This window comes from Pinus tabuliformis, chromosome 7, assembly GCF_031772625.1.
Source record: "Pinus tabuliformis cultivar Carrire ecotype Pingquan chromosome 7, CPIR1, whole genome shotgun sequence".
In the NCBI taxonomy this organism is placed as follows: Eukaryota; Viridiplantae; Streptophyta; class Pinopsida; order Pinales; family Pinaceae; genus Pinus; species Pinus tabuliformis.
In genome coordinates, this window is record NC_142293.1 from 1,630,338,466 (window position 1) to 1,630,410,554 (window position 72,089).

Below are 72,089 nucleotides of genomic sequence, written 5' to 3' on the forward strand. Positions count from 1 at the left end.
ACAGAAAGATAATACATCTCCGACTACAACAAAGGTGACTCAAAATGGTAAACTCCCAACTAAGAATGGAAAAATCGGTATGTTTACTCTGCCCTACCCTGTTTATAACATTGATTACAACATTGTGGATGATCTTAAGAAATCTAGAGCTAACATCACATACTTCGATTTGTTAAAGTTAACTCAATAAATAGATCTCATTTTGAAAGCTATGAATGAACAAAATTGCAAATCTCCCACCAATCTGAGTAGCCAAACCAATAAGTCAGCACCCAGACCCGTTAGTACCCCCAATACAACCCAAACACCATCAGCCATGGAAGCCACTCTGTCAAAAATGAATCAAACCCCCCAAGGTGTCAGTGCAGCCATGATAGGAAGGAAATCAAAATCCATGACTCCACCTTTCCTTATCACATTTGAAATCTTTAACATGAACGTATACAATTGCTTGGTAGATTTCGATGCCTTGTCCCTTTTATGCCTTACACTGTTGCTGAAAGACTTCATGCAGTACCTGGGAAAACTGGAACTCCAATTATGCAACTAGGTAGAACAAATGTGAAAGTAATTGGAGAATTGAAAGATGTGTTGATTTGGATGGCTGCCAAACCACATTACACACAAGTCATTGACATAGTGGTATTCGACATACCCGAGGCATATGGAATGCTACTTAGTAGGTACTGGTCAAAAAAACTGAATGGGTATTTCTCAACTGATTATACCCATCTCTTGTTTCCTTAGGAGGGAAAAGGTGACTTGCTGAGAGTTGATCGAGAAAGATACATGAAGTATGTAGTGACAGAACTAAACGACCCCAATGAACATGTAATGTTTACCAACTCTATCCTTGGGAATTATAGTTTCGATGTTTGTGCCATCAAAACCTGTTTCGGAGAACTCCATGCAGAGATAGTTGAAGAAACTGCAATAAAAACATGGTTGGAAGCTCTCCCCCGTAGTTCGAATGATGAGCTGCCCTGTAATATGGTAGATGATAGGGCCAATTTCGTAGAAGGTAGTTCATTTGATATAACATCAGATTCTATGTTTTGGACACTCTATTTTGATAGCTCTAACTGCCTAGAAGGTGCAGGTGCTGGGAGCATTCTCATTAACCCGCAAGGGGACCAACATTCGATGGCCAGCCGGTTGGAGTTCGCATGCACCAACAACACGACAGAATACAAAGGCTTGCTACAGGGCTTGAAAAGGCCATTGATATGAAGGTGAGAAATCTTAAAGATTTTGGTGACTCACAGATAATTGTGGGCCAGGTAAGGAAAATGATACATTGCAATTCACCACACCTGGTAAGATACCAACATGAGGTATGGAGCTTAATTGACAGTTTTGATTCTTTTAATATCATACACATACCTCGATGGAAAAACCAAGATGCCAATCTGATGACTGGTATGGCTGCAAAACTTTTTCCCGATCTTAGATTAAACAAGAATAAATATTATGTTGAATTGATTTTCAGACCATCCGTACCTGATAACATCTCAAATTGGCAGGCATTCAAAGGTGACGAGCAGATCCTTGAGCTCCTGCATTGCGAGAAGACATTAAAAAATGCACTCATTGATGAAAAAGAGCATGACAGGCTTATGAATGAGAGTAAAGACGAGGTAATATCTTTCATTGAGAAATTTATTGTCAATAGGTTTGGCATCCCTGATGCTCTCATGTTTGATAACGCTTCTTATTTTTCATCACTAAAGTTGACCAAATTTGCTATCGATAAATCAATTCGCATAAGATATGCATCAAGCTATTACCCCCAGGGAAATGGAGTTGCAGAGTCCTCAAATAAAAACCTCATCCACGTAATTCGTACATCTGTCGCTGACAACCAGAGGAATTGGCACAATGCTCTAACAAATGCCCTCTGGGCTGATAGGGTCACCCCAAAGGTAAGCACGCGAAATTCCAACACTTATGGCTGGGCCCGTTCCAAGTTGAGGAAAAAAATGGTCAGGGAACTTACAGATTGAAAACTTTACAGGGAGAAACTGAAAGACTCCCTGTTAATGGCTAACATCTTAAGAGATACCTCTTGTAACCACCACATGGTGGTTACCTCTTGAGTAGGTTAAGATTCATTTTATTTTTTCTGTTAACTTAGTTATATTTTCGTCCCTTCTGTTCTTCTTATTTCCACAGAGTTTATTTTCCCTCTGTTTTGAATTTCAGTCCTTTCAGCCAGCGAATTTTGGTCCTCCACTCTCATTTTCACTTTTATAAACTCTCTTCAGATTGCCCTCATTCGCCACCTTCAGCTTTTGCCTCCCTCATTAACCTGCTGATGAGTCCACCGATCCTAGATTCATCGTTACCTTGCAAATCAAACAAAATTTCAATGAGCCTACGAGAACTTGAAAATTAGCCGTGGAATTCAAATCGAAGCCACTCATTAGCATCTGTTGGGAACTAGGTAAGATTTGTTGATAACCTGGATACCTGGAGCATGTGGGGGCATCTTTATAAAACAAAAAATGTATAACCACAGCTAGAGTGGCATGGCGGAATACTGCATTTTTAAAATATCCCACTCAGACCTAGCCTGTAAGGTTTGGAATTATTCTCCATTGGTCCCGTCCACCACACTAAGTTTCCAATACCTGTCATCTACAAGTAAACCTCATTTCATGGGCTAAGCTCATGTTGAGGGCCCTGAAATCAGGTCAACAACAAGGGGGATACCCACCCGGTCGGGAACCTGGTTGGCGGCTCCGTGTCCGTTTGGTATAGCGGGTCCGACTGGGGATAACGGGACCAGCTTCCCGTTCTATGGGGGGTGTGTGTGTATAGAGTTCGGTGATGTGTGTGTGTGTAAGATTAGATAATGAAAATATGGAATTATTTCTAAGCTAATCTAGTTCTAAACTCTGAGACTAAACTTTATACTACTTTAATCTATCAAGAACAACACATCTAATCTACGCTAACCCGGGATAGAACTTTTTCCATTATGCGATCTAGAAAGATTTCACACAATAACTGGTAATGAAGATTATTCAGCTATTATGAGAATATAAATCAATTAAGATGAACAATTCTGCATAAAAAGTTAAGCAAAACGGTTGTGAACAGCATATCGCATAATCAGTTATTCATGTATTAAGCATAAATCAATGACTCCACCGTACAAAAGTGCCAAATGGTAGTCCACTTATTCATACGTTAACATATAAACAACATCAGCTGTATATTACTCTAAGAATGCAAGCAGAAACTCGTCAAGAGATAAAAGTACCATTTATGACTGACTTTATACTCACAGACCTGAAGCAATAATGATCTATTTCTACTTACTTCTAATGCCTACTAAGAGTACAGAAGTGCAACATCAGTAGCAGGTATTAAAATGCAAACATAAATAAATCTTGATCTGTCCATTCATCAAAAACCCCCTCCGAGGGTGCAGAAGTGCATGTTCTGAGGACAAGTTTTTTGACAAATTTCCGGACCCTTCTCCAATGCAACGAGAAGGGTTAAATACTACTAACCGGCTAATTTTAATTACACAAATTTAGGGAACGACTTCAAATGACCGCCCTTTTACTAAAACAAATTTATTTCTAAAAACTGAATCTAATTTCTAACCATTTCTGTATCTGCTCCTTAGTGATGTAAGCGATGCGCTGTTTCTCCGTGAAAGAGTCGGCCGCTTGTCCTTTCCTTTTGTTCAAGCTTGAAAATTAGAAATAACAAGAGCTGGCACCTCTTTCTGACAAACTAGAAGATATTTTTGAAAGTGTTCTTCTGGAGGAGTGTCTTCACGGCGTGTACTCTTAGTACAACTCAGATTTCTTTCAAACTGATTGTGCTGTTGCTATTTCGGTTTCCGGCCGTGCGAATGACTCAATGAGCTGGGGATTTGTTGCCAGAACGATTTTCTCAATTGAAACTTGTTTCCATTCTTTGTTCCAGGCTTTTCTGAGACGTCTTTCCCCTTAAGCGTTTTTCTTTTGCTTTACCCAATTTGGGACTCAGGATCTTTCATAAACGCTTTGCTTTTGTGCGCCTTTGAATCTGAGTCCTATATAGCCTATTTCCATCAGAATTTGTTGAGTGATACTCTGGGATCCGCGGTCCTGCTGTATGCGGTATCCATCTGCGACGTCATCTCCTCTCTTTTCTTCTAGTTCTGGCGCTTTTCCTTGGATGTTTCCTGCATATAGATTTATATCAGTTGCTGACTTACAGTTCACGTAAATGAAAAGAGACAGAAGAAAAGATTGACATGAAAGCAATAAGTTCTAATGAATGCATAATCATGTCACCCATTATGACTTGACTCTTCGAAAAACGAAACATAATCATCCTTGGATACATAGGCGTACAATCATTAATTTCCCGTAAGGTGCGCGCCTAACTTTAGGCTCCTAGATCATGCCGAGGAATGCCTGCGACGGTTGGCTTCTGCGATTTGCATTGCAGCATCGAAGATTGCGAGGTAAATAGGTGGCATCGTAGCGATTGATAGTCTCATTTGTCGCACACCATAGATCGCAGGTCGCAGCTTTGCATGGTCGCAGATCGCATATCGCAATATCGCAAGGTCGCAAGGTTTTTCGCTTTGTCACTTTGTGCTGCTCATGCAACATTGCGACGTGCGACGTCGCATATCGGCCGTCGGCTGCTCTTTAGGTTCTCCTCTTTTGAGCGCCTTTAATGCACGCGATGCGATGAGTTCTCGCGTCGCTCTTCCTTGGTGTGTTTGTGTGCTTTGGGAAAGCGCTCCTTTTTCCTTTGCGACGCGATATAGCTATTAGGGAGTTGATACAAAAGATTTTTTTCAAACAAAAATATTTTTTTGGATTTTTTGGTTAAGGGTCCCCCTTTGCTTGATGTTATTACTAATATCAAACAAAGAAGGGGGGTTTTTGGTGACCACAACAATGGCGATTCAATGTGAAGAACCAGTTATCTCTGCATTTCTATTGACCGTTCACTTCCGAAACAGCAAATTTTTTTATATGTCTAAATTTTGTTATGGACAGATAGAGTAGATTGCCCCTCACCTTGTCGATGATATTTTGTTTCAACCCATTTTATATCTCAATTTCTTGCTTCCTCAGGTTTCTTCTTGCATTTGCATCAGACATTACTTGGTCTTGATAAAAGATAAAATAAGGTCTTCTCTGCGTACTGGTTTAAAAGTATGCTCATTTGCCGTAGGTAGAGCCTCTGCTGCCCGCAAGCGTCCATAGCCTCGACAGGGTTACCATATTATCCAACAATGATCCTTTTTCCTGCTTGAGGTTACTCGCAACATTCCAGAGAAAAATCCTTTTTAACACACTTTTCCTTTTTTAATTCTCTAAAGAACAATGTCTTGGTTTGGTGGCCAAATTATGACACAGTCATTCACCTCATTTACACTTGTGCTGAACAAGCCGGCTCGTGATGAGACCTCTTGTCTTTGGATTGCAACAATCTTAAGTCGTTGCCCTGTTTTGATAGACAGTATTGGCAAAGTCAGCAAGTTATAATATCTGTGATCATGATAAGCCGGCTCGTGATGAGACCTCTTATTCTTTGAGATATAGTGTTTTGCTTGGATTGTTTCTCTGGATGCTGTAGTTTCCTTTTTGCAGGGAGGAAGTCATTGTTTTTCCTTAAGAAAGCTCTGGACGACAATAATAGAGTTTTTGAAAACAACAGCTTTGCAGAGAATGCTTATTTTATTATTGATGATACCCTTCATGGTGCTGATACAAAACAATTCTTTTACCAGAGGTTGCTTTTGTCAAAGTTTTTTAGAGGTTGAAACGAGTATCGTAATCAAAGTGAAGTTAACTCTATTTGTCAATAATAAAATTCAGATTTTCAAAATTTTTGCTATTTGTACAAGCGAAATCAAACTCTGATAGAGAATTGGCGTGCTCTTTCATGAATCCTTTTTAAATGATCATATACAATGGGTTTTATTCAAAAGAGAAAAGCAAAACAAAATAAAAACTAAAAACTAAATCTATCCTACAAAAATTAGAAGATTTCTCTTCTATGGAAAATATAATTTAAGAATCAGTCCATTGACAGGTAAAGAATCTCTCCTTCCTGCCAGATCCTGCAACACGAATGTAGATGGGCCTACGACTTCCACAATCTGAAAAGGGCCAAGCCACAGCTTTTGAAATTTCGTATGTTTGCCCTTTTCTTCATGAGCCTTATCCCATTTCAAAACTAAATCACCCATCTGAAAGTTTTTTCTGGTTATGATGGCTGAGTCAAAAGAATATTTTATTAGTGCTTGGTGATGAGCATGGGTTTTCCTAGCTTGTTCTCTTTGTTCTTCTAGTTTGATTATTTCCATTTGTCTTAATTGTAAAGAGGAAGTAGATACTTCATCAATATATTGCACTAAAGACAAAGAGGGAATGACTAGGTGAGTCAGAAGAACTACTTCTCTCCCATAAACTAAATTAAAGGGAGAAGTGCCGATTGAAGCTTTCTTTGTGATTCTATCAGCCCATAAAGCATTTACCAGCGCTTTGTGCCAATTCCTTTGGTTTTGGTTGACTGTTCTTTTGATAATTCTGATTAGGTTCTTGTTTGTTGATTCAGCCAATCCATTACCTTGCGGATAGTAGTTGGCAGAATATTTCAGTTTGAAACCTCTTTTAAGCGCAAACTCAGTCATAGTATTTCCAGAAAAATATGAAGCGTTATCAAATATTAATGCTGTTGGCAATCCAAACCTGGTGATGATAAATTGATCTATGAATTCAATAATATTTTTAGAATGAACTATTTTGAGAGGAACTGCTTCTACCCATTTGGTAAAATAATCAGTTGCCGTAAGGATATACTTATGCTGCTTAGAAGAGTGAGGAACGATCTCACCTATTATGTCCAAGCCCCATTGACTGAATGGTTGGTCGATGATGACTGGTTGTAGCGGCATGGCAGGTTTCCTTTGTTTTCCTGCAGCAGTCTGGCAGACTTGGCATCTCCTCACGTGATTGTATGAGTCTTTGAACAGCGTGGGCCAATAACATCCTGCACGCAAGATTTTATGTGCAGTCACATCTTCGGCATAGTGTCCGCCTGCTGGTCCATCATGGAGTTCCTGCAAAACCTTTTCGGCTTCAGTTTTCTCAAGACACCTAAGAAGCACAGAATCGTAATTCCTTTTAAACAAGACATCATTTATGAGCTGGTATTGTTTAGCCTTTAATCTCAGAGCTCTTTTCTTGGTATGATCCAGACGTGATGGAGCATACCCGTTCTTAAGAAAATAAATGGTGTCAACATATGATGATTCTGCATCGTTTAGGCTTACCTCGTACGTTTGTACCTCTTCAGATGAGTTCTCTGGGATTTGCGATGCTCCGGCTAACGTCTTGCAGAAGCCTTGACCTCTTACGATGTTTGCTGGTTTTATCTCAAGATCATATTCTTGTAAAGCGGTAATCCAATTAGCTCTCTTTTCGCCCACGTCTTTCTGCACTAAAAGGTTTCTTACCGCCGGAAACGGTACTACGACTTTAGTGTGGGCTTTAAGCAAGAAAGGTATGAAATATTTGATCGCTTTGAAAACAGCGTATGCTTGTTTCTCTACGTCTGAGTAATTAAGTTCAGCACCTTGTAAGTTCGAGCTAAAGAATGCGATTGGAGCTTCCGCTTTCTCTTGATTTGTTTGGGTCAAAATCGCGGCATAGGATTTCTCTGAGGCAAAAGTGTATAAGGTAAAAGATTCTGAAAAATTTGGGGTGACCAAAGATGGAGCATTGATGATAGCTTGTTTGATTAAGTTGAACGCTTCGTGCTCATCTAGGCCCCATTTGAAATTTGAATTCTTTTTTATCATATTTTGTAAGGGAGAAATAATACGTGAAAAATCCGGGACAAATATTTTGACAAAATTGATCTGTCCAAGGAAGGATTGCATGGCTTTCTTGTTATGAGGTATGGATATTTTGGAAATTTCCTTGATTCTGTCAGGTTCTATATGTGGTGGGCCCCAGTATTGTAGCAATAATGCTACAACTCCTGGAACTCCCTTCTTTAATTTTATCAACCCGGTAGTTCGTAACAAACTTGGAAGCGACGGTGCTGTATGCACAAGTACTAGCTCTTGTCGCAGCTGTCACTTGGTCAGTTGGCACAAGTCCGCTAGGGCTCAAGCCAACTTCTATATGCTCTCAGAAGAAGCTTTTTAACTGATGGACGAAAGCTGACTCAAAGGAAGTTAATCTACTTGCGAAAAGAAACTGAAAGCCAAAAGGAAACACAAACCCTAGCAAACCCTAGCAAACCCTAATTCTACCAGCTAGTCCTACTGATGCAAAGGAAAGAATGCAAACAACGAAAAGAGATGCCATTACTTCTAGGAAGGTAAAATTCATGTGTCTAAGTTATCACTATCTGAAGAAAACATCTTTTTGTATTTTTGATTAAGTTGTTGAAATTATCATGCATGTGCTTCTAACTAGTTTTCCACTGTGCAGGGATGGATCAAGGGATGAAATGCTGTGGGAAAGGTTGGGATGGTACAGAGAGGGTCTAAGGGATCCCCAGTATTCTTTCTGAGAGTTTCACAAAGTCTGGATGACATGCAACCGTGTTCATGAACTTCTACAGGAAGTCTGCAGGGGCTTCTACAGGAAGTTTCTACAGGATGTTCTGTAATTCTTCTACAAGATGTTTACGAATTGGATTTTTGAGGATGGATGGTTGATGGAAGATGCATGGATGGTTATGGAGGTAGGATGGGGGTATGAAGTGACCTAGGAACTGATGGATGGAGTGGTGAGATGATGTGGAAGGCTGACTTGCATCAACGAAGGTTGAGGCAATGGAAAAGCAAGAAGGTAGGGTTACGTGGCAAAAGAGCAGATGGGAGATGAAGAAACAGACTTGGTGATGGAGGAGCTGACCTGAACGAGGCTCAGATGAATGAGGAGGTGATGAAGGTGATAGAGATACCCTGCACAATGCTTATTCAAACAAATCAATGAATTCTTGCAAACAAACCAAGTCCTAGCTAACTCAATCCAACTGTTAATGAATGAATAAACAGCAGCCTTGTTTGAAAAGAGAACCATATACATCACGTGAGCAAGAACATGCCAAAAGATCTAAATGCATAACAAACTCCTACCAATCTATTATAAACATGAAAAGCTACTTGAACCATCAAAAGAAACCTAAGTAACAAAGCACGAATTAAGTCTAAAGAGCAGATTTTATTTCAAGAACGCAGCAAACACATAAAGATAAACAAGGGAGGTACTGGGCGCTTGAGATGGGCCCAACCCCAAGAGCTACAGCCTCCCAAGAGAGATTTAGAGCTGGTGCAAAGCTGGATCCATCTTTATTAATCAAGAAATGAAAAGTTACATCAAAACTGTCCACAAGAAGAACTTGAAAATGAGCTGACAGCAAAACTAATCTATGGCCTAAAAATCGAACTACAAAATGACTACAACAAGACTATGAAATGACTAACTATTGGCTACAAAAATTACTAACCACTAGCTAACCAAAATGAGGCCCCAAGCCTTCTCATTTATACAATTTGAGGACCCAACAGTCCTCCTAAAAGTTAGGGACTTGGCTGCCCAAGACTTGGAGTTAACAGCAGTCCTACTTGACTTGCTTGGCTGCCCTTGTGCTGATTGATTCGGTGGTCCTTGAACTCCGAGCTGATGGTGGAGAATTCGAGGTAAGGGCCCATAAATGAGGGGACACCTTCCTACAAATCCTCTAGCTTGTTCTCCCACGAATTTGGCTGCCAAGTGCTCATTAAGACCTTCCATTTTGTCTCCAAGTTGACCAAAAAGGCTACACAAAGCACCCATTAGACTTGTTGGCATAATGACTAACCAAATTCACTCTATTAACATAAAAATAATCAAAAACATGCAATAAACAAATGAGAATGGTGGACTAAGCCAAATTAGGAGGTTGAATGAGCCCAAATAATTGTACATTTTTGGGGCTCATCATCACCCCCCTACTGAAAGTGTTGCTCATCCTCTGAGCAACCAAATCTCTCCCCTTGTCCTTGATGGCCCTGGTGACTTCCTTGGCTAGCATCTCAGCTGATTTCTCCTTTGGCTTCCCGCTTTTCAAACTTTCCTGTAGAAACTGTTCGCTGGATTCCTGTAGAAACAGTCTCTGTCTTCCTGTAGAAACAGTACTCTGTCTTCCTGTAGAAACAGTCCACTAACTTCCTGTAGAACTGTCTTCACTGTTTTGGTCTGCGCGGCTGAGGGTGCCTTCTTCTTGAACTGTGCTGTTGCTCCACTTGTTGTGAAGGATTTTTCTGTTGCATATGAAGATGGTGTTGATCCAGCTGTTGTGATGGCACCTGCTGCTGCTGTTGCTGATTGAAAAGGTGGTGTTGCTGTTGTGGCCACTTAATTTGAGGTTGATACAATTCTGACTGTTGGGACTGTGGAATACTAAATTGTAACTGATGTGACTGCAATGCCTGTTGGGCTGAATTCAAAGGCTTGGTTATGTCACTGCTCCCTAGTTTTTGTAAGGTAGTAGCAGCCATAGGACGATAGTAATCTGGCTGGATGGCTGAGTTTATTATATCAGGTCTCTGATGCATGTTCATCCATTGGAGTAAACCAACACCAGGCATTGTAGGATTTTGAGAATTAACAATACCAGTCTCCTCCCCAAACCACAGTGAAGATCTCTTGATGGCACTCTCTATTTCTGATTCTTCACCCAGCATTCCTGGCTGCCGTGGGCGCTTGGTCCTGAAGAAAGGCGGAGGACAAATGAAAAATGGAGTGGCAACAGGCTCAATCTCCCAGATAGAAACTCGATTCTGCCTTTCACCAGCAGTTGATTCATCCCACCCAACCTGGATATTACGCCACTGTGAGTTTGGCCATTTCATAGAATCAAGATCACTTATCCCTGTAATGGTACCCATATATCTGCGCACGCCTGATTCCTCAGTTTCAAACATCATCCTGAACCGCATGCCAAGTGAAACCTGGGTGCCATAGATTGCTTTGTTGTACTTAGACAGAGGAATGACAAACTTTGAAGGGCTTGCCCTTGGATTGTAGAAAATGACAAATGGGCTATGGTTTGAAGCAACATGCGCTGCTACAGCAAGAACGCCAATATGCATGCTGTCACTAGACAGGACAGATGACGACATAGTTGCTTGTTGCCGATTTGCACGCCTTATACCCAGAAGTAGTTGTGATTTTTCATCCCTTATAAAAAGGACAGAGTCACCAGCAAAAAGTCTCTTCACACTCACAAATACACCCCATCCTGTTGTTAGAAGATGCCTCTTTGGCTGACCACGATAGAGATGTCTGAATGTCCATGCATGGTTATGCAAATCTCTGGCCACAAGTTCTTGAGCTGGTAGTTGCATCGTATAATCTAGTGGTTTCTTTCTGCAGGGTTGTTTTCTGCCTTTCCTGTAGACGACATCCTGTAGAAACGCCTGTAGAGTGCGACAGACGGGAATTTTTTAAGGACTTGAAGAGATCTCGAGAATAAAAGGCAGAAATCTTGTAGAGCACCATCGGTTAACTGATCTGGAAATGGTGGACATGCGCTTCAGTTGACTGCAGTTAAACAGAGGGTGGTGAGAGTCAGCCAAGCATCATTTAATTTCAACGTGATTTTTGGTGAGGGAGTGAAGTGGCCAAGTGCACGTTGGCCCCATGCAACTGTTGTCTCCACTGCAGTGTTTAACTAGTTGTTCTCTGCTGTTAATCTCATCCATCAAGCACGCTGAAGTCTAACTGTCCATCACTACCCGTTTTCAATTTCCTTCCTGCGATGGCTGAGCGCACGTGTCTCATTCACCCACCAAGCGCTGTTGAACTAGATGTGGGTGGCCAGTTAGCTGGCCACCGATTTGTCTAAATCCAACCATCTCATTGTTCACGCAGTTCTCGAATTACATTCATGAAACAGAGGAATTAAGTTAGTCACGTACCTGCAAGTCGACTGGCTGCGGTGAAGCTTTTTGCTGCATGCATGTGTTGATCTTCATTTGCTGCATGTATGGTGGCTTGACTGATGATTTATGGCTGGTTTCCTTGTGCAGGTGTCCTCTGGCCAGATGCATGCAACAAGAGTTCATTTCCACGTTCAGATCTGCACCCTCAAACTGCTGCCATTGAATTTTCACAGGACCAGAACTTGTTTTCGCCATTTCTCCCAAACGGTGAAGCAGATTGATCTGAAACTTGGTGAGCATGTTCCTACCATCATTATGCATCTCCCGTAGCAAATTCGTGATCAATGGATGCACGGATTTCGAGAAAAATGGAAAATGGCTGAATATTTCAGAGCTCGATTTCTCGGAAACCGTGCATCGGAATCAGCTGAAACTGCTTGGGTAGGCTACTATCACCCATGTGCATCTCCCCATGAAACAGGTTTTGAAACGGATGCACGGTTATGGAGAAAATGCAAACATGGCTGATGGTGATGGAGGCTGATTTCTTGGAAACCGTGCACCGGAATTGCATGAAACTGCTCAGGCATGTTGTCATCAACCTTGTACAATTCCCCATAAAACGGTTTGTCAAATGGATTCATGGTTTTCAAGTTATGGCATAAACAAATTCTGCTCTATGTGTTTTTGCTTCAAGGCACATTGCATTTTGGTTGCATGGGATGACAAAATGAATTTTGGCTGTGATGCAGGTATGGAGATGATGGAGGAGGAGTTGGAAGATTGCATGAGGGCTTCTAAACCCTTGAGGAAGCTACCACGCTTGCCAAACCACTTTTTGAAATGCATGCCTAGTTTCCCACAATTTCTACAGGAAGTTCTTGTAGAAGCACAATGAGAAGCACAAGGAGGTGAAAAAATGATGGATGAAGGCAAGGGATGGACACACAAGTGCTTGTAGGCCTAATCAACAGATTCCCACCATTAGATTCACTTTTGAAATTGGATTTGGCTCGTCCAAAGGTTCTACAGGATGTTTCCTGTAGAAATACAGAGCTTCCTGTAGAAGGCACAAGAAATTCCTTTGACCTTGATTTGAGTGCTCCTCCTGTCATGAAACGTCCTTCTTTAACCTGCAATGTCATTGCTGCAACATGAACTTATTCAATGGAGATTAGCTTTATTTTTCTTTTTTCTTTTTTCTCTTTCTTTTTTTTTGAAAAACAACTAGGGCGCCTCATGGAGGTTTTCACCCTAATTGCCTGCCCTGGGCGCCTCCAAGGGAGGTTTTCACCCAGAGATCTTATTCTTTTTATTTTCTCTTTTTTTCCAACCCATTGACCGCCTCATGGAGGTTTTCAATCAATGAGCCAATCTGAGGCGCCTCCGAGGAGGTTTTCACCTTAGATTTCTATTTTCCTCTTTTTTCATTTTTTTTTTCTTTTTTCTCTTTTTTTCTTTTTTTTTTTTCTTTTTTCTACCCTACCCTACTTGAAAAACAAAATCATTTTCAAGTATAAGAACACTGCCAATGGAGCCATGTGCACATCGAGATTAAAGAAAAAATGATGTGAAGGCTCGAAATGCATGCTTGGATAGGTATCCAGATCTCAGGGACCAAATGATCTGACTTTGAATGGATCAAACAAAGCTGAGGAAGAAAGTACCGTTGCAACTTAGTGACCTTCTGAAACCATATCTCAATATAGCTTTGATATCCTTGGTCCTTTTTCTGATCTGAATCATGTTTCATGTCACCTTCTAACATGACTTTCTCTTCTTCCTCTTTTTGCTGATCTTTCTCTTGACTACATGGAGGGTTTGATGGTAACCATGAGGAAGCTTTCTTGATCTCTAATTCTAATCTCTTCACTTGATCAAGTGCAGCCCATGGTTCTTTGATTTCCTCTTCTGAATCTTCTTTTTCCTTTGGTCCTTCAATGTTGTCAATATAATCTTTGTTTTGCAACACTCTTCCTGAGATTTGGTGAACTTCATTGAGCTCAAAAGGAGTCATTTGCACACGTTGTGCCTCAGCTTTGCAATTTGGTTGAGCTGCTCCATTGCATGGTTTTGGAAATGGTGCTACGGGTAACTGAGTGGAGGGGTGTAATTGAGATGGAGGTGGATGGCATTGTGGTTGGGTAGGCATTTGGGGTTGCCTTGGTGGAGGAGGAGGCGATGGTTGTGGATGAGCAGGTGGTGGAGGAAAATGATCGGGATGAGAGTTGTACTGGGGCCTCCACTCCTGATAAGGTGCATTCCACTGAGGCTGTGGCTGAGCATAAGAGTGAACGAATGAGCAGCTGGTTGGGCATAATATGGATCTGTGAAGGAATAAGGAGGAGGTGTGAACCAGGAAGGATGAGCAGGGGGACCCCAAGAAGGCATGAAGGTGGCTTGGTAAGGGTCATAATAGGTCTCGGGTGTCCCTTGTAGTTCCTGCTGGTAGGGTACGGGTCCATGTGGCCTCCTTTGTTTCATATAACGGAGTGATTCAGTGGCTCCCTTGGCTCTTTGATATGTAGCTTTGATTCTGGGCAAGGAAGGACACTGATCTGTAGGATGGTATTCTTCACAGATGAAACACACTTCTAGAGGGTGCATTGGACATTCGTTCCTAGGATGCTTTCTAGTGCACCTAGGACAAAAAATGGCCAAAGCCCTCTTGGTTTCTTCTTGCTTCTTTTGGATCCGCAAGGTATCCAGTTGCATGGCAAGAAACTGCCTCATATCACTCTTGAAATCTTCGATCTGATTTTCAAATTCATCTTTGGACAAGATGTTGCTCCCAACATCTTTGCTTGTAGCCATTTGCTCCAGAGGAATGTTTTCTTCTTCTTCTCCCCTAGAGGTTCTTCAAATATGTCTTGATGTCCACCCAGGGGTTCTTCAATCACAGCCATCGAAGAAGAGAGAAGGCTGTGTGAAGCAGTGGGGGTGTTTTGCAATCATTTTTCTAACTTATCTCTACTCCTACACGACGTGAAATGAAATCTTTTTGGTTGATTTTTTTTCTTTTTTCTACTTTTACATGCAAAACTGAAATAGATTGAACTGCAACTAACTATCTTGCTAAAATGAAAATGCGGAATTAAACTGAAAGCAGGAAAGAACTAATCTACTTTGCTCAAATGAAATTACAGGAATGGGAAATGCTAGTCTACGCTTGCAGAATTGAAACCTAGTCTATGCTTGCAGAAATGAAATGCTAGTCTATGAAAGCAGGAAATGCTAATCTATGAAAGCAGGAAATGCTAATCTATGAAAGCAAGAAATGCTAATCTATGAAAGCAGGAAATGCTAATCTACTTTTGCATAAATGAAATTGCATAATGGAAATGAAATAAACTACTTAGCAGAAGGTTGTAGTAGAAAATAGAAGAATAGCAACAATCACCAATACTCTGTCGCTTCCCCGGCAACGGCGCCAAAAAGATGGTGGGCCCCAGTATTGTAGCAATAATGCTACAACTCCTGGAACTCCCTTCTTTAATTTTATCAACCCGGTAGTTCGTAACAAACTTGGAAGCGAGGGTGCTGTATGCACAAGTACTAGCTCTTGTCGCAGCTGTCACTTGGTCAGCTGGCACAAGTCCGCTAGGGCTCAAGCCAACTTCTATATGCTCTCAGAAGAAGCTTTTTAACTAATGGATGAAAGCTAACTCAAAGGAAGTTAATCTACTGGCGAAAAGAAACTGAAAGCCAAAAGGAAACACAAACCCTAGCAAACCCTAGCAAACCATAATTCTACCAGCTAGTCCTATTGATGCAAAGGAAAGAATGAAAACAACGAAAAGAGATGCCATTACTTCTAGGAAGGTAAAATTCATGTGTCTAAGTTATCACTATCTGAAGAAAACATCTTTTTGTATTTTTGATTAAGTTGTTGAAATTATCATGCATGTGCTTCTAACTAGTTTTCCACTGTGCAGGGATGGATCAAGGGATGAAATGCTTTGGGAAAGGTTGGGATGGTACAGAGAGGGTCTAAGGGATCCCCAGTATTCTTTCTGAGAGTTTCACAAAGTCTGGATGACATGCAACCGTGTTCATGAACTTCTACAGGAAGTCTGCAGGGGCTTCTATAGGAAGTTTCTACAGGATGTTCTGTAATTCTTCTACAGGATGTTTACGAATTGGATTTTTGAGGATGGATGGTTGATGGAAGATGCATGGATGGTTATGGAGGTAGGATGGGGGTCTGAAGTGACCTAGGAACTGATGGATGGAGTGGTGAGATGATGTGGAAGGCTGACTTGCATCAACGAAGGTTGAGGCAATGGAAAAGCAAGAAGGTAGGGTTACGTGGCAAAAGAGCAGATGGGAGATGAAGAAACAGACTTGGTGATGGAGGAGCTGACTTGAACGAGGCTCAGATGAACGAGGAGGTGATGAAGGTGATAGAGATGCCCTGCACAATGCTTATTCAAACAAATCAATGAATTCTTGCAAACAAACCAAGTCCTAGCTAACTCAATCCAACTGTTAATGAATGAATAAACAACAGCCTTGTTCGAAAAGAGAACCATATACATCACGTGAGAAAGAACATGCCAAAAGATCTAAATGCATAACAAACTCCTACCAATCTATTATAAACATGAAAAGCTACTTGAACCATCAAAAGAAACCTAAGTAACAAAGCACGAATTAAGTCTAAAGAGCAGATTTTATTTCAACAACCCAGCAAACACATAAAGATAAACAAGGGAGGTACTGGGCGCTTGAGATGGGCCCAACCCCAAGAGCTACAGCCTCCCAAGAGAGATTTAGAGCTGGTGCAAAGCTGGATCCATCTTTATTAATCAAGAAATGAAAAGTTACATCAAAACTGTCCACAAGAAGAACTTGAAAATGAGCTGACAGCAAAACTAATCTATGGCCTAAAAATCGAACTACAAAATGACTACAACAAGACTATGAAATGACTAACTATTGGCTACAAAAATTACTAACCACTAGCTAACCAAAATGAGGCCCCAAGCCTTCTCATTTATACAATTTGAGGACCCAACAGTCCTCCTAAAAGTTAGGGACTTGGCTGCCCAAGACTTGGAGTTAACAACAGTCCTACTTGACTTGCTTGGCTGCCCTTGTGCTGATTGATTCGGTGGTCCTTGAACTCCGAGCTGATGGTGGAGAATTCGAGGTAAGGGCCCATAAATGAGGGGGACACCTTCCTACAAATCCTCTAGCTTGTTCTCCCACGAATTTGGCTGCCAAGTGCTCATTAAGACCTTCCATTTTGTCTCCAAGTTGACCAAAAAGGCTACACAAAGCACCCATTAGACTTGTTGGCATAATGACTAACCAAATTCACTCTATTAACATAAAAATAATCAAAAACATGCAACAAACAAATGAGAATGGTGGACTAAGCCAAATTAGGAGGTTGAATGAGCCCAAATAATTGTACATTTTTGGGGCTCATCAATATGAATACCAGATTTCGACACTACGAATCCGAGCAATTTCCCTTCGCTTAATGCAAAGAAAGATTTCTTTGGGTTGAGCGAAATCCCATACCTCAAGCATCTTTGAAATATTTGCTTCAAATCTTTGAGGTGGTTGTTTCGTTTTTTGGAGTACACTGTTATATCATCCAAGTAAATCACTACTGATTTATTGACTAACCCTTTAAACACGATGTCCATGGCTCTCTGAAAGGTAGCTCCGGCATTGATCAGACCAAATGGCATTTTCCGATATGCATAGGTGCCCCATTTGGTTCGGAACGTAGTCTTTAACTGATCATCAGGATGCACCAGTCCTTGATTGTATCCTAAAAATCCATCCAGGAATGACATTAATTCTGAGCTTGCTACTGCCTGTAATATTTGCTCCATAGGTGGGAAGGGAAAGTTATCTTTCTGACAAGCTTTGTTGAGATTTCGGAAATCGATACAGATTCTAATGTCTCCGTTTTTCTTCCTAACGGGCACCATATTGGATACCCATTTAGAATGCCTTACGGGGAAAATTATTCTGGCTCTCAACAACTTATTAAGCTCAGTTTTTATCTGATTTTCTAGGTTAGGGTGTATTTTTCTGAGCTTCTGCTGGACAGGTTTTTCATTGTCAATCATAGGGATAACATGTTGAATGATAGAAGTGTTGTATGTTTTTAGCTCATCGTAATTCCAGGACAAAACGTTTTTGTATTGTCTCAGAAGACGGATATATGCTGATTTCTCCTCAGGGGCTAGGCCATGACCTAGGTTAACGTTTTGTGGCTTCTGTTCGGTCCCTAGGTTTACCAATTCATATTTCAGGGTAGAACTGCAAAGTTTAGCATTGGCGGACCTTTTAAACCGACTTTTCAAATCATATAAATCTTCTAACTTGACCACCGATTTCGGTATAGCATTGTCAGAGCCATTTTGTTGTATTTGATGATCATGATGGTCTTCGTCGATTATCTGATTTGAGTAGGATCCTTCAGAAGTAAGGAAATTTACGATGTCAGGATCGTCGTTGAACACTCTCCAATTGGTGATATTGTCAGGGATGGATGGTCTAAAGATTAATTCTATTGAAAACCTATCAAGACTAAAATCTTCAGAAGGGATGAGTCTAGAGGCTACGTTAGCTAACAGGTCTGCGCTCGCGTTTTGAATTCTTGGAATTGACGAGATGTTGAATGCTACGAAATGTGCAGTGAGATCTTGAACTAATGATTGATAATGCTTTAAATGACTTGACAGGCTATGTATGGTGTTACGTACCTGTTTTACGACGATCTCCGAATCTCCAAAGACTTGAAGATACTTAACGTTCAATCCGATTGCTTTGTATAGGCCTTGAACCAAGGCTTCGTAATCCGCTGTGTTGTTCGTGCAATCGAACTCAAGTCTGCATGTGAGCATAGTCTTATTCCCGTCTGGGTTAATCAGAACGCATCTTGCTCCCGCCCCCTCATTGGATTTTGATCCGACAAAATATAATTTCCAAAATAAAGATGTATTTACAGAATTATCTAAAAAACTAAAACATTTTGAGTCATCAGTTTGGGAGAAATTTTCAACTCGGGATAAAACTGAATTCTCTAAGTATGGTGAAATATGAGCATTGAAATTACCTAGGAAAGAATCTGTTTCGTAATTGCCTACAATGCTGCTATTGTACGTTATGGCCTCATTTTCTCCTTCAAGTTCTGTCACTATGTATTTTTGGTGCAATTCTCGTTCAACCTTTATCTGATTTGGTTTACCATTGTATGGTAACCACATGTGCGACCAATCGGTTGAAAAATATCCGTGGAGTTTTTCCGACCAATCCCTGTTAAGAATCAAACCATAGAACTCAGGGATATCAGCTACTAGAATGTCGATAACCTGACACACTTTTGGGTTAGACGACAATCTTATGGTCACCTGATTGAGTTCACCAATCACTTCGACTTGGGATCGATCAAGTTGAACTATACGTACTGCGGATTTTTGAGGTTGCACATATTGACCTGGGTAAAATGTTCGTTGAAGCACCAGAATCGACCAAGCAATTGTGCACGTTTTTGTTGAAGATTTCATATGTGAGAAGAAAAGGAGTATGAGATCTTGATCTTCCTCCAATCAAGGCGATGTCATTTGGATCAATTTTATTGATCGCGTTGGTTGGAGGCCTTCCCAGATTGTGGGAAGCTACAGCTGTAGGTAAAGATGTAGTAGGCACAGCATGTAATTCTTTCATCATTATTTTCTGCTGGTGTTTCAATTTACTCAATTCATACAGAGTGATATTAGCCCTAGTCTTCTTCATGTCATCAATGATGTTATACTCCATTTCATCCGACACTATTAGTGTTCTTGATGGAGGCGTTTGATCAGATTGGACCGGACTAATCTGGGTCGCTTTAGCAGTTGTCTTTTTTGTCGCGACCTTTTCTTTTGTTGCAGGGCTTGCGCCTTTTTGTTTTGGGGTAGTTAGGGGAGGATCAAGTTGATTTCTGCTTCTCGTGCTAACAGGAAATGCTTCTTGATCCTCTTCTTGTGGGAGGATGAATTACCACATTCCTTGTAGTTCTACGACCTCTTCCTCGTCGGTCTGCCCTTGAGTGGTATTCTCTTCTTCTTCGTCTTCCTCAGATTCAACGTTCGAGACAACACTAGGTGCTCTTACCTCCATGGGAGGATTTCTTTTAAAAGTCCTAAAAGGATTTTTCGAAGAAGTCTCTGCTACTTGTTTCTTAATATCAATCATCTCATTTGACATGGCTTTCAACACTTTTTGTAATCCTTCCAAATCGAAAGGATCTTTCGTTTGCTTCTTCTTGGTGTCTTCTTTGAAAGAGATCTTCTTAGATTTGCGCTCTTCTATAGCGGATCTCTTTTCTAGGGCTACCACGCGTTTTTCCACTGCTAACGCTTCTGTCAAGTTGTCGACTAAGGTGGTCTTGTTTGCCCTATCTACGAAGATAGCCAAGTTTGGAGGTAAAGTCGTGATGTACCATTCACATCTTACTTCCTCGCTGGGTTGTGAGGCAGCGGGGATTTTGTTGAGGATCTTATTGAACCTTAAGTTAAAATCTTTAATGGGTTCTCTAGCCTCAACCTTAAGATTAGATAGGTCATTGATCAATGTCGCCGTGGATATGTCATCACCAAACTTGGTGAGGAACTGGCTTTGAAAAATGTCCCAGCTTGTGATGGATCCGGAAGGTAACGAAAAGTACCATGACCCGGCTGTTCCTTGCATTGTATAAGGGAAAAGCCGGACAACAGCGTCTTCGTTAGTGACTCCGTTAAGATTAACAGAAAGCATGAAATTATTGATATGTTCCTTGGCTAGCATTCCTGCTTCCGGATTGAATTTAGGCAGCCATTTCTCAGGATGGGCCGGTATAGGGCTCAGGGGTGGAGGCATTAAAACCGCCCCAGGATTGTTCCATGGAGACTGAGCCATCGTTGAGCTGCTAGTTAATGGAAGCGCAGAAGATGATCTCTAATGTTGAGAAGATGAAGATATTAAGATCTTTGATGTTTGAAGAGGAAGGTTTGTAGAAGATGGGTGAGTGAGTTGGAACGGGAGAGTGGATGGTTGACTTCGCGGTGAGGGAGTTGATATGGATGAAGTGGATGAAGGAGTCTGACTGTCAGAATCTGGTGGTGTTTTCCTTGCTCTTTTCCTGGTGGGGAGAGGGAGTTCACTTGGTTGTATGCCAAATTTTTCACTCTTCGATCTGGTAAGGGGATGAGCAGGGTTGTACTGCGAAGTCACGCTGCTTTTAGATTTATCAGACTTCTGGTTAAAAATAGAGAATCCCTGGAGTTTACGTATCAAAGTTCGAATTTCAGGGGGATCAATGATAGATTGGTCTGATATGTTCGGATATGTAGCAGTGGTAGGTACTCGAGCGACTTCAAATTCCGGGTTTAACCGTGTTGGAGAAGTCGAGGGAGTTGATGAGGGTGTATTACTCTCAGAATGGTATTTTGATATTTCTTTATGTGCCATTCATAGTTCATGCCCTCCTTCTAGCGCCAAATATGTTGAGGGCCCTGAAATCAGGTCAACAACAAGGGGGATACCCACCTAGTCGGGAACCTGGTTGGCGGCTCCGCTAGGGATAACGGGACCAGCTTCCCGTTCTATGGGGGGTGTGTGTGTATAGAGTTCGGTGATGTGTGTGTGTGTAAGATTAGATAATGAAAATATGGAATTATTTCTAAGCTAATCTAGTTCTAAACTCTGAGACTAAACTTTATACTACTTTAATCTATCAAGAACAACACATCTAATCTACGCTAACCTGGGATAGAACTTTTTCCATTATGCGATCTAGAAAGATTTCACACAATAACTGGTAATGAAGATTATTCAGCTATTATGAGAATATAAATCAATTAAGATGAACAATTTTGTATAAAAAGTTAAGCAAAACGGTTGTGAACAGCATATCGCATAATCAGTTATTCATGTATTAAGCATAAATCAATGACTCCACCGTACAAAAGTGCCAAATGGTAGTCCACTTATTCATACGTTAACATATAAACAACATCAGCTGTATATTACTCTAAGAATGCAAGCAGAAACTCGTCGAGAGATAAAAGTACCATTTATGACTGACTTTATACTCACAGACCCGAAGCAATAATGATCTATTTCTACTTACTTCTAATGCCTACTAAGAGTACAGAAGTGCAACATCAGTAGCAGGTATTAAAATGCAAACATAAATAAATCTTGATCCGTCCATTCATCAAAAACCCCCTCCGAGGGTGCAGAAGTGCATGTTCTGAGGACAAGTTTTTTGACAAATTTCCGGACCCTTCTCCAATGCAACGAGAAGGGTTAAATACTACTAACCGGCTAATTTTAATTACACAAATTTAGGGAACGGCTTCAAATGACCGCCCTTTTACTAAAACAAATTTATTTCTAAAAACTGAATCTAATTTCTAACCATTTCTGTATCTGCTCCTTAGTGTTGTAAGCGATGCGCTGTTCGCCGTGAAAGAGTCGGCCACTTGTCCTTTCCTTTTGTTCAAGCTTGAAAATTAGAAATAACAAGAGCTGGCACCTCTTTCTGACAAACTAGAAGATATTTTTGAAAGTGTTCTTCTGGAGGAGTGTCTTCACGCCGTGTACTCTGGGTACAACTCAGATTTCTTTCAAACTGATTGTGTTGTTGCTATTTCGGTTTCCGGCCGTGCGAATGACTCAATGAGCTGGGGATTTTGTTGCCTGAACGATTTCTCAATTGAAACTTGTTTCCATTCTTTGTTCCAGGCTTTTCTGAGACGTCTTTCCCCTTAAGCGTTTTTCTTTTTGCTTTACCCAATTTGGGACTCAGGATCTTTCATAAACGCTTTGCTTTTGTGCACCTTTGACTCTGAGTCCTATATAGCCTATTTCCATCAGCATTTGTTGAGTGATACTCTGGGATCTACGGTCCTGCTGTATGCGGTATCCATCTGCGACGTCATCTCCTCTCTTTTCTTCTAGTTCTGGCGCTTTTCCTTGGATGTTTCCTGCATATAGATTTATATCAGTTGCTGACTTACAGTTCACGTAAATGAAAAGAGACAGAAGAAAAGATTGACATGAAAGCAATTAAGTTCTAATGAATGCATAATCATGTCACCCATTATGACTTGACTCTTCGAAAAACGAAACATAATCATCCTTGGATACACAGGCGTACAATCATTAATTTCCCGTAAGGTGCGCGCCTAACTTTAGGCTCCTAGATCATGCCGAGGAATGCCTGCGACGGTTGGCTTCTGCGATTTGCATCGCAACAACGAAGATTGCAAGGTAAATAGGTGGCATCGCAGCGATTGATAGTCTCATTTGTCGCACACCATAGATCGCAGGTCGCAGCTTTGCATGGTCGTAGATCGCATATCGCAATATCGCAAGGTCGCAAGGTTTTTCGCTTTGTCACTTTGTACTGCTCATGCAACATTGCGACGTGCGACGTCGCATATCGACCGTCGGTTGCTCTTTAGGTTCTCCTCTTTTGAGCGCCTTTAATGCACGCGATGCGATGAGTTCTCGCGTCGCTCTTCCTTGGTGTGTTTGTGTGCTTTGGGAAAGCGCTCCTTTTTCCTTTGCGACGCGATATAGCTCTTAGGGAGTTGATACAAAATATTTTTTTCAAACAAAAATATTTTTTTGGATTTTTTGGTTAAGGGTCCCCCTTTGCTTGATGTTATTACTAATATCAAACAAAGAAGGGGGGTTGTTGGTGACCACAACAACTCACTGTCATATACCCTGTGGCAAATCCAATTGTGCTCTAGTCCTTGTGCCTAAAATTGGAAGGACTTATTTAAAAGAAAATGAAATGTCAAGTCCTTGTGCCAATATGGAAGATGGGTTGTTTGGGAAGCTGGCTGGAGTAGGAACTGTTGTTGGGCTCAAAGTACCGGTTGACACAGCAAGCCCAACCTTGCTTAAGTGGTTTAAAAATATGGCATGATCCATGACTGTGCCCCATTCAATCATACGAAAATATAGCACTGAAATTCTTACATAAAGCATAGATAAACATATCTACATCAAGTTTGATGAGCGATAAAGAGCTGAGGTATTGACAGACCAGTGATGGCCCTGAAAGGATTTTTGAAAGTAGAAAACAGGTAAAGGAAGGTCAATAAAGCCCATAATACTACCATTGGATAATGCCTGTCAAAACCCTATCAGTAATTTGAAGCTATTTGTCTTTATCCCACCTGAAGCAATTAATTTTAAAGTGGAACCCATGCTTGTCCATCTATAGAGTTTGCATTTCAAGTTTATCTTAACACCCTGATTTTCTATTGATCCAAGGTTTTTTTGGAAACATAGATAACTAGTTCGCCCAACGATTCACCATTTGTTGTGCCCACAACCACCACCCTATTAAAACATTCTCTGATAGCAAATTTGAATGGGTCCCCTAGAAGTTTGATCTTTCACTTCTCCGAATGATCTGTTTTTATCCCAAGGATTTTAACTCTGTGCCGAGTCAAATCTTCAATTCTTAATGGCCAAGACCCCCTTTAATAAATCGCTGCTGCATGATTCATTCACAACCCAGTCTAGCCCTTCATTCATATCCTTCGTCGGGACTCTTTCAAATCCCCATAAACGTTCATGGTGCCCTATGCCCATGCATATAATCATCCCCACTCTTTACCATGGTCGTATGTGGACTCAACCCTCAAAACCTTCTATCGCGCCGCTATTTCTATTACAATACTTTTGTAACAGAAATACTTTGCAAACGTATGTAACTTACCTTTTGATGCTCTTTTGGCCTTTATACATGTCTTAATGCCTGCCTCTATCGCTATCACAATTTCTCCATTTTCGCGGTTATGCTGCGCCTTCCTCTTTTGCATCCGCTAAGCGAGAACCTTTCGGACTTCAAATGCAATTAACAACAACACATATAATGTCGGGTCCATTCCCCAATCGCAAATCACAATTGGCGGAACCCAAGGTCCATACATAAGGTGTTCCGTGATATGGCGGACCCGCCGCGATTATAAAACATATCACATACATTTATCGAGTCTGCTTCCCCCAATCGCAAATCACAATCGAAAGAGTTTTGGGCTTATGCATAAGGTGATATGTGATATGGTGAACCCGTCGGTGTTATTAATTGCAGCGCATATATATATCGGGTCTGCTCCCCAAACGCAAGTCGCAATCGGTGCAACCCGGGGCTTATACATAAAGTGCATTGCGATATACCGGACCTACCGGGACTATTAAACCCAACATATATATTTTTGGGGCCGACGTATCGCTAATCGCAATCGGAAAAGTTCAGGGCTTATGCATAAGGCGATATGCGATATGGCGGACCCGTCGGGATTATTAAGCGCAACATAATATGATTTCAAGTCCACTTCCGCCATCACATTATTGGAGTTCGGTAGTTCAATAAGCCCGGTTCCTCTCCACTGAAACGATGCGATGCGATAGTGTTTTGCAGACCTGGTAGGGTATGGGTTCCCGTCTATAATATTTCAAGTCTAGATTTCAGATCTAGTTCTATGTTATGCAATGATTTTCAATGTAAATCGAGTTTACGCTTGCGGGACTTAATCAATGCGTGAATTAAAAAACAGGGGCCGATTCTTTCACACTTGTTCCTTTTTGATGTTATAAATGTTTAATGAAGGCAAGATTTGTGTTTTTAAGCATTTCTATCATATTTCCATAAGTATAGCTGATGTTGGTTATCTCTACAGGTGAGGACCGAGAGAAGGCAAGCGAGGTCGAAGAACGGAGGCATAAGCATCGAGTATGGCTCCCAATAAAAGATGCATGAGCGGGTTCAAAGAGTTTATATATGCGGATATGTTTTATTTAAAGATTGGGCTTTAGGCATTGGTGGTCATGTTTCCATGCGTTACTTGTGCATTCCAAAGGTTATGCGGTCTTGGGTCTTATCATGAAGAAATAACACACATACCTCCTTTCAATCGGCATCCATTCATTTCCCCATGAAATGAAATGCTCCAGCAGATGTGGCCTTTACATATCAGCCATTTCACTGATCGACTTGATGCCTATATATTTTAATTTGTATATTGAAAAGAGGAGGGAGGTGAAAAGTCAGGGGAAGACTGAGGGTCAGAGGCTTATGCATAAGTATTACCTCCGAAGATGAGGAGAGGGCTTTTTTTGGGAAAAACAACTTTTGATTTATTGTGAATAAAGAAGACTGTTTGGTCGAGAAAGAGCCTTTTTCAGATTCATTTACCTCTCCTTTCATGTGTTTAGAATAAGGATGTTGTTGCTGGCATAAATATAAATGTGATTTGTTTTGTTCATATTGATAACAGACAGTTCGTGACTAGTCTTGGTTATTAAAATATGATTTGTTACCATGGTTAATTGATGAGCGATTGCTGATTTGAGACCTTGTTAAATATCAGTTGCAAGTTTTATTTGTATGGAAAGGAATGTGTATTCCTTTATAAGTATTTAGATTGCAATTAAGATTTAATAAAACCTTGTTCATATGTGAACCAATAATTTATTCATTAGGACTTGGAATCTATATATGATGTTTAACCTCCTTTTGTTGTGCTCCTGCAGGATAGATTAGAATAGTTAGGACTAGCATAAGTAGTTAGACTTAGTGTAGATAGAATTTGATACATATAGGTTAGCTGTTTCATTTGTTGATTTAATTGAAGTCTTCCTCCAAGAAGAAATCTTTCAACACATATAATAGTTTACGGGATCCTCTAAAACCCGTCAGAACTAGCCATTCCAAATGAAAGCAGATCTAATTGGGGTCTGCAATCGGGTTAGTTCCCCTAGTTTACATAGCAAACATTTACCACAAAAACAGGTGGTTTCTATCCATGTTGTATTATACCATTTTGTTGCTCATTCCTCTATTTTATGTTGTAATTTGTGTCTTCTTATCTATTGTTACACGCACACACACACAATTGTTAGTTGATTAAGTAAAAACATAACACCAATCATGTTGATCAGAATTTGTTCACACAATTAGAACACATGTCAGTCACATGTTCTAGGAAATAAAAGTACATGTCAAAATTCTATCAAGGTTAGAAACCATATTAACTATAAGTTCAAAATCAAAATTCCTACTATAATTAAAATATCATATTAAACTTTATCCTTTGGGTGTGAGCCTCTTTAGTACCAGTGTTGAACCTATGCTTTGATACCACTCTGTAACCACCTCCCACCCCCTTGTCCATTCTAGGCTATGAGAGGGTTACTTGTTTTCTTTGACCTGATCTCCAAGGTCTGTTATGAATATGGGGTTAGAACAACCTCATTTTTCAAAATATTCAAATCATAGAACAAATACATCCATTACATTCAACTCGCCAATATAGTTTTGGAAATATAATTTTTATCTCAATTCGAGTCTCATATTGAAATTTATGCCCGTTCAAAGTTTGGTTTATTAAAAGGAGCCATGTCATCACAAGGATTCCATGTGGTCTCTACATTTCCCACGAGTGGCACTATCATGCCATCATCACAAGGTACAGAAGTTACTAAACTATCACATGTCGGGTCACTTCGTGCTTTGAAATGCTAGCATGAGGACTAACCAACAAATAAAACCTGCCACTCAAAGTGGAGTCCATTGATCTAGGTCACCCTGGACCAGGCACCCTCAGTTCCACTCTTCCACCTCAAATATGTTGTTAATTTGGTGGCCCAAAGGTCACAAGTCTAGTGGGCCTACCCCAACCCATGGCATACTAGGTTGGACCTATCCCTTTTTAGCTACCACTTAAGCCTTCCTCTCTTCTCATCTAAGGGGCCAAGGTTTGATGACATGATTCTGATGGTTGGGTGTCATTACTTGACTAACCCTCCAACATGTTGGAAAATGTAACTAGGTTCGGACTTCATTTAATGTATTTGATTCATATTGTAATGTACTTGTGAAAATAATAAAGAAAATCATTATTATTATTATTATTATGACTTATTAAAGCATGGGTTTCATGCTTGGGTCACCATGTTTTAGGTCAAAGTCCCCATTGAAGACTTCTAGGATTTATTCAGAGTCAATAGAGTTATTGTACATTTAAAGGGACCCTTCTTGGGCTTTTGAATCATGTAAAAAGGTTAAGTATTGAGTCAAGTGTAATTTATGTATCCTCCACTTCAAGTCGGCCTAAAAGAGATCAAGTCGGCCTAAGGACACTAATTCGACCTCACATGGAGCCTATAAATACAAGCAAGTCAAATTCATTTGGAGCACACTCTCTCACAAGAAGTTTGATATCTCTTGAAGCTGGAGGAAGTGCGAAGTATGAAGCCGGGAAGCCAAAGGAAGTGTGAGTTTGGTGGAGTCTAAGGAGAAGAAGAAAAATGAAATTTTGGTGCCTCTCTCTCTCTCTGTTTCGTGCCCTAGATTGGGAGATCAAAGTCTTCCAAGTTTTGTTGATGCCGAAAGTTGCCTGATGTCAGAAGCTGCTACATAGTCGAAGTTGTTGGAAGAGAGGTTGAAGATCTGGGAGGTTGACTTGGTGTGGAGGGAAGGTCTGGTCTTTTTCTAGGGTGAAGAGTCTCAAAGAATACTATTGAAAGGAAGATAATTTTGACTGGGTTTTCCCCTCAAGGGGGTTTTTCCCTCACATAGTGCCTACATCTGGTGTCCATTTTTTATGTGTTATTTCTTTGGTAATTTATTGATGAAATAAAAGAAATAAGATATAAATATTCATAATAACAAATCAAGGACATCACAAGTAATTATCAAGAATAAGAAAATATTTTTGCCTTTCTAATTTTCTAACATGGTTTCAGAGCTTTGGTGAAGAAAGAAGAAAAAGGCACTCTCAAGCACTTGATCAAGGAACCATTGAAAGGGGTTATATCAGGGAACAAGTCCATTATATTCAAGGAAGCTGTCTAACACAATCAAGAGAGAGAACAAAATTGAAGGAGTATCAAACTACAAGTCACGGAAGAAGAGGATTGACCTCATCCTTGAAAAGAAGAAGGTACTAGACTTGGTCAAAGGAAAATGTATGAAGCCTTGTTCAAGTTATTCACTATTAAGAACATTAGTCAAGTGGAAAGCTTGAATAATGAACTAAGGACCACAAAGATTACTAAATAAGATACAATGGCCTCCTTCTTTGTGAAGATAGCAAGAATCAAAGATGATCTTTTGGCCATTGATGAAATTGTTCCAGACAAAGAACTTGTGATCACTGCCCTATTAGGATTTCCACCCTCTTGGGGTGAATTTTCTGCAGGTCTTAGTAGTTTTAAGGAAGCTCCCACTTTTGAAGAACTATGGACTATCTGCAGTCAAGAAGAATAAAGGATCTCATTAGTCACCAATCCTGAAGGAGTATCAAATGCCTACATTGCTCAACACAAAGGTAGGAAATTGAAAGGACCAAGGAAGAAAGATAGAATGCTATTAATGCCATAAGAAGGGTCACTACAAGAGTTACTGTCCCGAAAATCCAAAGAATAATAAGAGAGATAGAGATCATGCTAACATTTTTCAGGAAGGAGACTCAAAGAAAGAAAAACCCGACGAATTTGATATAAGAGACTTACATTATTAAGTCCTTTTCTTTTAGTCTTAGATATTCTATTTTGTATGTTTAGAATTTATAGGTTTTAACATGTTTTTGGAAAATACATTTTCTTTTTTTATTATAAGTTTATAGGTATCCCTAAATTTTTGGAGGGAGCCCCCAACAACTCCCAAAGATAAGTATCTCATCTCCTTTCAGTTTTTGGTTTCATGTAATTGTTTATGTTTTGATTATATTAATACTAATCACCATTCTCCCTTTATTGTCTTGATTAGGAAAACATCTTCTATATCCTCAAGGAATTTGAAGAGAGCCATCCCAGATAAGGTTTGTCAAGAAACAAAGGTATGCCTTAAACTACAAAACATTGATTTCATTATAATAAATTCTTATCCATTATCCATTACTAACATTTCTGTGTCTAGCTATAATGAATCGTAGTGATTCATCACTTGATAAATCTACCCACCCCACTCATATTCTTAAACTGGTTTTGTAGAACCCTAGACAGGTTCTATGGAAAACCCTAAATTAAGGGTATGCTAATGTGAATGTATGAAACCCTAAAACTTCTTAGGGTTATTGAGAAATCCTATTTGAAGTTTTTGTTGATTATTTCATGTTTGGGATTTTGGTATGATCACGAAGACCTAACTTGTTAGGATTAAATCTCGAACCTTTGGAATATTGGTAGTGATGGGTTTGCTATGTTTTTACATTGAAACCCTAACTCATTAGGGTTTGATGGAATGTGTAAACAAAACCATTATAGTGTCTTAGAAATGATTTCCTTTGTATGTGTGTATTTGTCCAATCAAACCCTAGTGTAATCAAGATTGTTGTGCGTCTAACTCCTATTGATATTTGTGAAGTTGGATTTAACTAACACATGATATGAAATACCTATGCATGATAATGAATTCCTAGATATGTGTGTTGACCTAGTTATTAATGGTCATAAGTCTTAGAATTTAATGTAAGTCCATGTATGAGATTCTAGGATAATGATATTTGAAAATCTAGGGTTTTACAGCTAAACCCTAGTAGTAGTTAAATTCTCTAGTATGTGTGATATAAAAATATGAGATCTATTTCTATAATGAAGTTCTAGGGTTTTGGATTCAAACCTTAGTAGAAGTAAAAATCTCTCATGAATGATGACTATATAACAATTTGAGATTTGTGTAAGATTGTTGAAATTTGAGTTTTAGTCGGAATTGATGTTTGATTGAAAATCTAGGGTTTGCAGCTAACCCTAGTGGACGCTGGTCATTTTAATGACTAAGTTGTGATTGATTGATTCTCTTGTATGAAATATAGGATTTGTATGAAACCCTAGTTGCCAATCTAACATATGAATTATGAAAGTTTTTATATGCCTTGTAGATCTATATTTGTTTGAAATATTTCTAGGGTTTTCTATATGTTGTAGTAAGGTATGTCACACCTTTGAAAGAAACATTGAAACCCTAGATGGAATGAAAGTTGTTATGAAGTAAACTAGGGTTTATGACAAATTCCCTCACAAGTTGTTGAATAGTATATGTCTCTTGTTTGTAATGAAGTTTGGGTATCTGATATGTATAAAATTGAAATGCTTCCGTGATTCTGATATGGCTAACTTCATGATTCTATATATTTTGTTCTACTTGCTATCTAAGTTGTGTAGGTATACAATCTTCAATACAGTGAATATGCTCGTTGATGTGATAAGCATGATGAGGATGATAATAAATATGATGAAATGGTTGGAAGCCATGAAATATTCTCCGATGAGGAAAAGAAGGAGTTGATCTCCCTGAGGAAGCTTTTATAGCAAAGATCTCCCTAAGCTTAAGAGGGAGTCTGGATAAAGAGATGCTCCCTTTTTGAGAGGAAGGGCATAGCTTGGTTTTGATTGAAGAATGAATTTCAGAGGATATGTTGCCACTGTGATATGGTCATCCATTGAGCCTCCCTCTAACCAAACAAGCTTAAACTACCAGTCTAGTGGCCTTAAACCCAAAATCTTAGAGAATAACACCCATATTCATAGAACACAAGGCTCAACAATCAACTCCAACACTACTCGGTCATATTTTTCATGGTTCCATTAACTCCATGCACTCCACTACAAGCCAAAATGTTATCTCTCTACATTCCAAGGGAAGATAATCAATACCCCATGAAAGTTTAAATCAAAATCATCTCTCTAAACCCCATCGTTGTGTTTTTCTTTTCTGCAGCCAATATCCTCTGCAACTCCCACTATGTTTTTTTTTTGTTGGCAATTTTGTTGTGTACTTTTCTAAAGTCATGGCCCCTCCTCGATCCAGAAGATGAATGGGAATGGACACGACCCTCTACCCACACCACCCAATCCCATGTCATTACAACTTGTTAGGGGAAGTTGGTTTGATTGGTCAACAACTGACCTCAAGCATTAACTATTGGCTTCAAAAATTTAATGCAGGTTGGCTTGGTTCTTAAAGGCATTCAACAAACCTTTCCTTAGATAATGGATCTGTGGTGTCCCCTCCTTTAGGCCTATTGGAAAGCCAACATAACCCCTTTTATTTTGAAAAAATAAAGGGCCCCTCCTAGAATTTTTTATTAATTTTGTTGTTTTTATTTGACTGGATTGGTATTGGATCGATTTCTGCATCTCTTCTTCTAATAACCATTTTGATTTCTATGTAAAATTTGGCTTTTTATCAAGGTATCTGTCACATTATATGGCCCTTTCTTTCATTCATCAGTGATGTAAGGATTATTTCCTTTGATTGTTATGATTTGTGTAATCTATCATCGCTCCTAATAGCAAGAAAATGTTTAAGTTCAAGGGGAGATTTTGTAGCAACTCTAGTTGAGTTTATAATGCTAATAGGTTTATTTTTGCATACTATCAATATGATTCTCATGTCAATACTTATGTTTCAATCTAATAATGTGTGAAGTCCAAATTTTTTGATGATCGAATAAATGGTAATAACCTAAGGTATACATATTATATCTTATACATCGGTGGCACTATATGTTTTGAAAACATTTCATTTATATTAAAATGTTGGATTATATTATGATCACCTTGGATATGTATCAATATAGTGATTCATTGATCTTGAATTAAATGTTAAAAACTTGGGGATTTCGCTGATCTATTTCACTTAAAACTTTGGATTCACACTTGTGATAAATAATGGATTTTCAGGGGATGTGTTGTATTGATAATCTTATATCGATTACTCACCAACTGAGTTGGATTGTTGGTCCTGTGTGTCAACTTATTGTCATGCCAACTATTATATGGACTGTCAGTTCACAATGATCTTTCATTTCATGTATCTCAAGGTTATTATGGCTTTGACTCGAGCTAGTACTTGATAGTTATTGAATTCATTACTGGAGTTTTTCAAGAGGGTTCTCCAATTGAACACCATTTCATCTCCCTGTTCCACCATAGTTTAATCTGCATATTAGTCAAACATCATTTGGCTCAATTGGGTGATAACTATGATTCCTTTCTTTCTCATGATCGTTAAGATAAGCCTTTGTCATTTAGCCCTACTCAATCTTCTACTACAGTGGAACCTGACCACTCCCCTATCGGTTCAACTCAATCTCTTGTTGATGAATTCTGACAGGATGAGTGTGAGGCATTTTTCCAAGCACCAGGGTCACCTCTTTTTGATGATAGTCAAGTTGAAGTTTCAAAAATTTTAACCTCCATTTATTTTACCATAAGTGTGGAAAAAGCACACGATTTGAAACCCTCCATAGAGTCTCCTCGGCCTGAACTAAAATCTTCCCAATCTGCACACGAACAAAATATTGGTCAAATCAAACAGGACATGGTCAAGGCAAAGAAACTTCAAAGGAGAATTGATTGATCCAGAAGAACTAGGCACAAAAGCCCCCCTATGGATGTTCTCTTGGTTAATTTGGAAACCAATCCTGGTCCATCATTGAAAAAGAACAAGCCTCGATCTAAGGGAGCTCCTTGTCATCACGATGACACAACCAATTGTGATAATTCTTCCCTAAGTACTTCTTATTCGGATGAACTTATTGCCAATATGTATTGGAAACAACAATACATGGTTACAGTTGCTCGTTTGGAATATCGGATCAACCAATTAATTTATGAAAATAATCAGCTGAGAGCCTCATTCCAAGTAAAGGACAAATCTAAAGAATAAAAGTCATCCAGTGTCAAGGGTAAAACCTAGTCAAAGGACACTCACATCGTGATTAAATCTCTGAATCTAAAATTCATTATTTCCTCATAATTAGAAGGATAATATGTAGATAAATAGTGAATTTTTTTATTATCTATACATGTAAAATGTTTTAGGCAAGTTCTCTTTTAATTTTTTTTTCTATTTTTGAATAAAAGGCCACTACATAATCAAATATTTTGTAGCAACCTCATTTTAGTATTATTATGAGATTGTTTAATTTTAGTTTTTTTTTGTGATAGGTCTTCCACATATGAAAGATAGTTGTCTTGAACTTTATGACCCATGATACTCTTGATCACCATGTGACTGTTCTTAGCTCTCTATGGAAACTCTTTTTGCCACTTGTTTCTTTTAGCCTTGTCATTTGGCCAAGAGGCCTAGAAAACAAAAAATTTCTTTTATTTTTAGAATTAATTGTTAAAGACAAATTTTAGTATTATTTTGATGTCAAAAGGCGGACAACCTATGTATATATACCCCCAATTTTGATAAAAAGAGGGGGAAGCTTGGACAAGGAAATGTTGTTTACATTGCGACTATGGAATATTGTTAATATAAGTTCTTCGATTTGATTATATTCAATATGGTTCTTTTCCTTTTATGTTCCATGGTCATGTTGAATATCTTCTCTATTCTCCTGTTATTAATTTTCAAGATCAAGAAGATAAATGTTGTTTTTTTTATGATTTTATTTCTTAAGCAAACAATTGTTTTCATTGCATTTCTTTATTGATAAAACATTATTTCGATTTTTAATTGTTTCTTTTGATCGATATTCTTCTTCAGTGACTTGTGTCCTAATAAGTGCTATTGATATAGACATTAGTTAATTTTAACTTCTATAAGTGTTCCAAATATTCAAATTAACCGATAATGTCATTTCATGTTTACAAATGGATGATAATGTTGTAGTTGTATATGATTGTCTCATTCATATCACTACTTTAGCTAATGGTTTATTAATTTTTCTCTTAAGCCAATGATTAAAGTATATGAATTTCAAAGAAATAATTTGCATTTATCCATTTCATCTATTTGTCTTGGCCAAATAGTAGTTATTATTATTATTAGTTAGCCTTTGCATTTGTTCTTAATGTAAAATCTGAAAGTAAACATAGATGATCTATGTTTGTCTATGAGAATAAGGAGTCATTAAGTTACAATTACCTATTCAGTCATTATTCAAATTGAGAATTAATTTTGATTTGATTCATAGTTGCATATAGAAACAACATTTGATTTTATTTCATAAGTACTTTTTTTAAAGTTTATTGAAATTGCATTTTTATTTTGAGTCAGTTACGTTATGTTCTGTCCTATTTTATTTGTTATAATATAAATCTTGTATATAATGTACCATAGCTTGACCTTTGTTTTATAGCATTAATGTACTGATTCTGTAGCAACGTTTACTAGCAGAATTATTGTATTATATTTCTTAATTCTAATTTCTAAATGAAATATATAAATTAGAATTACATAGCATATCATAGTTTCTTTACTAGTGAAACATATAGTCCTTTTCTTTCTTGATAGTCATATCAAATTTAGGTTGTTTGATTCCCATGATTTTTTGCATAACTAACTTGATAATTTAATTAAATAGTTTATTTTAATCATAATTTAGTGTAGAACTAGTTTAGATTAGTATAGGATAACCTTAGTTTAGGTTAGGATTAGTTTTCCTAATATTCACTTCTTCCTAAAAGGAAAGGATCCAAGGCTAATATAGCCAGTAAACCCATCAAGGGTAGCCATACCAAAAAACTTGGGCTATTAAAGAGCCTCGATATGAGTTATTCCTCCCGAGTTGACTTACGTGTACAACACCCATGTCAACAAGGCCATAATCAAAATTTCAATATTTAGGTTCGATGTTCACAATAATTTTTCCTCATCTAGTCGTGGACTTCACACAAGCTTTACACATTTATATATACAAACAACGGGTGCAATAAAAGGGTTGTTAAAAAGTTTCACTTGGAGGATTCATTGTTTGGAATGGTTTAAGTAAAATCTATGTTCATATTTCATGGTCAACCGATATTCTATATGAGATCTTAGAGGGGTTGGAATAATTTGTGGTTTCATAATACTAGTATATCCATGTTTCAATAATTTTATGTGGTTTAAATAGTCTTAAATTCCAATAAATTATAGTAGTGACAATTAACACTTAGTTCCACTTCCAAACATGCTCTAAATTCATTACATTTTATGATGGTGGTTGTTTCAAGGGTCGATGATTTTATGACATTGCACATTATATTTATTTGTTTTGATGAGTCAATTTTGAGTGAAATCTTGTTGTTCTTAAAGGTATAATATATATAACAATCGTAGGATAAGTAGCACTATAGGCTTAATTATAGGCATCTATAATCAACATTTAACTGTTATGAATGGTGGAATGATTTAGTAAAATGTTATGCTTCATCAAATATTTTATGTTTCATATTCACATTGCCACTTTGTCTTGGATATAATTGCTTCATATGAGAACTTACTTATACTTTAGAATTTCCATGTTTCCATGGTTTATGCGAGTTTGAGATGTTGAATGTTGAGCAAGTTTAATTCACTTACATTCCATACCCTTTCTATTGGTTTTCCATCATGATATCATAATATTTCATAATACTAGCACACTTGTCTCAGTTACACATTATTTAAGCTTACTTAATGTATTAAACAACTTTCATACTTCAATATGTCCTCAACTTTGAGAGTGAGTTGGTATATTTTCCAGTTGTCTTAGTCAAACCCAAGTTAGGAGAGTTTCTATTATAGGATTTCCCCATTTCCTAGGATAATCTCTTCCTTAGTCTAAAGAGTTAGGCAAGTCCACCGAGGTGACAGTAGGAGGCTTGTCTTAGAGTTGCCTCTAGGCTCTCCCATTAGGATCAAGACTTTTCCCTCTAGGAGAGAGCTTGAGCGGTAGAAAATGTTACTTCCTATGATGTTGGAAGTGTCTTGAACTTCATCTAAGTTTCTTTTTCCATTCATTACTGTTGTTTATAATCATAATAGACCTCAGAATAGTGTGAAAGGATGGCTACAAACCTAAGTCAGAGCTATTGTAAGTTATCCATACAATAAGGCACCATACAATGATACCACTTATAAACTCATGATGAATACCATACAAACAAATGAATTTCAAATCTGGTTCATGTCAAAAGAGTTCCAACTTCTCTCAGTTTAGCCTAGAATGCTCCTTAGAGTAAGATATGAGGTTATTTCTTATCCATTTTTTTATGGCATTCTATATGTAAGGGTTTTACCTTGAACAAATATCAATATTAGGGTCACGAAAAAAATCAAATGTCAATTTGGTAGAAGGAAGTGGTTAAGTCCATTTATACTACTCTCTTAAGAATATAAACAACACATTCATCGTCAGTCCATTGTGCCATGAGAATTAGTCTTCAAACCAAATGGAAGAGATGCTTACATTTGTTAAGAAGGCTTGAAAATATGATGAAATCCAAAATATCAACTCCAAATACATGCCAACCAAATGATAATAGGTTAGGTAACTCCTTATCATTAAATCATTGCAAGAGGGTGACATATATGAACCCTTTTACTTCTCCCTCAACATGGGAAGACTAATCCATTCTTGATACACCACAAGTAAGGTGAAAAAGATCTATTAATATGTAAATATTTTCCTTTATATATAGTGAGAGGTTGCCTTCTAGGGAAAAAACCCTAAATTAAACATAACTTCTATCGTCAAATCATCTACCTAATGAACGACTCATATTGACTATGAAATTACAATATTTTACAATGTAATTTTACATCTATTTTTAGCTTCACGCGCGCTGCCCCCGAACCCCCGTTGAGGGGGTTTCATAAAAAATTTCGTTACCCCCCCCCCCCCCCCCCCCCCTAGAGGTGAAAAAATGTTATGAACTGGGGTCCAATGTGGCGATACCTCTGCATAAAGAAGATAATCAAGCTCCACACCCAACAAGAAAGATGAAAGATGTAGCCAAGGAGAGGAGAATAACCTTGGAGGGAGTGCAAGACCATATTTTCACAAATATCCATGGGAAAGAAACTCCTTACGCAATGTGGCAGGTGTTGAAAGATTTGTTCTAGAATATAAGAAACCATAGGAAATCGATGCTCAAGGATAAACTTCGAAATATCAAGATGTAGAAGAATGACATTATTCAACAGTATCTGATCAGGTTCACATAAGTTCGTGATGAGATTGCAGGAGTTGGTGTTACTGTTTCAGATGATGACTTGGTAAACCTAACTGGCATAGCTACCAAGATTCAATGAACATGAGGGAGAAATTATTGAATTGGGAATCCTTATGGTCTACAAGAGGAAATAAGGCAGAATACCATAGATGGGACTTCATCCAAGGTCAAGGATGAAGAAAAATTTGCATTGGTTGGAAAGGGAAAGAAGGGAAAAGGGAAGAAATCTCAAACCAAACTAGAATCCAACCAAGGTGGCAAGAAGAAATATTTGTCCAAAATTAAATGCTTCAATTGTCGTGAATTCGGGTGTTATGCCACAAAGTGTACATTCAAAAAATCGAGCAAGAAGACCTTAGGAGGAGCAACAGGTAAAGACTTAGCTTCATAGTTCGATCTTGAGTTCACCCTTATCTCATGCATGATTAGTACAATGATGGGGAGTGTGTGGTACTTGGACTCAGGTGCATCGTTCCACTTGATAGGGTGTAGAGACTTTTTTAGTGATATGGAGGAGATAGATCTCCATAAGCACATTGAGATAAGGGACGATGGAAGGTACAACTTGACCGGGATTGATACAGTCACCTTTCAGAGGAAGACAGACTCCCCCCTCAAACTCAAGGATGTCATGTTTGTTCCAGGCCTAAAGAATAATCTCATTTGTGTTGCAGTTTTGGAAGACTGTGGTTATGATGTGATATTCATAAAAGTGAAAGAATTCATGAGACACATAGCCACGGGACAAGTGAAGTAGAGCGGGTTCGAGTGAAGAACCTGTATAAAACAGATGTGGAATATTGTGTTGCATTAAGCACTAAGGTGGAGAAAGTGTAGAGCTATGATGTTGGTGAACTTTGGCACAAAAGACTTGGTCATTTGCATCATAGAGCCTTGAAAATTATGTAGCAAATAACCATTGGCCTCCCTTAAGGAGCACTTGAGCAACATGATGTATGCAAAGGATGTACCTTGGGGAAGTATGCAAAATCCACATTCCATGATCGGGATAACAAAGCATGTGTAGTCTTGGAAAGGATCCACTCTAATGTTTGTGGACCTTTCTCAAAAACCTCCACTGCTAGACACAATTATTGTCATTTTTATTGATGACTTCTCAAGGAAGTGTTGGATCTTCTTCATCTAGAAGAAGGATGAAATATTCTCCAAGTTTGTAGAATTCAGGGCATCGGTTAAGAAATAAATCGGCAAGAAGGTGAAGGCTCTCAGGAGAAATAATGGAGATGAGTACATTTCAAATGAATTCAAGATTTTTTGTGCAAAATAAGGCATTCAAAGAGAGTTTTCAACACCCCACAACCCACAACAGAATGGGGTGGATGAGAGAAAGAACTATAGCATTGTGGGAGATGCGCAAGCTATGTTACATGACCAAGGCCTACCTCTTCATTTGTGGGTTGAGGCATGCAACATAACAGTCTACTTGCAAAAATGGAGTCCTCATCAGATTCTTTGTATGGTTACACTAGAAGAGACCTTCTTGGGGAGAAATACAGATGTGTCACACTTTAGGATTTTTGGAGCTTCTATTGATTTCCATGTCTCCAAATAATCAAGGAAGAAGCTTGAGCCAATAGTAGAGTTGGGGGAATTTTTGGGTTAAATAGAAACTCCTCACAACTACAGTGTGTACTTACCTTCCCTAGAAATGACAGTTGTGCGAATGGATGTAAATTTTGATGAGGAGAAAGCGATGTGGTGCTCTCTTGAGAGGGAAATTCAGATCCCACCAGAATAGGAGATTGTAGCTCCAAAGGAAGAGCCTCAGGAAGTTGTGGAGAAACCACAAATTGAGGAGCAAAGAATGAAGACATCCTCTTAAACCAAAACAATCCAGAGAAGGTAGAAAAAGAACTAGGGAAGCTTATAGACTCGTTGGACATTGGATAAGCCAACGCTCCCCATGTGTTTCACGACATGGACTAACTACCTCTCGTGGATCCTTATCTCTAGCGATGTGATCGTTGACTAACACCTGCAGTTTTGGTCTAACGACAATTGTGATTCCAAACAATTGGTACTAGAGCTAGTACTTTCACTCAAAGCCTAACAACTTGAAGTTTGATCCTTAGAACACAAATGGACAATCCAAGGAAGAAAGCCTCCAATCCTTCTAAATATGTCTCTTCCTCAACTGTCAAAACTGAAGATAATCAAATTGGGAAGGTTCCATTGTTCAATGGAAATTTTGATGTATGGAAGGTAAGAGTGAGAAATTTCTTAATGGCTCAAGGTGTTGAAGTATGGGAATCAATGATCACTGATAGCATGATGGACAGAGAATCAAAGGAGTACAATGAAAGAGAAATGAAGGCAATCTTGAATGGGTAACCAGATTCTATAAAGGCCAATTTAGAAAAATGTTCATCAACAAAAGATATATGGGATAAACTTCATTACCTTCACTCAAAAGAAGCGTTGGCGATGAGCACTAGTCAACAAGATGATGGAAAGCAAGAAGGAATTCCAGAGCCCATCAAGCAAGATGAAAATAAGAGTGATGACATCAAGCATAAAGAAGACCTAGAAGATGAAGAGAATAAATAAGACTTTGAAGAAGATCTTCTGACTAAACTTATAGCTTCCATGGAAGAGATTAATAGTTTGAGAAAGGAAAATGAGGAACTTAAGAAGAAAGCGCAAGTTGGTGACCCGGATAAGAAAAGGAAGAAAGTTGACCTTGTCAAGCTTCAAGTACAAGAAATAGATGAGGAGATCACCAAACATAAATAGGAATTTCATCAAAACAAAAGAAAGAATCACGAAGAATTAATATCCATGACAAATCAATTGGATAAGGCAAAGAAAAGAGAAGAAACTTTGTAAGCCACCTTGAACAGAAACTCAAGAGCTTGAACAAACTTGAAGTATAGATTGGTCAATACAAGGAATAGGTCTCCTCCCTTAGATCTCAACCAGAAGAAGCAAGGAAACAAGCACAAGGAGCTGAGAAGGTGATGTAATATTTGGAATTCATAGAAGGACAAGTTGATGAAGCAGAAAAGGAGAGAAACACCATGACGTTCCAACTAGAAGAAAAGGATGATGACATCATCAAGTTAAGATTAGAAATCACTTCTCTTAAGGTGCAATCATATGAAGCAACCAAGATGAAGGAAGAAATGGAGATCAATTTATCAAAGAATGATGAAGAATGCAAGAAAATGAAGGAATAAATTGTCTTTCTTAAAAAGGAAGTTGACTTGCTGAATAAGAACTTGAAAAGTTCTCAAAACCTAGATGACATCCTAATTCACCAAAGGTCTCCTCTTGATAAATTAGGTCTTGGCTATGCAGGTGAATCCTCAAGCAAGAATGATAATGCCTCAAACAACAAGGATGAGAGGAATCTAGAAGGAAATGTTGATGTTCCCAGTTCCAACAAAGGCAATGAGAAGAGTCAAGACAATTATGGAAGAAATTCTATTCTAAGGAGACTTGCAGATGGTGTCAAGAACACAAAAGGAAATGAATATCATCAAAGAATCCCAAGGCAAAAATAATTCAGAAGTACATCAAGGAAATCTTCATCTCTCAGGTACCAAAGTATATTTCTTGGTTATTTATATTCCTGTACAAAATTTTAGCACATGGAAGAGGATTGTAGGGAATATCACAAAGACAAATATAATGGTCCTCATCAATCTCCAAGAAGAAGTCATGACTACTCCTTCATGAACAAAATGGAGTGCTTCAATTTCCATAACATTGGACATATGGCATGTGATTGTAACTTTACTTGGTGTTGGTCACTTTAATTGTTTATTAATAAAACAGTCGAGTGCCACATAAATTATCAACCCGGGAAAGTCTGATTATTCCAAAGGTGACTACGTACTGTATGTACTCAATCTTAATAGTATTAAAAGTTGTAGTATAAACAGTTCACTCTCTATTAAACCCCTACTCTGTGTTACAGCAGTTACAGCCTGTTGCAGGAATGGAATAAGAACAGATAATTAATTAAAGAAAACAAATCTGCAAAAGGGAGTGATGGTTGTCCTGTAACAAAGGATCAGGACCCTATCCTCAGAGTAAGGACTTTCAGCACCTGCCTCTGTTATCCAGTTCACCAATACACTCTGTAAATCCTAATCACCGGTGAGGCACTCATATACAGCATCAATCAGTTAAAAGGAAAACAGAGTCTCAGCAAAAGTAAAATATCATTAGAAGCAGTACTCGTGAATAAGATATAAACATAAATCACACACACAACACACAACAGAAAGAAGATGGGTGAATCTTGTGATGAAGGTGGGCCCTGTCCTTCTCACAAGATTCCCCAGGACACAGAAACTAAGATGAAATACTCAGAACATAACTTTATTCATCTGTCAATATACCATATTACAAGAAAGATTCAGTCTCATCCCTTCACTACAATTCATGTGTTACAGCTTGTTCATCCTCTCTCCATACATCTATATCCCTCTCTAATGTAGATGTCTCCTCTTTATAGAGGAGACATCTATTACAAAAGATTTTCATTATACATTCTAGTTCAACCCTTTGTACCAAAAATAGGAAAATTAGTTCTCGTTAACAGAATGTTGTTACAGTCATGTGGATCATGATCATTACGACCAATGTAGTAATCAGTCGGACTCCTTTGCTGTTGCAGATTTGTTACACAAATCTCAACTGTCTCCTCGAAGTTCGTATGCTATTCTTTCTGTTTCAGCTTCGAGGTTCGTGCTGTTCTTGTTGTTTCAGCTTCGCGATTTGCGCTGTTTCCACTGTTTCAGCAACTGCAAAATGTGGTCCTGCCTGTTAGGCAGTTTCAACAATTGTTCAGAAACTTAGTCAACTTCAAGGATCAATTATAAATATAGCATGATTACATGTTGAATAATTAAACATATAGCAATGAGGAGAGTTACTATATACCTTTTGGAATGATTAAGTCAAAATACTAGCAAAGGCTTCCAACTAAGGGTTGAAGAGGGTAATATAATGACAAAATATAAGGTCAAAAATAGACAATATGGGATCCTAACATCCCCCCCAACTGAAAATGTTGCATGTTCGCTTGCAACATCTACTCTGAATCTGAGTCGGAATACTGGGATGAACAGTGTAAATTGCTTATGCAGTAACTGTAGAAGGTGTTGTCAACCATGTCTCTAAACCCATGGACACTCTGAAGTTTCTTCCATGCTGCCAACTCTTCCTGTTTGGTCAATTTAAATTGAGCCTTATATTGTTCTCCAGGAAGCCATAAGAGAGGGAAATGAAAATGGTAACCAATCGACCATTTAGCACACTGTCTAATGCATTTAACATAATCAGGTATGCATGAGATCGCCGCCTGAAGTTTGAGGGGATTGTAGGGATGATATTCCCGTCTTTCTCTAGGACAACGTTCCCAGAATAGGTTATTTTCTTTTATAGCCAGAGCTCCTTTAGTTTTCACATAATGTTGGCAATCTTCCAAGACTGCTGCTTGCAATTTCCTAATATGATCAGTCATCCCTGGTTCTCGTAGAATTCATTGATGTTCTGCAATGAAGATGGCTGCATTCTACGGTTCAGAACGAATCCAGAGAAGACAGTTCTCCTCATTGTGTGCTGCAGACATAAAAGCATTCTGCCAAGTAATCTGATTGGCCAAGAAGGAAATAAAGGCTCTTATTTGGATATCGCCACAAAGAGGAAGTAAACTAATCTTTCTATCTTCAGGCATAGCCTCATTGTGAAGATAGAGTTCACACAGCATGTTCTGGTCACTGTTTGGTGCTTCTGCAAAAGTCTCAATAAATTGCTGTGGTGTAGAGACTTGGTGGGATCGTCCATCCTTGATTGCTTTTAATTGGAGGAACACTAAGCGTTCTCTCAAAAATACAGAATAGTTAAAAGAGGGCTTCCTTGTAGCAAGTAACCGCTGGACCAAGTCAAAGATGAGGGACAGTTTGACTTTTAATTGCTTATTCTCCTTATGTTGTGCATGAGACTGTTCAAGTACTTCCCAATTTCTGTATGCATAGTTGAGCCATAATGACTTCTGTTGCTGAAATGCCTTTCCTTGGGAGAGCTCATATTCTGTCTTCCATGTGTTACTTAGTTCTTGAAAACTAGAAGTCTGTGCGTGAGCATTGCTGACACAGGGAGGTTCAGTTTGTGTATACACAGTTGTAAAAGACTTTGGTACTAGTTTTTGTTCATCAACAACTTGGGTAGGTTGGGGTGGTTTTGTTTCTTCCTCTAAAATTCTTGAAGACCCTGCTGGTTCTTGTGTAACAGCAGGGTGTTCCTTTTTTATTATAACAGGACTAGCTCCAGTCAACGGAACTGCAATTATCTTATATCCTGCTCGAGTATAGATATCCCCACATTCACTGCACATGTATTCACTGTATTGATCCTTCTCTGCACTCTTTTCAGCTTGAGATGCTACCTGAGCTAACATGTACAGATTGAGTTCCTTTTTATAGGTTTCCCTAGCCATTATTAACTCTTGCTGATAAGCCTTAATTTCTGATTTCAAAAACTCATTTTCTTCCTGCAGGGAGGCTAAAGTAACCGGGGCTTCTGTAGTTTCAGGTTCCAATGGAGGGGAGAATTGTTGTTCGGCATTAACTTCATCATTTGCGTCCAAAACAGGTGGTTCTTGTGTATCACCTGTTGAGTCAGTGGCTGGTTCTTGTGTATCAGCCATACCTAGGGCATCTTCTTTTTGTTTCCCAACAGGTGGTTCTTGTGTGGCACCTGTTGGGTCAGTGGTTGGTTCTTGTGTATCAGCCACATCTAGGTCATCTTCTTTTTGTTCGCCAACAGGTGGTTCTTGTGTGGCACCTGTTGGGTCAGTGGCTGGTTCTTGTGTAACAGCCACATGTAGGTCATCTTCTTTTTGTTCGCCAACAGGTGGTTCTTGTGTGGCACCTGTTGGGTCAGTGGCTGGTTCTTGTGTAATAGCCACATGCCCTATATCGTCTTGGGTGTCTACTTTAGATGTATCGGCAGCTGGTTCTTGTGGAGCAGCTGCCTCTGTTGAGAAAAATGATGTCACAAAATCATGAACGCTCTGTATTTCAGCACCTGAGGGTGAAGAAGGTGAAGGTTCAGGGCTATGCGGGATACGGGGATTTAGAATGATAGGTGGGACATTTGGGATAATGGCCTCAGTTGCTGCAGACGACCTTGTTCGTTGCCGTGGTAGGGAATCAGGAGAGACAGTAGTTTTTCTCTTGCGAGCACTTTTCCTCAGGGTAGGGGAATTATCAGAAATGGTGGCTTCCTTAACTGAGGCCCTAGTTCTTCTTTTTAGTGGGGTTGCAGCTTTCTGTTGCTTTTTCCTCTTAAGGAAAGTGATGAGGGTATCATCATCTGAATCATCGGTAGGGATATGGACTATGGGGGTGGATGGTTCGGCTTTATCAGGGGGTGAGGTCTGCTGCAGATTTTTAGTGCTCAATTGGGGTGTTTCTGCTGCTGGTTGCTGAGTTTCAACAACTTGCTGGGAGTTTTCCTCGGATTGCTGGGAATTTTCTTCATTTTGCTGAGGATTTTCCTCAGCTTGTTGAGGAGGGTTATTGAGGGGAGGTGGATTGTGCAGGGCAAAGCCTCTATTTATTAGGAGTTGGACCAAACGATGGTGCGTGAGGCAGAGGAGTTGGTGCCTTGCGTTCACGGTATAGTGTGCCAAATTTTTTAGATAGCCAAGCAGATAATAGGGCATATTTATTAGATGACCATGCCACAAATGATTTAATAAAAAAAATTCGTGTTGGTAGACTACCTGATAACGGCCCTCGCAGGTGAAATAATGCTTAACAAATTCTGCAACCTTTGGCCATGGTGGTGGTAATGATCGAAGTGCAACACCCCTGCCTTTGGTTTCCACCTACTCCCCTGGTAATAGGAAATCTTGTTGTGCAATGAGAATGAGATGTTTCCTGCTGAACCAGCGAATACCATTGGTTGGAAGCCCCAAAACTTGCGTTATGTCTTCTTCTGTTGCTGGAATTCGCACCCCTCGGACAGTGGAGTACCCTTCCCTCAAATTGCATGCAAATTCCAGAACCTGCTGTGAATCAAAATCCGGAAGTCTTCTGAATTAATCCACCCATCCTGCTTGTAGAAATATTTGGTATGCCTCCTGGTAGAGTTCCACTAATGCCGTCGAGCTAGGTTCATGTCTAACAACATCTCCTCCCATAGTTACTGGTTTAGACAAAATACAAAATGCAGAGTCGAGTTGCCGAGGTCTAAACAGAGCAGAACGTTACAAATGAAATTATGACGTGATAAGGTACAGACAAGGTGGATTAGATACTACCGCGAGGAATAGAGATGGCGGTGATCGGCGTGTCATATAATGATTACAATATTTCGGTAATCCCCCCCAACTGCGGCTGAATGATATGGTTGGTGGTACGACGCTTTCGGCAGTCGTGTCAATTATCTCCTCATTAACTACAATTTAATATTCACACTTAAACATGCATACCTTTACATTTACCTTTGGTTGTTGGGCCAAAAAGTGTTATCTCATCCTTAATAGGTTGATGATCATTATAGAAAGGGTCTGTAAGGTATGAGGGTTTTTATACACAAGGTTTTTATTATTTACAAGAAGTAGTAGTGAAGGAACATTATTAACAGGATAAATGGCTGATTCCTTTAATAAAGAATGATATGTTTTTATTGAAGTAATAGTTCATTCTCGGGAGCAAAAATGGGGACATTGGTGCTTTTTAGGAAAAATGGAAAAGATTGGTGTTTAAGCAATGGGATTTGGTGTTTCAGCAACGGGAAATGTAAGGGGGAATGAATTATGATATGAAGTGACATGGCAATGCTTTCCAATCCGCAAATTAGTTCTTCCTATATTGGAATTTTTCTTTTCAGCCACCCTCCGAAGCTAAGATCTGCAAAATAATTAATTGTAACATGGCAACCCTTGACAGGGATTATTAGTTAAGAAATCTACCCTAAAAATAAATACATAAACAGAAAATTAAGTGCATTGAGGGATAGACAGTTCCCCCAAAAAGGCATAGTGTATGTCTGTCATGCAAGTAGCTTTGAAATCCTCTTTAGAAATAGGTTGTTGATACAAATGAAGTCGATACCCATTCACTAATAATGGTGTTCTAGAATCATCAATTGTTAGGAGTCTGACTGTTCCATTTGGAAAAACAGTATCTACTTCATAAGGTCCTAGCCACCTTGTTCTTAATTTACCTTGAAAATTTTCAAAACGGGAGTCATACAGTAGAGCCCAATTACCTTTTTGGAACTGCTTGTGCTTAATAGTTTTGTCATGCCACCTGGTTCTTTGTTGTTGTATCATGGTTGTTTGATGGATGGCATCCAACCTCTTTTCATCCAATTCCTGAAGCTGCTGCAACCTAGCTGTCTGTGCATCAGTCAAGTCAAGGTTAACAGCTAAAGCAATCCTCAAGGTTTTGATTTCAAATTCCACAGGAAAAACAACACTTTTACCATAAACTAATTCATAAGGTGAAAAACCCGTAGTGTTCCTCCAAGTAGTTATGTAAGCCCATAATGCTTCAGGCAACCTTTGAAACCAGTCCCTTCTATTCTCCTTGACTGTTTTGTTAAAATGGATTCTATGACTTTATTTGTACTTTCCACTTGCCCATTTGCCTGGGGGTGATAAGGTGTAGTCATTTTATGCTTAATGTGATATTTCTGGAGTGTATCTTTGAAGCCATGAGAATTAAAAGGAGGTCCTCCATCTGTAACTAGCTCTCTAGGAAAACCAAACCTAACAAATATTTCTTCAAATAGAAAAGTTAACACTGATTCTTCATTAGCTTTGATGAGTGCCTTAGCTTCTACCCACTTAGTCATATAATCTATGCAAACCAGTATATAAACTCTTTGATTGGATGGAGGATTGATGGGACCTATAAAATCTAGTGCCCATCTTTCAAAAGGTTCAAGTATTACCTGGGGGTTGAGTGCAATTTCATCCCTGTGATTAGGCTGGCCCATTCTCTGACAGCTATCGCAGGCCCTAACATATTTCTTTGCGTCCTTGAAAAGTGAGGGCCAATAATAACCCATTCTAAGAACTTTGTGTGCTATTCTTTTGTCCGCAAAATGCCCTCTACAAGGGCCATTGTGAAAAGCCTTCAATATATCATAAACTTCATCTTCTTTGATGCATCTCCAAATTTCCTGATCGAGTCCTGTGTGAAAAAGACACCCACTTATCCAGCTGTACCTATCACTTTGCTGAACGATCTTTAGTTTCTCTCTGTGCGATAGGTGTGATGGTAGTTTCCCTGCAACTAAGTAATTGGAAATGTCTGCATACCAAGGTGAGTGAGCAGATATTGCAAATAAATATTCGTCAGGAAAAGAATCATCTACTAGAATATTTTCATCAGTTTTTAACCGAGAAAGGAAATCAACAACTACATTTTCTTTACCTAGTCGATCTACAATTGTGATATCAAATTCTTGTAATAATAATAACCATCTGGTAACTCGAGCATTTGTAACTAATTTTTTCATTAAATATTTAATGGCCGAGTGATCAATATGCACAAAAGTAGTATAACCGGTAATATATTGTCGAAACTTATTAATAGCATAAATGACTGCTAAGAATTCTTTCTCAGTGACTGTATAATTAAGTTCAGCAGGGGTCATATTTTTACTAATAAAATAAATAGCATAGGGAAGATTGTTTTCTTCTTGAACCAAGACAGCTCCAATTGCAGTGTCTGAAGCATCAGAGGATATATGAAAGGGGAGTGCCCAGTCAGGTCCTCTTAAAATGGGAGCTGTAGACAATTGATGTTTAAGTTCATTAAATGCTTTTTGACAACCATCAGTCCACTTAAATTCAGCATTTTTCATAAGTAACACAAACAAAGGAGAAGCTATTTTAGAAAAATCCTTGATAAATATTCTATAATATCCAACATGTCCTAAAAAACTTCTTACATCAGTTTGTGTTTTAGGGATAGGAAGAGTCTGAATTACTTGTACTTTAGCTGGATCAACTTGAATTCCTAGGAATGAGATGAAGTGTCCCAATACAATACCTTGATTCATCATCATATGGCATTTTTCAGTACTTAAGGCAAGATGTGCTTCTATACATCGTTTAAGTACTTTTTCAAGGTTCTGTAATGCATCTTCAAAAGTCACACCATAAGGAGTAAAGTCATCCATAAATATTTCTAAGGAATCATTAAGCATATCAGAAAAAATTCCTATCACTGCTCTTTGAAATGTTGCTGGGGCATTACATAGTCCAAATGGAAGAACTCTATAGGCAAAATTCCCCCATGGACTAGTAAAAGTGGTCTTGTCCTGATCTTGGGGTGCAATCTTGATCTGATTATATCCACTAAATCCATCCAAAAAGGAAAAGAATCTCTTACCTGCCAAATTGTCTAGTACCTGATCAATAAATGGTAAGGGAAAATGATCTTTCTGAGTGGCCTTATTTAGAGCTCTATAATCTACACACACTCTCCATTTCCCATTTTTCTTAGGTACAATTACTAATGGTGAAACCCATTCACTATCAGATATAGGATATATAAATCCTGCATTCAACACTTTTTGAAGTTCTTCCTTCACAATTTCTCTTAAATTGGGATTCATTTGTTGTTGGGGTTGATAGACTGGGCAAGATCCTTCTTTAATATAAATACGATGAGTACATAATTCAGAAGAGATTCCCTTCATATCTGTGTAATCCCATGTGAATGCTTCTTTATTCTCATGGAGTAGCTTCATTAATTGTTGTGTTTCAACATCTGTTAGATTAGGGTTTATATTTAATGTTTTGCCAGGCTCGATTTCAACTGTTATACTTTTGGAGGAGATACCAGCTGATGTCTGAGATAAATCTTTAGTTCTAAGGTTTTGCTGGGATTCAGATTCCAAGATTGTAGTCAAGTGATCATGTATTTTAGAGTTAACCGAAGAAGGTTCAGAAATAAAGTTGCTAATTAATTCATCTTTGGTTGAATCTTTAAAAGTTAAAGCTTGTCCGACAGTCAAGATGGGTTGGGTCTCATCGTCCTCATAATCTAACCATACAGAGTTATCATTATTAATCATAGGTGTAGCATGAGGGTAAAGAGTAAGCTGCTTGGTTTCACATCCATTAGAAATTGTCATTGAACCTGATCTACAGCTGATGAAGGCATCTGCGGTAGCCAGCCAAGGTCTCCCTAAAATCAATGGATGACCCCCCAACTTTGTTTTGGTCTGTAATACAACAAAATCAGCTAGGTAGTTCCAAGATTCGACTGAAATTGTCAGGTCTTCAATGACTCCTTCAGGTTTGATTGTGGAGCAGTCAGCTAGCTCTAGAATGGTTGGGGTTTCCCTAATTACATTCTTTAACTGTAATAATTGTGCAGTTTCAAGTGTCATGATGTTTATTGCAGCACCCAGATCTACTAGAACTCTAGAAACAAAAGTTTTCCAACCTGTATTGTGACCGTAGGATGACCAGGGTCACCATATTTCACAGGAGGGTTTTTTTCTGACATTAGAGCAGCTAGATCACCCATCACATGAACTGTGAGGGGATCCTTAGCTTTTCTTCCAGGTTTCTTAATACAAATATCTCTAACAGTTCTAGCATAAATTGGTACATCTCTCAGTGCCTGTAAGAGTGGAATTTTAACATATAAATTCTGCAGTTCTCCTAAAAGATTAAAAGCAGGTGGCTCAAGTGTTTTGGTAAGAGCTAAACGTTCAAGGAATGGTGGCTTTGCTGCTTCAGCAGTCTTATTAAAAGATGTTTCAACTGTTTCAGCATTGTTATTAGAGGATGATCCAACTGTTTCAACATTGTTATTAGATGGCTTTTCTTTTCCGGTTTCTTCTTTGTCAGAATCAGAAGAAGTAATGTCATCAATAATGGGTTCAACTATTCTCCCAGAACGTAAATGAATATCATTACATTGCATAGGGGAAACAAGTTGGTTTTGAATATCAATTACCTGCAGAGCTTTATTATTATTTGGGTTGGGGTTAGGTTGTACAGGCAGCTGGGGTCTCATTGTCTGATTATTTGGTGGAGCATTTGATGGTAAGGAGAGAGATTGCTGATACTGAGGCAATTGGTTTGGAAATGGGATTTGTGGAGATATCCAATTTGGGTTCCATTGATTAAAATAGGTTTGCTGTATAGCCCAAGGATTCCATATTGTAGGATCAACAAAAGGAGGATTTGGTTGCTGCATGGGTGGGAAATTCATTTGATTAAAGGGTAGGTACCGCATTTGATTGAAGGGCGGATAATTTGCTTGAAAAGGAGGATGATTATTCCATCGATTGAATGGTATGTTAGAATTCGTACCTTGTCCTCGTGGTTGCCATTGCCTCCTCTGTGTGAGCAGGTACACTGCTTCAGCTTCTTCTTCAGTTGGCTGCAGTGCTGCTTTTATTCCTGGCAAAGAAGGGCATTGTTGAGTCTCATGGTCCTTTTCACAGATAGTGCAAATGGGTACCTTGTCCAGGGGGCATTCCCTTAATGGGTGTTTTTCTTTGCATTTAGAGCATAAAATAGCCAGAGCATCTTCTGCTTCTGCCTGCTTCTTTTTAACCTGCAAGGTATCAATTTGTGAAGCAAAAGAGCTTAACATTTCAGTTTTAAATTCTTCAAGTAAGTTACCTATTTCGGCCCGTGTTGCTCCTCCACTTGCTGATTTCTGGACTCTTGAGTATGTACTATCTTTGCTTTTTGGTCTACTTGCTGCTCCTCTCGAACATCTTTTACAGAGATTGACAATTTCATCATATGATTCCTTAGATATGTCTCCTTTTCCAAGCATATTCAACATATCTAAACAATCATCTCATACCCCTTTTAGCAATATTGACTTGAGAATATCCTTACTCATATCAATATGATCAGATCACTGCAAGTTATACTATAGCCTTTCCACGAAGTCCTCTAGACTTTCGTCCTCCTTCTGAGTCATCTTGAATAATTCCTCCTTCCTTTCTCTTGTTCGACAATAATCTTGGTATTTGGCCAGAAATTTCTCCTTCATCTGGTCCCATGTCGTAATCACATGAGCTCCCAAGCTCATGAACCATCTTAATGCATTCCCCTTTAATGTAGCTGGAAACAACTTCAATTTCTGAGCAGCATTAACATAGTCATAGCTTCTACACAATATATCAAATTCAAAAAGAAATTCATCAGGATCTTCTGAGGATAAACCATGGAAATTGGGTAATGCTGAAAGTGGGATATTCTTCATAGGAGTTGCTCCTCTGGGGAGATCCCCAATAGGGAATTCCAGGGTGGAGAGAGAATTCTCTCCCCTTCCTTCTACTCTGCAACCTCCACCGAAAAGTCCTTCATTGTTATCCTCCATTGGTTGTTTTCCTGATGCGCTTGCCCGGTCTTCGGAGTTTTCTGTTGGAATTTCAATGTCCTACACTGGTTCCTCCACTTTAATTTCCTCTATTGGCTCCTCTACTGGTCGTTCGTCTTCTTCCACCAGTTGCTCAGTATATTTTGATGGTTCTATAACCCTCTCTGGTCCCACTACTTCCTCTGTCTGATAGTCTGTCTAGGAAGAGTGTTGGGTCTGTGGCCTTCGAGAGCTTAACCTCTAGGATGTCTCAGCTTTTGAAATAATATCATCAATAAAAGTTTTTCTTCCTCCTCCTTTTCCCTTGCCGCCTATAAGGTTCGCCTTCCTGCGTCCTCTCATGCATCCTGCATCTCTAAAATAAAATCGTTAATACTTTTAAAATCTTCAGTCGCCCCTGCAACGACGCCAAAATGTTGGTCACTTTAATTGTTTATTAATAAAACAGTAGAGTGCCACATAAATTATCAACCCGAGAAAGTCTGATTATTCCAAAGGTGACTACGTACTGTATGTACTCAAACTTAATAGTATTAAAAGCTGTCGTATAAATAGTTCACTCTCTATTAAACCCCTACTCTGTGTTACATCAGTTACAGCCTGTTGCAGGAATGGAATAAGAACAGATAATTAATTAAAGAAAACAAATCTGCAAAAGGGAGTGATGGTTGTCCTGTAACAAAGGATCAGGATCCTATCCTCAGAGTAAGGACTTTCAGCACCTGCCTATGTTATCCAGTTCACCAATACACTCTGTAAATCCTAATCACCGGTGAGGCACTCATATACATCATCAATCAATTAAAAGGAAAACATAGTCTCAGCAAAAGTAAAATATCATTAGAAGTAGTACTCGTGAATAAGATATAAACAAAAATCACACACACAACACACAACAGAAAGAAGATGGGTGAATCTTGTGATGAAGGTGGGCCCTGTCCTTCTCACAAGATTCCCCAGGACACAGAAACTAAGATGAAATACTCAAAACAGAACTTTATTCATCTGTCAATATACCATATTACAAGAAAGATTCAGTCTCATCCCTTCACTACAATTCCTGTGTTACAGCTTGTTCATCCTCTCTCCATACATCTATATCCCTCTCTAATGTAGATGTCTCCTCTTTATAGAGGAGACATCTATTACAAAAGATTTTCATTATACATTCTAGTTCAACCCTTTGTACCAAAAATAGGAAAATCAGTTCTCGTTAACAGAATGTTGTTATAGTCATGTGGATCATGATCATTACGACCAATGTAGTAATCGGTCGGACTCCTTTGTTGTTGCAGATTTGTTACGCAAATCTCAACTGTCTCCTCGAAGTTCGTATGCTATTCTTTCTGTTTCAGCTTCGAGGTTCATGCTGTTCTTGTTGTTTCAGCTTCGCAATTTGCGTTGTTTCCGCTGTTTCAGCAACTGCAAAATGTGGTCCTGCCAGTTAGGCAATTTCAACAATTGTTCAACAACTTAGTCAACTTCAAGGATCAATTATAAAGATAGCATGATTACGTGTTGAATAATTAAACATATAGCAATGAGGAGAGTTACTATATACCTTTTGGAATGATTAAGTCAAAATACTAGCAAAGGCTTCCAACTAAGGGTTGAAGAGGGTAATATAATGACAAAATATAAGGTCAAAAATAAACAATATGGGATCCTAACACTTGGCTCCCTACAAAAGCAAGAACCATGACAACCAAGCCAGAGAAGAAAGTTACACCGTATGGAGAAGGAAGAAAATTGGATCTGAAAGATTTTTGAACACTCCAACCAACAAGACATGTTGTTGATTTGATGAAGGAATCCAAGTATTTGATGATGATACTTTGTCAAAAAAAGAAGAAGAGCATGCATACAGTTAGGGGGAGTTTGTGATTCTTGAGCATTCTTGCAGAAGCTATCCATGAATGGGCCCTATGAAATTCTTGATGAGTCACACATGGAAAATCATCCTTTGATAGATCATCTCTTGGGAGAAACTCCATTGAAGAACATGATCCCTTACTCATCCGATGGACTATTGTTGAGGATCTCTTCCATTTGATCACTAAGCAAGTAATCTTTCTTGAGGTAGAGGAGTTTATGCAGACATGGGGAGTTGGTTCATCACATGAAGAAATGTAGACACATCTATCATGGACCACATTTCCAGAAGGAAGAGCACCATGACAGGGGGAGTAACATACCTATGAAGAACTACTATTGATGAAGAAAAGAAGCAGCTTGATAGGGGGAGTACTTAGGCACCCCATTTTCCATTGATGTCAAAGGGGGAGAGAATGTTGGAAGGGAAAGAATATTTCCATCAATGACAAGGGGGGATATTGTTAATCAAGGTTGTCATTGATGTCAATATGGCATTGACCAAGATGGAAAATATTCTTGAGATGCCTAGTTCTAGATGATGATGTCATACACTTGATGAATGACCACACTTGATGATGGTATTGATGACATGGTTGGAAGACTATATGATGACGTGGAAGATCTCATTTGATGGTTGAAAGACTAGTTTAGAAATTTCCTAATGATGTTGCACTATAACATATCATTGCATTATCTTGATGACATGGTGACATTAATGTCACACACGATGACGTATATGGTGGCATTACATTTGAAAACATTGAGAATGAAGGAATTGGAGATCACTTGATGACATGTGATGATTAAATACATAACAAGTGGAGACCTCACTTAAAAACACTTGGTGACATATGACAATGCAGAAGCCCTTGCTATTCTAATCACATTTTGCACACAAAAATTTAAGGATAGACACAAAGAAAATTTATTTTGGACACCTTGGAGGCATTCTTTCTAACAAGCCTTTATTTTACCCGAAACTCCAAGTGGTATCAGAGCATAGGTCACGAGTTCGATACATACCCGGCTCACGTTGGGGGGGGGGGAGATTGTTAGACATTGGATAGCCAATGCTCTCTGTGTGTTTCATGACATGGACTAAGGATAAGCCAATGCTCTCTGTGTGTTTCATGACATGGACTAACCGGCTCTCGTGGATCCTTATCTCTGGCGATGTGATCATTGACCAACACCTACGAGTTTTAGTCTAACGGAAATCGTGATTCTAAACAAGACTTATGCAGGATGGGAGGGAGAATGTGGGAGCTCCTTCAAATTTGCGCAGGAAGAGGAGGTCACCTAAGAGGTACATTGGATACATGGATCTAATGACTGAGCTTGTAGAGACTGAGCCATCCACTTTCGAGGAAGAAGTAGAGAAACCTGTATGGGTTGATGCAATGGTGGAGGAATATGAATCCATTGTAAAGAACAGTGTTTGGGAACTAGTCCCAAGATAAGAAAGCAAATCAGTTGTAGGTTCAAGATGGATCTTCAAGGTAAATCATGTAATGGGTGGAAGCATAGAAAAGTAAAACGCCAGATTTGTGGCCAAGAGGTACTCTCAAGTTGATGGGATTGACTATGAGGATACCTTTGCTCTTGTAGAAAGGTACTCATACATTAGATCAATTCTTTCTTTGGTTGCACAGATGGGGTGGAAGATCCACCAGATGGATGTAAAAACAAAATTTCTCAATGGGGTCATTGAGGAGGAGTTATACATCGAGGAATGAGAAGGTTTTGAGACATTTTATTGAGAGTCACATGTGTTTAGACTTAAGCGAGAATTATATGGTCTCAGACAAGCACCTCGTGCTTGGTACATCAGGATCAACAATTATCTCACCAGTTTGGGCTTCACCAAAAGTGAAGCGAATGCAAACATTTATTACATCTTGTTAGAAGTTGAATTTATTATTATTATATTACATGTTGATGATATAATTTTGACTGGTGATGAGAATCTGATCAGATCTTGCAAGGAGGACCTTGCAAGGGAATTTGAAATGAAGGACATGGGTCTCATGCGCTACTTCCTCAGGTTGGAAGTATGGCAAGGTGATGGGAAACTATTTGTGTCTCAAGACAAGTATGAAAATTAGATATTACATAGATTATGAATGGAGAGTTGTAAACCCATGGAGACATCTCTAGCGACCAACTAGAGGAAGGAGGATGCCACTTCAGGTGAAGAAGTGGATGCTACCATTTATTGGAAGCTAGTGGGTTCACCATTGTATCTTGTGAACTCACAACCAGATATGTGCTATGCAATCAACTAAGTGAGCCAAGCTATGGTTAGGCCAAAAAAATTATTTTGGAAGGAAGTTAAGCATGTTTTACAGTACCTCATAGGCATTACCCAGTTTGGAATATGGTACAGACAGACATAGGGAGTGAAGATGTGTGGCTTCATAGATGCAAATTGGGTAGTGATTCCATTTGAATGAAAAAGTACATTAGGTGGAATTTTCAGCGTTGGGTATGGCACGGTTTCCTCATACAGAAGGAAGTAAAGATATGTGGCGCTCAACTCGGTAGAAGAAAAATACATGGTTGCAAGTGTTATCACTCCTCTGGATCTCCAAGGCAGAGGAAGAGTCTCGCTGAGGTAACTGCAGGCCAATCTTTTGACTTGGTAGATAGCCCTACCAAGCCAGAGAGGGCTCTCTCCAAAGGATCACAGCCAAGAGGGATGGATGGATTAGGCTTTTAGGCTAGGTATGATGTGCAGAGGTTGTTTGATTTGATTTGGTGGGGTTGTTGGAAGAGGATTAGGTCAAAGAGACTAGGTTAGGGAAAATAAGGGTATGATTGCAGACATCTAATGGAGCAAGGTAGGTAGGAACTCAAACACTTCAAGGTTATGAAGTGAGATGGATAAGACATGTGAGGTGCTAGAAAGAGCAAGACAAGAATGTGTTCTTTCTAAACTGGAGAAAATGGACAAACTATGAAGATTTCCCCAAAACAGAGCATGAAAGATGTATTCTGCTCATCAACTTGAAAATAAACATATCATAGAAGTGAACTGAAACATGGGAGTACAAAACATTCAAACATATGAAACATAAGAATAAACTATGTCAAAATTCCATACCACAGGTATTCCACCAAAATAGTTGCAACTCATTCATTAAATTCTGCCAAATACTGATTACACTACTGTCTCTGATCAATAGTACAACATCCAACTGAGTCCAACCCTTCTCTATGGTGAAGAAAGGGACTAAATAGACATGAAAACCACTTCCCCTCATCCTCATGGGTCGAATCCATGAGGTGAGGAAGATATTACACAAAAATATGAACTGATAGCTAAATTGTAGGATGGTCCAAGTGATTCATTCATATCTTAAGTGAACTGATTCATTACACCTCATCTGCTTGATTTACCTAATGCATTTACCCTAGGTAATAGTAAAAACATAATAACTACATCCAAATTGATAATTTACATAGGTAAAATCATCATTTTCCAAGGTGAAAATCAAACCAGGAGGGAAACTCAGAAAATTGGAGAAGACTATCAACCATGCCCTCCCTTTGTCAAACACATCCTTTCTTTGTTAAATGCACCCTCCAAGTTCAAGATTACTTTTAGGTGCCTTCCCGATGTCCAAATTTTCTCCAAGATGGCTTTTTTGAAAGCCCTTCAAGTCTACTTTCTAGATATATCTTTCATTTTCAATTTGGAGCTCATTTTCCTTTTCAAAAACTTAATCTCCCAATACTAGTAAACGCGCAGCACCCAAGCCAGAAATGAGGTAGAAAAGGTGATGTTTTGGTGGTTTTTGACCTTTTTGACTGACTTGTTTGTCTCCAAATGCCTAGAAAATGCACAAGGTGCATGTCCTCATCACTCTAACTCCAATAATGTTTACCTTTTTCTCATTATATGTCCCAAAAAAGAGCACATTGCCCTAGGTGCTTCGTGTTTGACCTTTTTATTGTGTTAAAAATGCTTCAAAAAACACAGTAATTCACAACTTGAAAAATTTGCTCAAAACTTGTCAAAATTGGTGGGATGATAGCTGATCATGTGTTTGAGGCATGGAGTGATGCCTCAGCAAGAATGTCTAGCCTCCTTTTCTCCTCTTGCTTGGTCAAGGCTTCAATCTTCTCCTTTGCAGCTTTGAGTTTTTCCCTAGAAATCCTTTCTCTGTAGGCATAATGTTTAGCCATCTTCTTGTGAATTTCATTATCCATTTTGGCCTTGTCTAGGAGTTTCTCAAGATGACCGTTCACCCTCTCGAGCCAATGTTCCTGGTTCTCATTTACCATTTTGGCAAATTTCTCATTTAGGGTGAGCTCATTAGCTAGTTCTACCTCCCTTTGCTTTTCTAGCTCTAAAGCTCTCTTTAGGCCTCTAGTCCTTGGCCTTCTTCTTGGCACCTATTCCTCCAGCTGGTCACTGTATTCTCCATATGCCTCATCAAGTAAGGCCTTAGCCTTTTCAGCCTCTCTCTTTGCTTTGATGAGCTGAATCTCCATGAGCTCATGTTTGACCTTAAACTACATGTTCTCCTTCTCATAATATGAAATAATGTATTTGGCTCTTTGCAAGTTGACCTAGAGCTCTGCTATGAGTGCATTCTTCTCCTTGATGGCAATGGTTGTGTTCTCACTGTCATCATTTTCTCTTCGGTCAACTAAGTGAAAATCCTGATCTATCTCATGGAGGTCCTCCTCCTGCTATTGGATCTCTGCCTCTGTCACCTTTTCCTTACCCTTCTGTACCTTCTTTGCTGATGAAGAAGGCAAGGCCCCTCCCACAATCTATGGGGAAAACACTTACCTATTTCCTATCTGATAGGTATGTGTCAAGGTACCTAAACCAACCCTTTTAGGCTTGTTGCTCTCACCATGCTCAATGTGTTCTTGCTCACTACCTTCATCTCTGCCAGGTGAATGAATAGGCTCATGAAATGGTGATGATGGAGGTGATGGTGTGGTTGACTCATTAGATGAAGATGAATGATGTATGGGCTGAGGTGGAGGAATGGAGGTGGGTGGATGAGATGATGAAGGTGCTTCTTGGCCATGCTAAATAGGTGGGACAATGAAAATCTCATTGGATATAAAGGTGTCCCATGCAATGTTAAGTTGATCAAGGTAATGGAGGACTATCATCTTGATGAGAGAGTGATAAAAGATACTTTTCATTTGATGATCATAATCTTTCTTTTGGGAAACTAATGACATCTTGTCAATGCTCCGGTAAAGATAGTAGGGCATATTGAACATTTTGACTCTTGTGAAATGCATGAGTAGTCAGATATGATAGGAATAAATCCTAGAAAACCTATCCTCACAAGTGAAGTATTTCATGATGATTTTCATCATGGGAACATATCTATCTAGGAGGTAAGAGAAAGGAAAAATCCTCTTTCTCTCATTCTTGTACCTTGGTTTAAGATATGGCTCATAATAGAGATGATCCAATTATCCTTGTTTAAACCATTTTACCTCAACATTTGGGATCCCATAGGCAGTTGGTATGATAATAGGAGATATAGTGAAGGTGACACCAACGAGGGTTACTTGGTTGTCATGGAGGTTGTTGATGAATAATCTGGTCAACACAGGATGATTTTGGATCCTTTGTACTTTCTCACAAAATGAAAAACAACCCACATGCTTAAATCCTGTCACAGTGATGGGAGATGCCATGAGTTCTCTGGTATTGGTTGGCTCATGTCTAATGATTCTCCCTCCTTTCTTAGATAGCCTCCTTTCCTGTATTTCTTCCTCACTATGACTTCTATTCTCTTCTTATGCCATGAGTTATTGGAGTCAAACCCTAGGGAGATTATGAAATGGAATGTAGGTGTAGAGAGTATGGAATGGTGTGAGGAAATTGACGAGATGAAAATGGGGATGTATGATATGAGGGAGCTAACAGGGGGTAGTTTTGAAATGTAGGAATGGTAGTGGGATGCTAGGAAATGGAATTTAAGAATGGGATTATGTTACTAGGGTTTTGAATTTAGTATGACACCAAAACACAATGAAACATCATATAAATCAATTGTGGAGGAGAGGAGTGATATGATTTCAACCTACTTGTTTCCTGGAGCATGTTGGTGACACATTTTGAAGCTTAGAGATGATGTAATTCTCTTTGGGCAATCTTTGGATGTTTTCGAGCAAATGCACAACAATATGGTCAAACGCGCCCTCTCTTAACAGGCACGCAACGCCCTTAGGAAACACCTAACATTTTTAGGAAAACACTTAGCACCAATTTAGAATGCATCCTCCAGTTTCAAAATGCGCCCTATGTCCATGTTTTGCCCAATTTATCGAAAATTCCCTTTTGTTGAGGATGCTTTGAGAGTGTAGGAGTGCAAATGAATGTTGAATTGATGTCTTTGAGGGATTTTATATTTGAATGGGTTTAATTTATGCTTTGAAAACCCATTTTTTAATGTTTCATGTCACTTTTCAATTTTTCACACTAATGCTCTTTGACTTCTGACTTTTTTCTATGTAAGTAGATGATGCTAAGCTTTTGGCAATGGAATTGAGTAAACAACTAAAATGGTGACTTATTACAAATGATAAACATAAAATTAAATAAATAAAATAAAAACTATTACATCTCTCTTCTTAAATAAAGTTACAAACTGGAATGAAATTCTTTCTTAAAATCAAATTTGGAACTTCAGCAACCATGGTTACATACTTGTAAACCCTTATGTGACTGAAAAAGGGATATTATTTGCTTTACTTTCATACTTTTCTAGCCTTATGCAGTGAGATGGTGCTTTATTGGACCTTGGAAAATGAAACCTAGGTGACCTAATGGAACCTTGAATGATTGGACTTCAGGTGGACTTGACTGACATAAAACATGATGAAATGAGCCTTTATAGTCAATGGATGCTCAGTAAGACACATGAAGGTGGGCCAGCAAATACAAATTTTTTGAGAGGGGAGTGTGATTTTTTATTTTTGGCTACCATCAGTGAGTAAATTTTTACATGATGACGTAGTTGGAATGATAAAAATTTCAAATGGGACACTAATATGATATAAAAGAGGAGTTTTGATCACTGATGGTAGTATGCAAATACTGACTCTAACATCAAGTCAAGAAGGATGTGAGGTGATTTGGATGAGAAAGATACTTGTGGGACTGTTTGGTCAGATGATGGATCCAACTGTGATCTACTGTGATAATCAGAGTTGCATCAATCTCTCTGAGAATCTTGTATTTCAAAATCAATCCAAGCATATAGATATCTAGTATCACCATTTATGGGACTATTTGGAAAGGCGGATAATGTTGCTACAATACATTCCGATAGAGAAACAAGATGCTGACATTTTCACAAAAGCTTTGTCAAGAGGGAAGTTCGACTTCCACAGGTGTAGTATAGTGGTGGTTGATAATCCCTTTCTTGCTGAGAGGGAGTGTTGAAAAATGTAGCAAGAAATTCTCAATTTGATTTTGTCTTGATTAAATTAAGAGAAATTGAATTTCCACATCAATAGACAACTTGGATGCAGTTAACTTGTGCGACATGGCTTGTGTCACCCTGTTTACCTAGTAAATTCTATTTAGAGGGCTTGGAGTTCAGTTAAACATGTGTGATTTCTAATTTGTAGCAATCAAGATCAGTTATTTCAAGTTGTTTCCAGTTAAACTAGTTCCAACTATTGGATGAACTAGTCCAAGGTCAGTTGTGCAGTGAGACTTAAGTCTAACTCAATGATCATCTAGTTAACTGATCAATCATCCCAAAATAGCTAGTGCATGCATAGAATTCGAGTTCCCGGTTGTGGTGGAGATTCTAAGGCAGTGTAACATCAGTTGTAGACTAGTATTGAGTACATGTGTTGCATGCAATCATATGATCAACGTTGGGAATTGCACAATCAATTTGAGGAATTTCATAAATAATAGGGGCCTAATATATCAAAGAATTATTCAAGGAAATATGGGCTCAAGAAGAGGCAAAAATTGACTAAGTTTGGGCCAAATATTATCAGTGAGCAGAGAGATAGGTTATTCACTTGCGTTTTGTACTCTGTTGAGCAAAGCAATTATAATACATCTCTATTCATTAGATTAATTTATGTAGGCGTAGGGCTTGTTAGCAAATTACTTTCCCCTGGAAAAATATTGTGTGCATGTGTGTATTTCTCATTGCATGTTTTTAACTGATGTTCTAAATTGTGAATTTAATTCCACAGAGAAGTAGAGTAGGTTTGTGTCTTGTGATTTTGATTAAAATTTCGTGAGTAGTTGCAAATCTACAACATAATTTCTAAAAACTACTCTCATATCCATCCGATAAAAGTATCCCTTATTATCAATCATTCAATTCATACAATGCTAGAAATATCCCTGGAGATGACATTATTGTGCATTATTATGTTAAGCGTGGCTATTTGACATAGGGTGTTTCTCCACAAGAGCCTCACCTCCTCATATAATGCCAATGCAAGGTGAAATTCACCATGAATTAAGTATACAAAATATCAACAAGTTAAGTATGACATTCAAGGTTGAAAATATCTATGGATGCTCCAATATCAAATCAAACATATCACAAGTGAGAATATCAAAACTTCATCTAGAAGGCAGTTCCAAACCAAGCACATGGGTGCAAAAAATCATCATGAAGGTGCAAACACCAACTCTGTCAAAAACATCTTGAATCATATGATAGGAAGAGTGTACTCCCAATCCATCAAAAGCTCCATGGGTACCATGCTAAAAATCACATCTTGTGATGAAAATAAAAAGAGTTACCCTCATACAATATGAGGGGTAACAACTAGCTCCACATTTGGGACAAGTGCTCCTGAAGAAGAAAGCATGAGAGTTATAGAATTTGTAGTTGTACCTATTGAAAAGACTTACAAGAAAGAAAGAGAAAACACACGTGAGATGGATCCATATCCATATCCCTAAAAATCCATATTCCTAAACACCACATACAATATCCATATAGTTTACTAAGATGAAAAAATAGTTTGAATTTGACTTTATATGAATAAGGAACTGTTGTTAGGAGTACAACAACCTCCTCATATGATTTTATTTTATTTTGAAAAAAAATGAGGACCTATAAAAAAAAATTATTATTTTTGCTTCATAAATATTCTTCCCTTAAAAACAACAAAAACGCGAAAAAATAATAAAAAAATTGAAAAAATATGAAACAAAGTTTCAAGGTTTAAGAATAGATTTTTTTTTGAAATACTCGATCCCATTTCCCAACCTCCTATCCTCTCGACCATCTACAAATTGGGGTTGGAGCATTTCCTTTAAAGTATGTTCTATTAATAACCCCCAATTTCGACTGTCTGAACTCCCTGACTATCTGACTCGTCAGATAGAACATACTTTAAAGGAAACGCCAGTTAGATAGTCAGGGAGTTCGGACAGATCACCCAATAACAATCTTCAAAAACCATTTTAGGTATATAGTCAAGATGCTCTCTAGACTATATCAAGAATCCAAACCAATCTAGAGCGTTGCAAACTTGAACGGATCCCTCTTGTTCATGGCATCTATAAAAAGTCAAAGAGATTCAATTGAGCAGATATTATGTCTCAGAATATATCAAAGGCCACAAAATTATTGAAAGTTTCTCCTCCTAGGTTTGAATAAAGATTTTATATGTCTTCCTACTCATGGATATTTTCATCGCCTCGGTTCCTTTTCCTTCATTAAAATTAAGGTATGCCTTCAATTTTTAGCAAACCATACCATATTAAACTTCCATTTTATGGGGAAGTAACTACGAGAAGAATTTATATGATATTTGCAACTATATCATGATTCCATTACATGAATTTTTATTAAGTGAGATCCCTCTAGAGTTAGTAAAGATTTCTAAGAAGATTTATCTTAAAACGAAGATTGGTTTATTGAAGAGAATTTTTATTTCATTAGGGTTTTTGGAAGCGAGGTGGTACTTGATGTTCAACCAAGATACATTCTTGACAAATTGGGTTCCAGAGAATTTATAACCATACAATGCTCCATTGTCAGGCCAAAATGTTGCACAAAATGAAAAATAAAGTATTGCCTAGCTTTCTTATTAAAGTTGGCCAAAGGGTTCTGAGGATAGAGGACATGTTGTGGTGGAGGATGAGCAATTATAAAAAAATTGGTTGCATTCATTACCTCATTATAATTATGACCCTAATCATGTTATAATCAATCTCTATAAATCATTTACTTTACCAAAAAAATTTCATGTTAACAATTTTGATCAAGTGATTGAAAAAATAAAATTTATGGATAATGAAAAGAAGGAAAAGTTCCAGAAGTTTGGGGAAGAAACATATGAGTTTTATCTTAAACAAAGAAGTTTCAACACTTTCATTCTCCTAGAAAAATTAAAATCATTTGAAAATGTAATGTTATGATTTACTAATGTTCCTGCACAAACTTCTTCTACATTCCCACCAAAACAGAGTGTTCAAGTATCAAAAGCCCTTGTTTCAGTTGATTTTTATTCATTATTATCATCTTATGTTTTATTTGGAATAGCATAAAAAGAAATAGGAAACAATGTCCAGGAGAAAGTAGAATTATCTCAAATTCCAGAAACAAAATCAATGGTAAGTCATATGACATAAAAGATGATTATTGATATTGAATCACCTAAAAAAATAAATCAACCAGAAATTGCTACAGACATGGATTTTTCAAAAGGAAAAAATGTTCAAAAGTCAATTGAGGTTCAAGAAACCATTTAGTCAATTTTCTAAGATATTGATAAAGAAATTCATAAAAGCTCAATGGAAACCATTCCAGAAGATCAGAGAAAAGATGAGGAAGCAACTCAAAAAAATAAACAAACCCCTAAATTCTCAATGAAAATTTCTAAAGATTTCTCTCGATGAGTTACTTTGACTCCAATTTCTACAAACATCCCTCTTGCTTCTTCTATTTTCAGACCTCTATCTGAGGTTGAGCCAGTTACAGAAATTGTGCCTTCCCTTAGTGAATATTATTTTAATTCACAAACCAAATCAGTGGTGAAGAAAACAAAGAAGATAAAACATGACGATTATGTGGAAATTACAGAATTTAGTTTGCAAGCTTTAGGGGACCACCATGAAAATGCCAAAGAATCAACTCGAGTCTTAGGAGCCTTTGTTAATTACACCATAATTCAATGGATAATCTTTCTGATAGATATGTTCAAAGTTTAGAAAATATTAAAGAACTTGAAGCAAAGCTTGAAAGAAATAAATATTTTAATGAAAAAGAATGGCAGAAGCATTCTACTATACTTAGAGAAGGTTTTTCTATCACTCTTCAACACATGGAACAAAAATAAAATTCCGATAAAACAAAATTAGAATAATTATGGCAGACAAAGCTAAATAAGTGATTAAACAACATGCTACATAAATAAAGGATTTGAAAATAGCTCAAGAGAATCAAAATTCAATTTTCAAAAGTGAATATGGATCCTTACAACAACAATTGAAATAGAGCCAAGAACAAGCTACAAGTGTCATTTTCTTCAAAGAGCAAGCTTTGCAAATAAATCAAAGCTTAAAGAAAGTTCAACTAGATTTTTATAGGTAGATGGATAAGATTTACAGTTTTTTCATGGAATTATTATCCATCGCATATAGAATTGAATTAAAAATAGAAGAAGATCAAATGATAAACAATAAATTTGGATATATTGTTGATTGGGAGAAACAATTTAGTCCTGAAAACATTATTAAACTCTCAAAGAAAGATAAATAATTGATGATTGCTTCACTGAATCAAAGAGATGCAAATTGTAAGGAAATCAAGGAATGGGTTAATGATGCAATCAAGCTTTGTGATTTTGTGTTGGATGCAGTTTTCGATATAATAGATGAGTTCAATATGCCTAATCCAAACCCCCTTAGAGAATCAATTCCATTAACGCTCAATCAAAAGATAGTTTGAGATCAAAGAGAAATAGATGAAAGCAAAATTAAGGAAATCAGTACTTGGAATGAACATAATTTTCAGAAATTCTTGCAACTTCTTGTTGAGAAAATGAAAATGATTTCTAATTTCTCAACAAGATATAACCATAAAAATAGGTACATTGAGAATTTGTTGTCCACCGGTGAATTCAATTTTGATAATTTTTCACCACTTCACCTTTAACTGATTACAAAGAAATATTTGGCATGGTATGCATATATCCAACAAAATGCTCCAAAGAAGATGCAAGTCGAGTCAACCTCTGCCTCTCAGATCTAGCAAGAACATTGAAATGACCTACCCGATCCCAAGAAAGAAGTTAATGAGTAGATAAAATTTGTATTTATGAATATGTTTAGTTGAGAAAATCTTGTAGGATTTTCTATCTCTAGCTAAGATCATATCGTATATTGTGTTACCTTTTCTTATTTATATGAACTAATACGTTGGAGTATTGGTTGAAAATTTGTGAAGACTAAAGACTCTAGATTTTATAACCAAAATTTGATGTGTTCTTGAGATATAATCTTGATATCTTGCAATATTTTTAATTATTTAATTGATTTATATGGTATTTATGCTCTTAATTATTGATGCAGGAGCATTGACCCATCCTCTGATTTTTTTTTAGCAAGAACGACTTCTGGAAGGTGAAAATGAAAAAAACACGTCAAAAGGCAAGGGATTTGTTAAAAAACTTGAAAAATCATATTTGTGAGGAATCTTAGGGATTATGTTGAGAGCTTTGTGAAAAATATCATGTTGAGATCTTTGTGGAGAGGATCATGTTGAGAGCTTGATGCAGCAAATCATGGATGTTTAAATGATCCACAATATTGTAATTTCCTCTATAAATTGTAGCATTTGGGCAATGAAAAGAGGTGATCAATTGGATGAATATTAGACCCGCAAAGGTTCCATGTAATAGCATAGCAATTAAATTAATTTTGATGCCTAGTTTAAGTGATTTTGTCCATGTGCATGGTGATTTAATGCATTGATGGCTTAATGCATATATCCATTGACTTTGTTTGATGAATTAACATTACATGTAGAACAAGGGGTCCTTGGATGAGTTGAGTTTGTGGGGTCATAACCCACAAGTCCTAGGATTAGGACCATAAGAAAAATTGAAGTGATAGACCCCCATAAATCGTTTGCATCAAGTGGTATCAGAGTGCAGAATATTCCTATGTGTAGTGTGGAGGAGAAGCAACAGAAGAAGGTACAAGTGATTGAAGATATGGTAAGAGATTTGTTTTCTCTACATAGATGACAACAAAGGAAGGTGAGAAGATTTGCAACAACCTAGAGAAAGGAGTTCTTGAAGGTTTCTAGAGAAGAGAACCAAGAATATGCAAAAATCCCAAACTCAAGAGAAATTTTGGTAAAGTATCGTGTAGCAAGGTGGAGACTTGTTACTACAAAGGTGATTTGCAGCTCACGAGTTGAAGTTGTTATGAGAATATTAGATGCATATGACTAGGAGGTCATAAATTTTTGTATCTTGGGAGTCTGATGCAGGAGAATCAACCCATCCTCTAAAAAAAATAGCAATAATGACTTCTGGAAGGCAAAAATGAAACAAAAATGCATCAAAAGGAAAGGGATTTGTTAAAAAGATTAAAAAATCAAATTTGTGAGGGATCTTAGGGATTATGTTGAGAGCTTTATGAAAAATATCATGTTGAGAGCTTTGTGTAGAGGATCATGTTTAGATCTTTATGGAGAATATCATGGATCTTGAAATGATCCACAATATTGTAATTTCGCTCTATAAATTTTAGCTTTTTGGCATTGAAAAGAGGTTGTCAATTGGATGAATATTAGACCCGCCAAGGCACCATGTAATAGAATATCAATTAAATTAATTTTGATGCCTAGTTTATGTAATTTTGTCTGTTTGCATGGCGATTTAATGCATTGATGCATAGATCCATTAACTTTGTTTGATGAATTAACATTACATGTAGACCACATGGATCTTGGATAAGCTGAGTTTGTGGGCTCATAACCTACAAGTCATAGGATAATGAACATAAGAAAAGGTGAAGTGATAGACCCCCATAAATCATTTGCATCACTTATTTACATACTTCTTTCTGTTGAATGTTAGGATATGTTGTTTAATATTTCCTTTGAACCATTTTAGTATATTTTATTGTCAATATGATAAGAATTTCAGGTATGTTATCTCTTTTATTATCATTAATGATGATTTCTAATGTTCAAATGGTAGTTTATTTATTAGCTCTCATTTATGAGGTAGATTGTATTTTAGTTATTTACTTTAGTATATTTCATGCATATAAATATGAAAATCTAAAAAAAAGGAGAGAATATAAATCCATTATTCTTAGGCTCTTGAAAGGGAGTCTTTCTGAAATTATCTGGTGTAGTTAGCTATACGCAAATTCCAGCGAGATTAAAACACACATAATGTTTTCCTTTAAATATTATGTTTGAATGAATTCCCCATCCCCCACCCTCACTGTTGTTTGATTTTTCAGGCCAAATCCCACTGACACTCACAAAAGTTGTAAATTCTCGTAGTTAATTGTAAATATTAATTTATGTCATATATCTTCCCTAATTTATTTTAATTTTAGCATATTTTAATTTTATATTTAAGTTAGAATATGCAATTGAGAATTTCTTTTGGAGTGTATACAACCAATTCAAATGAAAAAGGGTCTAATTGGGTGTTGGGAAAAATACTGAGAGGGGGGGTGAATCAGTATTTACAAATCAATAAATTTTTGCATTTCATATTGAGATTTCTATATGCGACTTTACTAAATCGAACTTGTGTGTGCACGTGGCTGTTCTTAGGAAAATTAGCATATATCCAGTGAACTTACAATTCAATTAATCCATCATATGTTTGTTTTCAACTAGTGCATTAGTACTTTATTAACCATTAGATAAACATTAACCATGTGTTGTAATAAGTAAACCATCACACATAAGCAACACACATGAACACCAAGATTTAAGGTGGAAACTCAATGCGGGAGAAAACCACCTACTGCTATTGTCTCTGTCTTCTTTTTAATATAAAGAATAAGGTTTTTACAAGTTTTGTATTGGTGCAGACTTCTCTAGTACGTAGGCATCTACCTGCTGAAGGCTACAAACCTCACTCGTTTTCCAGGTTCTACTGGAAGGGAGCTCCAACCCCCTAGCTCTTGTATTGGCTGATATGTTTACTAGTATGTAGGCTCCAACCTACAGAAGGCTACTACCTTCACTCTTCCTCTAGGGACCACGTTTCATAAATTTTCAGACTGGATACTCCTGATACACAACAACACAATATGTAGGCCACATTTCATCAAATTTACGTACTAAACCCGTCAATAACATTGAAGCTCAAAATTAATCACCACTACAATAACTCCATCTACCAACAATCACTTAATCTGAACATTCAGATCAATGTCCCTAGAACACAAAGTTGAGACCAGAACACTGCATCAACAACCAGAACCAACTGCAACCTCAAAAATCATATGCCAGAATGTATACAATACTTCAATGAAGCCAACCTGCATGTATACGCTACTTACTTTAACCCAACCTGCATATACCTCTAAAGATACTGAATCATAAAACCTCTGAACCACAAACTTTACCAATCAGTGACATTTTGAAGATCTACTATCAAAATATAGAGTTATAAACTGATAGCAGCAATGATCAATGATGAGCCTCATCATTGGGTAATTATATGGACCATTAATACACCTCTTAGCTTATTCAAATCAACTCTTCTGATAATTTATTACATATTTTGATTGTATTTTGCTTAATGAGATGAGTCAGAGTGAGATATTATGCCTAGTGGACTAATGTACATTGATTGCAGGTTTTTGAGAGAAAATCATGGAAATTTTGGCTAATTAAGGGCTGAAACTCGAATGAGACAAGGAAGAGAGATTGTGGGAGGTAGATCCTCCTCATTTACTCCTCACTCATTTGAATATTCCTCCATCAATCACACTAGCTTAGAGTACAAGCAACCAAGTCATGGAGATCAAAAGGCAGCCGAGAAAGTGACAGTTAAAGAGTCAGTTTATCTCAAGTTTGGGAGCCAAGCCTCCCTAGATTTAAGGAAGTCATTGGAGAATTCAGTTGTATAAATAAAGAGGCATAGAGCCTCATTAGGATTCAAATTTTGGTTGTAAAAACATTAGTCATTTTCGAGTTCAAGACTTGTGGAAGACATTGTTATGTAATTTTCTGATTTGATAATGAGAATGAGCATTTCCTTGATCCAACATTGAGTTGACTCAAAGGGATGAAGCTCTTGGGTTAGGTCCCAACCCTAGTAGCAAAGGCTCCTCTTCTTGTATTTGTATGTTTAGTTGATTTCATAGTTGAATTGTCTTTAGCATTATTTCATTGCAAGTAGTTGTGGATTTAATTAGTTTGCTTCCATTTGTGCCTTACTTTAGTAGTATCTTAGAAGAGATAAAGGAATATCAAAAAACTTCTAGTAAGTGGATTTGACCTCACTCCTCCCATCAGGGACCATGGTTTGAGGAAATAACTCCTATGCAGCCCCAAAAAGACAAAATTCTAGTTTCTCATGGAATTTAGGGTTTTCTGTTACTTAGGTCAATATTTTGCTAGTTTTTAAGAGTAGGATTTGATTTCCATTTCTGATATCTTCAGTCTTACATTAGATCTCATCAATGTTTCATATTATTCTGCAAGTTCTTCCCATGCATGAAATAGGCAACTAGCTCATGAAATTCTGTTTTCCTTAGTTAATTGAAATCCTTCTTGTTTACATGATTTATGGATAAATGTCAATGTTTGATGCAGTGCAGGAGTTTCAACAGTACATAGAGATTTCATGATCAACAACCTCATCCCAACTTCATCTATCCATGGTTATCACTTTCTTTCACTAAAACCCTCACCAATTTTATCATTTCACAAGAGTACTTCTCCAAGCTTGTTGAGCAAATCCATCCATCTCACAACTCTGATTTTGAGCTTTGAAGGAGTCCTAGGCACTCCCTTGCCTCATTCCATCCACCATCCACCTTCCCTAAGCCTTCCATCACCTTCAACATCCCTCCTTTTTCTCTCGGTTGTATCCTGTAGGAATACCAAGGATCTTGTAGGAATTCAGGACATCTTGTAGGTTGACTTGTAGTGGCCTATTTTGGGGTTGAATTGTGGAAAAATCCCCTAGGAAGCTAGAAAAGGACCCCTACTTGTCTCCCAAGCCTTCTGACCATTCACCATCATCCCTAAGCCACCTGCCACATCACCAAAAGAAGTTAGCTTTCACACTTTCACACAAAAAAAAGACAAAAAGAAAAATAGAGTTATTTTATTCATTTACATGCACAGCAGTAGAATGTTTGATGTTTTAATTTTCATGCCTAGGACAGTAGGATTGCATACATGTTAATTTAGAATTATTTTGAAGCAAATCCTCTTAGCAGTTAGTTAGAAGAATGGTGTGTTTAAGCATTTGATTTCAGTCTTTTTCCTTACTGTAGTAGACAAGATTGCTTTTAGTGTAGATTTCTCTTTTCCTCATTGGTAATCAAGCTTCTTCTGAATCAATAGAAGTCTGGTTTGAAAAAACTTAGTGGTCTATTGCCAGCCTAGCAGTGGAAGAGAGCAGGGCCATCACATTTACTTATGTATACAACACTGTCACCTCCAAGTTTGTACGAACCCTGGGTTGATAAAGTAAAGTTAGTAGCCCCAGGAGTTGTAACATTCTTGCTGCAATATTGGTGCTCATCACTTTTTGGCGTTGTTGTCAGGGAGGTGTCTGAGTAATATGTGATTTCTGCTTTCTTTCTTCCATTCCTTATCTTTGACATTCTCCTATTAGCTTCATTTCTGCAAAAGTAATCTAATTTTCTTTCTTTTCCATTCTGCATTCTTTGCTTTCTTTTCCATTCTACAATTGAGATTTCATTCAAGCAGTTAGTTTTCATTCAGTCGGTTAGTTTTCATTTAGTTTGTAATTTCAATTCTACAATTATCTTAAAAGCTTGAAAAAACACAAAACAAAAC

The 72,089-nt window shown here is 38.0% G+C and overlaps 1 pseudogene; it reads right to left on the reverse strand.

Moving 5' to 3' along the window:
* Nucleotides 1-10,210: 10,210 nt before the first annotated feature.
* Nucleotides 10,211-45,560, reverse strand: LOC149254503 (auxin response factor 16 pseudogene; annotated as a pseudogene).
* Nucleotides 45,561-72,089: the final 26,529 nt, after the last annotated feature.